At 37.9% G+C, this 72,089-nt stretch overlaps 1 protein-coding gene across 2 annotated transcripts; it reads right to left on the bottom strand.

Annotated features, from left to right (window-relative positions):
* Positions 1-42,210: 42,210 nt before the first annotated feature.
* LOC150079760 (uncharacterized) lies at positions 42,211-58,610 on the bottom strand. 2 transcript variants are annotated; one of them, XM_090382545.1, is made up of 2 exons: positions 58,432-58,610; positions 42,211-43,731 (listed from the first exon to the last, which is right to left on the bottom strand). In XM_090382545.1, the coding sequence occupies exon 2, from the start codon at positions 43,476-43,478 to the stop codon at positions 42,513-42,515; it is 966 nt and encodes a 321-aa protein (XP_090238671.1). In that variant the 5' UTR covers positions 43,479-43,731; positions 58,432-58,610; the 3' UTR covers positions 42,211-42,512. The 2 variants fall into 2 exon arrangements, with proteins under 2 accessions (XP_090238671.1, XP_090238672.1); XM_090382546.1 differs by lacking the exon at positions 58,432-58,610 and adding an exon at positions 43,991-44,039.
* Positions 58,611-72,089: the final 13,479 nt, after the last annotated feature.

Here is a 72,089-nt window from a genome sequence, read left to right as displayed (position 1 = left end):
ACCGTTCTCCCCACACTGCGTGGAAAAGGCCTGCGTTCGAATCCCGTCGATAACGCGAGGAACTTTAATGGTCTTTTTTCACTCCGTGGCTTAGTTAGTTGGTCTCAGGCGTAGATAGCAAGGTTTTTCTCCCCAGTAACTGGAGTTTTTTCGTACAGCAAAACAGGCAAAGCAACCATAGAACATACGCAATTTACAGACACAAATACGGGTTAATGTATTTAATTACGGGCAACCCTAAAATAATATTAATAATAATATCCGGTCATACTTTAAGGCGCAGAAGTCTGGACCTCAACTGCCACAACGCATCTGAGACGGATTTTTGGGGGCGAATTTTGACTACTGAAGTGGGCCATATGGAAATTTCGTCTTCCCCCTGCACCAAGGACCACACAATTGGCGGCAGCTCTAAACAACAGACGTCTTCCTGTCATTATCCATGAGAGAAGACTCGTCTTTGCTATAAAAATGATGGTTGGCATTATTTCGGAACCAGACTTCTGGGCTAACTGCGGATGGAGAATCCCAGTACAAAGCCTTCGGGCCAACCCAGTCCTTCAGACTACCCCCCCCCCCCCAAACCGGTTAAAGTTATCCGATCATTTCTTACCTGTGCAAATGCTGCAGTATATACACTCCTTGGATGGATATCTCTACAAGTTCGCATTGGATAAAAAATACAGGCAGAACTTACTCCATCCACTTCCTTCTCAGGACATTAGAACCTGCTCCCAAGGACCTGTCCATCACTGCCATGGATCCATCACCACAGTGTTCCAACTTTCTGCGCCTGTTCAGATGACTCCAGTACTGTAAAAGGACTGCTCCCTGGAGAATAATTTAACTTGATAATGCTGTTGTGTAAATATTTTCATATGTAAATTTTTCAATCTTTTTCCAATGTTTAAACCTACACTTGTATAATTAGTAATAATATTGTTTTTCTTCTCCTATCTCATCTTTGTTTATTACATTGTATTAGCCTTTACTGTAAACCCCTGGCTTGTAGCCATGAAGGGTATTGTGTACGGCGTGTGCCTTTTCTATGCAATCTTCTAATTATACAAGGAGCGAGGGAATGATGCCAGCAGTGGGGAAGATGAATCCCAAATTAGCAACACATACGACATACCCGATATTCTTCCTAATGAGGTAGAACATGCGTTGAAGAAAATGAAGAATCAGAAAGCTCCGGGGGAAGATGAAGTTACTGTAGAATTGTTAAAATTGGGAGGAAGAGACATAACACAAACTGGCAAGGCTCTTCACAAAATGCCTTAAAAAAGGTGTGACGGCTGAGCAGTGGAATAATGCAATCACAGTTTTGCTGCATAAGAAAGAAGATAAATTGGAAATTATAGACCAATTACTTTGTTATACCAAATCTACAAGTTGTTCAAAAGGATCATTACTAACAGATTAGAAAGAATACTTGATGAAATATCAACGGAAAGAGCAAACTGGCTTTAGGACAGCATTCTCAACTATGGATCACCTTCACGTAATGTCACAGCTAATGGAGAAAGAAAATGGATATAAAACACCATTATGCCTGGTATTTGTGGATTATGAAAAGGCATTTGATTCCATACAGCATAAGGCAATGTTTCGGGCACTGGAAAGACAAGGAATAGACATCCCACATATTATGCTTTTGAAGAAAATATATGAAAATGCTACCTCCTTTATTAGACCGGACAAAGACAGTAGGAAATTTAAAATTGAGAAAGAAGTTCGACAAGGAGACAATATCTCCGAAGCTGTTTACTGCTGGCCTTGAGGAGGCTTTCAGAAGATTGGATTGGTCGCAGAAAGGAGTCAATGTGAATGGAGAGTACCTAAACCATTTACGATTTTGCAGATGACATTGTGGTCATTAGTCACGATCCCAAAGAATTAGAGGAAAATGTCAATCAGTTATGCATAGTTAGTAAGGATTTTGGACTAATGATGAATATGGCTAAAACAAAAGTAATGATGAACACGTATGCAACAGAAAGGGATATAATCATTGAAGGAGCAATAATTGAAAAGGTGGAGTCATATACTAATCTGGGACAAGTCATTAGCTGTAATAATGATAAATGGCTGGAAATCAAGAGAATAAATTTTGGATGGATAGCATTCAGGAAATATAGTCATGTACTGAGGAGCAATATCCCAATTTGTCTGAAACGGAAAATAATGAACCAATGTATACTCCCCACCATGTGACTTATGGCAGTGAAACTTGGGCACTGGCCAAAAGAATGGAAGAGAAACTGAGAACTACACAGCGAAAAAATGGAACGAATTATATTGAGAATCAGATAGATAAGAAGCGAAACACATGAATTAGGCAGCGAACTCAAGTAAAGGACATTCTTATCAAAACTAAAGAACTAAAATGGTCTTGGACAGGACACATAGCTCGAAATCATGATGACAGATGGATTAAGAAAATGGCAGAATGGTAACCAAGAGGAGCTAAGAGAAAACCTGGAAGACTACAACGGAGATGGTCAGATAAAATTCATGAGTTTGTGGGTAGTTAATGGATGGCCATTGCACAATACAGAAAAAACTGGAAAGTTGCTGGAGAGGCCTTCATCCTGTAGTCGATTGAAAATGGCTGATGATGATGATGATGATGCAATCTCTCAAGAATAAAGGGATGAAAGTTGCGGTATCTAGAAACTTACATGAAATGAAAATAGATGGTAAACGTATCAGAAGAAATCAATTTTAAATGTATTTGCTAGAAAATATTCTCAATGGACATATTGCTCGTATTTCCTTTATGGGCTTTTTTTCCACATCTTGTTCCACTTGGGACATAATTTTGTTGGATATATAACAGTATTCTTTAAAATTTATTTCCTAGACACAAACTCAGGTTGTGTGCTCAGTAATAAAGTTTGAAAATGGAGTTATCGGGTCCCATAAAATCTAAATGGGAAACCCACAATATTTTATACTTCATTTTCAGGAGCAGTTTCCTAACGTCTTGCTATATGACTGATTCTGGGCTTTCGACTGTTCCTTTTCAATTATGGCTTTGTACAGTTTCTTCTCTGGGGAATCTCAGGTACGAGTACTCGTGATTAATTTTTATCTTCCATGCAACAACATTCCACTCTATGATGGATAGTGTCAAGATGAGTTCAGAAACTACGGTACTGCAGCAAAAGTTGCAGATTCTACAGGATTTAACCGCTAATAGCACAGTTGTGCGTCTATCATCTAATTCTGAAATTTGAGTAACTTAATTAACAACTAATTTCCAATATCATGCAATAATACATACGAGCTACGTATGCTCGCCTGCTGTCTTAAAAATGCTCCTTATTCAACTTCAAATACTTTAATCAATCATTTGAATTACTACATACATTATTTCTTAGAAATGTAGACCACTCAGGTAAAAAAAATAAACAAACTTATAATCCATTTTACTTTCCTTTGACTTTCATCGTTCATTAAAGTGTTTTTCTCACTAATCACTTCATTTCCAAATGTTGAGGGAAAAAATTAGATGGAAATGAAATAAATGAATTTCCAAAGACATTTGGCAGCCGATATCTTTAAAATATTGCAGTACATTTGACCAGAGATTCTCAATTATCTTCTTTCCTGCATTCTAAAAATATTTTACATATGTTGAATTGTTATTAATCCAAGATTTATATGGAAAGGTAGAAGAACCGCCTTTTACGGTTCAACGATGGAGCGTTTTTCTTTAGACCACTGTCCCAGAAACACAAAAAATAGTACTTTGTGAAACCTCCTCTAGAATACTAAGTAATCCAATTACCTTAATTAATAGGTATTAATTATTACTTAACAGTAAGTACTCCAATTACCTTAAGATTACTACAGAAATTCTTAGAAAAGTTATGGTTCTTCACTACACTCAGCATCTTAGACATTCTTTCGTATGTTTCATTCATGCGAACAGCATGAGATAGAGAAATTGATTTGGATGCATTTCTATTATGAAACAAAACAATATATATCCACCATTCATTAAGAATGTGTTCAGTGCCCGTTTTTTCACATGATTACTAATATGTTACCCAAATAAACATTGCTTTCCGTAAAAAAGGAGTTTCTGCTTGCTTTTCAGATAAATTTAAGGCGCAACTAAGTCATGAAACTCTTCTTGCTTGTAGTCCGCATTCACGTTATACGTTATATAATTGACTGGTTGAGAGTCCAAAGTTGAACTGGACGGTTCAGAAAAGTCGACAACACGAGAATCCTCGCTATGTTCATCGCTGCTTGTCTTATCCTATGATTTTGGGGTATCTCATATCGGTAGGTCTTCGTTATGTGGCGCAGGCGTTATTTCACGTTAGGATTCTTGATGCTGTGTTTGCTTTTTCTGGAACATTTGGGCATGCATCAGGGTTGTAAGAAGCCAAAAGATGCTCAAGGAATTTCATTATGGAAAGCATAACTTGTTCAGGAAAGAAAGTCACCGTTGTTAAGAAAACTATAAAAAAAAAAAAACATGCCATATTATGGCCACCCAAGACAGATCTCATAAGCCCCACTCCGGAGACCGACTAAGTTAGCTACAGAGCAAAAAAAAAAGCCCATAAACTTTCCTCCTGACATTGACGAGATTGGAACTTGGGCCTTGTCCACCCATCGTGGAGAGGATTATAACCACTGTGTACCAGCGCAGAACTCTGAAAACGATCGCAATGTACCCAAAGATCGAGCTAGAGATCAATCAAGTCTGAGGAGTATGAAAAAAAAATCGCTATAGTTAACTAAAACAGCTAGCTAAGTATGATTGCCTCATTATGGGAGACTTCAATATGCTTTTATAGACTGAAGTCGTGACGGGCAATATACCATGAGGAAACAGATTTTTGATCCATCTGGATGGTTGTTATTTATTCAAATATTTTGCAGAAAGTACAATTGGCTCTAATATCCTCGCATTGGTTATAACTAAGGATATAAACTGCATACAAAATTTGACAGTGCAGACACAGTAGCTGGCATTAATCAGGACTCATGAAACGGGTATTGTCCGAAGAGATTTTTGTGTTCACTGGAAAAGCTGTGTGCCTCAATTTCACGAAATTGAAAGATAATAAATTGAGGTATTTATGGTTTCTGCCAATATTGACACTTCCTTGTATATTTCTTCTTCCACCGTTCATTTTCCTAAACCTTTTTTTTTTTGGATCATCTGCACAGACTACTGACTGAAATGTTATGAATGCATCTGGTTCCATTCTCCATCACTGGCAGGACTGAAAGACATTTTTCGGTGCGGTATTATTTAATGTTGTTCGTACGTCTATGTTGTCTCCTTTTATCTTTTAATTCTTTTCTGGTAATAGGTAAAAGCGTGATTCTGTGTGTAATATTCCTCATTTCCGAGTGAGATTCTATACAGGACGTTGAGTTGACTATTATCTTGTTTTTGTCAATGACGTAGGATTTTGCTTGATTCCTTGTTAGCTTTGGTGCAAAGAGCTACTACGTATTGATGTGACCGGCCTGTGGGCATCATTCACAGATACTGGGAAACAGCCCTCCTCGAATCGAGGTAGCCAGAAGCAGGTAAACAATACAGTACACATATATGCACAAACAGCACTGTACTAATTTCTGGCCACTTTGTGCAGCCGTGGCATTACAATATACCACGGTAAAGATCAACTGAGGTCCAGGAATCACTCTCCACAAGATACAATACAAAAAAGTGTTCGTTAGCGTGGAGGATCAGACAGAATTATACAGAAATGATAAAAAAATGTCCAAGTTGATAGCATTTTGATTTGTAATTCGGCCGTATGTATTAGAAGTTAACTAACAAAAAACTTTTCTTATCAAAGTTAATATTTATTCAGTCGCTCAAATCCCTGACTGGGTCCGATTCATTTTTTTTTCCAGTATATGTCTGCACATCACTACAGTACTGAAATTTCTCTGGACTGAATGTTTTCGGTTGCTAGGTTAATAAGTGTAACCCGATTACGTCAGAGGGCACAACTACTTTTCATTCAAGTGGTCAACCCGTACGTTACATCAACATGCTGTCTACAGAAAACATCTGGCTAATTGTATTCCTGTGGCTGGAAGCCACGAAACTGCCATTGGCTTTCTGGCCGTTGCACCATCATCTGTATAGACAGTTTTTGTGAACACCCCAGTAGGGAGGACGTGTTCACCATTGGACGGAAGATTTGCGCGTGTTCTCCTAGATTTGACAGTTCTTAAAGATGCTGGTAAGTCTTTTGAAAGGGACATTAAGTTTTAGGGGTACTTGTGAGTAATTTAGGCTTAAAATTATCTTGTAATAATTAACTACTAATAATAATGTCGCTCAAATCATGCACAGATTTGAGTGACTTATTATCAAAACTTTCGTAGCTTGAAAAATAAAAATATTTCAGTTGATCATTCTTCGTTCCTTTGAGTAAGAAGGTAGTTACACTTTTATTCTAGGCTGGTCAGAATTCTAGAAGTAAATTTGGTTTTCGGAGAAGAGGGTTTGGTTGTGAAGTTGGGAATGTTTTCTGTGAATGACTTGATTTTTTTTTCTCCCTTGGTTTTAGTGAAGACGTAGAAGGCCAAACAGAAAATGTCTGTTTGGCCTTCTTCGGTAGGACAGTTGGTAGAATCTACTTTTCCATACTTGGTTGAAAAGACCTGAGTTCGAATACCGTCAATAATGCATTGAAATTTTATGGGCCTTTTTCATAATGTAGCTATGTTAGTCGGCCTCAGGTGAAGGTAGCATGGTTTTTTTCTCCTAGAAACTCGTGTTTTTAGAACAGCAAATCGACCACAGAACACACGCACAATTACAGACATAATAGATATAGAGCAATACGGCCCATATTCTAATGCACTGAAACCCTACAATAAGCAACCTTGTCTATTTTTCCCAGTAAGAATTTTGATGTGTTGAAATGGGTTTAGACTGGATCGCTTGTCTCTTGTTATGTGGATTGGCCTTTGTAATACTTACTTCTTGTTGTCAAGCTTAAGGGAACTGTCCAGACTCGTTCAGTTAATGTGCCGAAATATATTTAACAAAATCTGCTTGATTTTTTTATTTAAGTTATTTCCTGAAATTAAAATAAATCCACTAGAAAAGCTGTAATTTATTTATACTTGAATGGCACATGATTGCCTGTGATATTTCAAAGCCAGTGGTGAGTTGATAATTAGACCTTATGACGGGTGTCGGCCAAGACGTTATCACTTGTGATGCCTTCGAATTCAGAACTTACAAAGGCAGTAGCGTAGCTACCCTTTTTCGGGCCCTGAGACAGAACATGTTGGGGCCCCTACTTAATGAAAATTGCAAAAACAGGAGACAGCCAAAGACACCGAGCCCCTAAAGAGCCTGGGCACGGAGGCAATTGCCTTGTCTGCATATATGGTAGCTACGCCACTGTACAAAGGGCCTTCGTATATTTCGAGGTTTTAATGTCAAAAATTGTTAACTACAAAATCAGGTTTTCAGAAACGAGGAAAAACAGATTTGACTATAACTTTTCCTTCAATTTCAACAAACTATAAAAATAAGAAAAAATTTAAAATATTACTATAGCATGATATATATCAACATTGATTTCCATAACGTTGTTATGGAAATCAATGTAGTAACACTAATAAAAGCAGTAACACTAATAAATTAATTAATACTATGGTATTGTAGATAATGGTTTTTGACAAAAATAATTTAGAGAAAGGCACACTACATTATTGTTTTAAGCTTTATTGAAATATATATCATTTTGTTTTTGAATGAATTCAGTAATACATTAAATTTAATCATTCTCTTGTTTACTATCGTTACTGGGATCTTCACGGAGATCCTCGTAGAACCTATTGTTGGGGAACAAAGTTTTCTCGGAATAACTCCATGAGGTCTTTGTGCTTCTCAGCCTGGATCTGTAGAAACCAAATTTATTTCTCCTTCAATTCGAAATTTTCGAAGGTGAAGCCACGAAGAATCCGTCTTTGAATTTTAAAGCGTTTGAAATTTTCATTGAGTAGCTGTACTTGAAATAAATATCTTCCTTCTGGTACTGCAGCCAGACTATTTTAAGCCATTTTACTAGTTCCCCAGTAGAGTCTATCTTTTTGTTTTTGATTAGAGTGCCACTTGTTTTTTTTTGAAGTTTATTACCTCTTCCTAGCTGACTTCTTTCAGTAGGTACTTCGCACTTTTGAAGCTATTCTGGTCACTGCATACCATGCAAAGGATCAAAAACACAAACAGTTCTTTTTGCAGTTTCAATGTGTGCATGAACGGAATTGCATTCCATCTGGGAATGCCTTGGTTAAAGAAAATATTTGAGTTCGGGGATATTCAAGATTTGGACGACATACATATACACAAATTCCTTTGCTATCACTGACAGTCTTCATTAGTTGGCACAAACATTATGCCACTTCTGAGGCTCCCTTTCCAGCTAATGCCTCGTGCCACATAAAATTTGTCATTTTGTGCTAACAAATTAAGAACCCAGGTGGTGATTTTTTATCTTCCATGAAGCGCGATGGTTACATAGTGGTATAGTATTTAGGGTCAGGTGACCCTAAATACTATTGGGTTAAGACCCGAGGAATTCGGATTTTCAATTGGGTTAAGATCCGAGGAATTCGGTGGCCAAGGGAATACCTTGAAGTCTTCGCCATGCTCATCAAACCACTCGTGGACAATTCTGGTGACATGGCATGGCGCACTGTCTTGCCGATAGATACCATCACTCCCTGGGAACACGGTCAATATGTACGGGTGTACCTGATCGGAGATGATCAATAGGTAACCATTTGCATTCAGAGTGCCTTCCAGGGGTATCAGCAGACCCAAGCCATGCCATGAAAACATTCCCCATACCATAACGCTCAAAACCATTCAGAGGACCATCCTCCTTACCATGTCGAGAGCAACTAGAACGGCTAGCACGGATGCCCTCCAAGTCCTGGCAGTTCTCAACCTGGATCTCGAAGCTATTCGCTGTGGTCTGCTCTACCATCTTGCCAAAGACACATCGGCTACAATGCATGACCTCACCACTGACAGCACTAATGACCGCAACTATTAGAAGAGAAGAATCACCGACCACCTCGTCCAGATTTTGCAGAGGAGATGGAGCAACACAGAAAAAGGTGCAGTGACTAGAAGATTCCTCCCCACTGTCACCAAGCTGTACCTTAAAGTGCCAGCGTGGTTTCACTCCAGTTGAAATACCACCTTCCTTCTTACAGGACACGGCCCGTTTCAAGCTAAACTTCAACTTGGCATCCTAAATAACGCAGACTGTCCCTGTGGCAACCCAGAGTCCTAAAGACACTTAATGTTTCAGTGTGATCTGTATGACCTACGACTACGCCTAATAACGGCAATCCAATATATACCAGACAACCAAGAACCCAGACTGTTAGACACTCAAGAGGACTACAAGGCACTGTCAATATGCCCAGGATCTATTTTCTAGAAGGAAAACAATGATAGAAATATACCAAAGGCAACCCGACTAGAAAGAATGCAGGTCAAAGAAGTAAAAAAAACTCATATCACAGAAAGACAAGACTTTAGGGTGATTTGGATGGCCTACTGGTGATCCAAAACTGCACTCCCTTGTGCGGCTTTTTTTTTTTTCGGGGAGGGGGGGAGGCGAGTATTCGCTCTTCTCCTCTCCTTGCCTCTCCATATTTTCACTCTTGTGGGGCATGGGAATGCCCCACTGAAAATGGGGGGTTACCTCCTATCTGACCCCTCTTCTTCCTATTTTATCTCTGTCTTCACCCTCTCTCTCCCATCACTTTCTCTTGTACAGCGACTGTCCCACATGTCCAAATTTAAATATTAAATTTTGCTCTTTAGGCTCTCTAGAAATAGTTCTTTCAGCGTAAAACCCCACGTAGCGCTTTCTAAATGCAATTTTACATAAATCTACCGCAATAAGCTCCAACTTTTATTTTAGGTCTTAGTCACTGAAATCCCAGGAAAGTAAGTGGCAGGACCTGCCAAAGTATAATTAGTCTCTTGGTAGACCCAGCCGCGTTCCCGTCGCTAGGTATGGTAACCAATGGGCACAACAAACTACATACCACATGACCCATACATTATTCTTAAACATTTGGCATAGACAGGGTACTGTCACTCGATACGTAGAACATACGTGGAGATGGGAGAAATCCCCGGAGCTGTCTGGCCCTCAACATACCTATACCTATACCATACTGCCCCCCCACCAGCCTGATTTCAGCCAACAATTGTGTCCTCGTCTGTTCTCGGAGGTTTCACGCCTAATACATCCATCCACTCGGTGGAGCAGAAACCGTGACTCATCGGAGGCCACTCGGCCGGGGTCCAGTGTTGGTACTGCTATGCAAACTGATGGCGTTTGCAATGAACAGCTGTCAGCATGGGTGCTGACACCATGCATCTGCTCCAGAGCCCAATGCGAAACAAGGTTCGCTGCAATGTTGTGTTGGAGATCTTTCTGGTGGTCCCAGGTTTATTTGAACGGCCAGTTGAGCATCAGTAGCGGGCCAATCGGTCCTGACCAACCATTTCAGCAGACGTTCACCTCTGGAATCAATGGCATACGGGGCTCCACAATTGGTATGTCGGGTCATCAAAACTGTCCTATTCGTCCAGTCTTGATACACTTTCACCACTGCATCACGTGAACATTTCACAAAGTCCGCTGTTTCGGAAATGCTGGCACCCCTGGCCCGATAGCCAATGATCATGCCTTTTTCCAGGTCTGATAGGTTTTTTTATATTCTTTCTATACAAAATTAATCTAATAAAGTAAATTTTTGTTTGCTAAAAAACGAATAAATATATAGAATTATATTCGTATATTTTTACAATATTGTAGATATCCGGATTTTAGGCCAGACACATGCCTGGCTACTTATTTAATCAGCTTTTTCTCATATAAGAGCTTACTGCACTCATTACATCTTTAATAGCTATGTGCATACATTTAGTGGTCACTGAATTATGACCACCCTTATCATAGTGGAACGTCTCACATGGATTATAGCACAAAAATTACCACTACTCTAGTGTACAGCTTCGTATGCTATAACAGTAGCAATTTGAATCTGGTTTTGCAGGTCAAAGTGATAAAGTAGCAGTTATTGGATGTAGTAAAGATTTCGTAGTTTCAAAAGGAATGTTTGTGGGAGCTTGTGTTGAGATGCTTCCATAATGAAAACTGCATGTCAGTTGCTCATGGACCATTGTGTTTAAAGCGTACAAAGAATGGTGTCGAAAGGATCAAATCACCTCCCTCCGACAGACTGTAAAGGATTAAGCAAGTGAATGTTCGTGGTAAGTGAAGAAGCAGCGCATTGTACGGGCTCCATGACGAGTCACTGAGTGACAGTTCACGTCGCAATACAGTACAGGAAATCAAGAACAATATCCTAAATGACAATGCACAACACACTCAGAATATGGGGTTACACAGCGGGCAACCAAAGAGACATCTCCTCACCACTCAACATCATCTACAGTGAATACTGTGGTGTCAACAACACGCTGTTGGACACCAGAGGACTGGAAACGAGTGTGCCGGTCGAATGAGTCTAAATACCTAATGCAACAAGGCAATGGGCACCTTCTTGTATGGTGCAAACAATGAGTCGTGCATTGTGCCCATTATCGAGGCAGGTGGCAGTGGTTGCTTAATATGGGGCATGTTTTGGTGGCAAGAACTAGGACCCTGGTGTGTATGGGCCAATGTTTCACTGGTGAGGTCTCCTGATAGCTTAGGAGACAATGTCCACCCTGCCATGTTGCATTTTTTCCCGCTGCGTCATCGGGTACACATTGTGCAGGAATGGTTAGAACACAGTGAAGATATCCATGTTGATTGGCCTCCAAATTCCCCAGACCTCAATCCAAATGAACATGCGAGATGGTTTAGAGGCAGTGAGGTGTATGGACATGCAGCCGACATCTATTGGAACGTGATAAACTTTGCAGGAAGCATTACTGCAGATCACTACGGACGTCTTCAGATGTCTAGCGGAGACAATACCTAGGCGAATAGCGATTGTTATTCGTGCAAACATTGACACGACATGGTACATGGTAGGTAGTTATAATTCAGTGAACACTCAGTGCATACCCTTATTAATAGTTCTTGTAGTGGGCCATGTGTTGATGATTGCAAGAGTTGACTACACTAGCATTTTTATAATTTTTTTCACAAACCATTGAAATGATCTTGACGCATACCTCATAAAACTGAAAAATTCATCCCAGGCTTGGAATAGAATATATAACAAAGCAGGGGGAATAAAATTGAGGTGTTTCTTTACAGATTGAAACTGAACCCACATTTTATCTGTTCCAAGAAAATACCATTTCATTATTGTTGATAAATAAAAGGCACCTTCAAAATTCATATATATTTTTTTTATTATACAGAAAAAGTAAAGATATAAATGCCTAAAAATTACCATTAAACAAATAGATTCAGAATTTTGTAATTATTTAATAATTTCTATCCATATGCAGTAGAGATATATCTTTAGAAATACTTGCGATTTGTTGTTTAATAATTGTTCCATCATAAAATGTCATCTTGTAGGTTGAAATGAAGGCTTTTCCTTGATTAGAGTTCTTTTAAGTGAGTTTTGAATTCTTAAATATGAAATTAAAGGGGTTTTTAAAAGAATATCTTTATGGAACAATCTTTTACAAGGTTGAACATGCCGTGGCTGATGTAGCAGGGCTTTAGCAGCATCAGCAACAAGGACCATAGTACTGTGTATATTGTCTGTAAATTGCGTGTGTTCTGTGGTGGATTTTCAGTTTTCTGCGACTCAGCCATGTTGTGAAGAACCACAAAAATTCATCTCGTCATTCATGGGACTAACTCAGGTCTTTTCCACCCGGTGTGGAGAGAATGGCAATCCTACTGAGATCCCCACGAGGTCATATCGCAAGCAAAAATTTCCTTCCAGCAGTAGAATATGTAAAGGATTTCTTTTCATTATGCTTCACCGCATGGTTTTAAAATTTCCACACTGGGTATAGTTTTCCATAAGTTGAGCAATTCTAACTTCTTTTTGAAGATTTCCTGGATGCAAAAACTTAAATCCTCAGATTGTGTGAGGGAACGGTTTCTCCTTATTATGAACTAAATTTTTAATTCAATGATTGAAGAATTTTAAGATGCCCATTATGAATTAACAGAATGTTTAGTTAAAATGGCACCTGCTGGCAGATTCAATGTATGAGGCGATCCTACGCTATTCCCGGATACACTTAAGTCGCACACTACTTTTGTTGCAGAACTGAAGTGCTGGAAACCATTTATGTAAAATTGGAATTTTCTGGCAATATTACCCCTGATTTGGTTTTTCTTTGGGAAGTCTGTTCTCAGCATGCAGATGATTTGTGCTTCCTTCTGATAAATATTACCTGCTCATTGGACAAGAAACCTCAACAAAAAAGGAAGTCTGATTCGTCTATTAATTCATAAAATAATTCCTATCAATAAATCTTATTTTAACTTTTTTTTTTAAAATATGTGCATTAGTGATAGAAACAAACACAAAATATCAGAATACAGAAATGCATTTTATTATAACGCAATTTTAATAACAGTACAATAGTAGGGAATTCAAAGAATAATGAAATTTTCAACTATTAATGTTTATACAATTACTGCGAAGAAAGGGACAAATACATTTTCCAATTCAATAAGAGTACATTCACATGAAATTATTCATATGGAATAATTAAATATTTACACAATTAGCAAAGCAAACATGATTATATTTTTATAACATTTGCAAAAAAACCCCAATAAATAAATAAAATGCCACTAGTCGTGATGCACTCTTCTGTAGTGTGAAATAGTCTACATTTTCACTTGGTGAGTACAGTCTCAAAGAGAGAGAGAGAGCAGTCGTCTTATACTTTTGCCACTACATATAGGCATAGAATAACATTTTCTCTTTCAGAATGTTTGTTTCTTTGCCCTCCTGTGCGCTTGTTAGGCGTGGGAGCATAGATCGTAACAATTAGACTGATATCAGATGTCCGGCTCGAAGATGACGAGAGAGATATAGCTCAAGCGCTCGGACCAGTGTGTTACGCAATATTTATATAAAAAGGGGAGCAAGAGTTACGATTGCGGGCGGAGAAAGGACAGTTTCGAAAAGAGATTATTGTCCGATCGTAACTTGAACCGGGTATTTAGCCCGTGTTTGTATTACGAGGACCCCTTGTGAGAGAAAATGAGTCTAGGTCTATTTGTCTGGAAATGCAAGGCGACACTAGTATAATAATTCTCTTGATCACCCCTCGAAAATGTCTATTCATCTCAGTGAATTAGGGCAGGCCTTTGGAAATACCAAAGGAAAAGGGGAAAGAAGACAATATATATATAAGAAGGGGAAAAGAAGAGGAGGGGGAGTTAGAATTGAAAACTGGTTGCGAAGTAGTCCTTTGTAGCTGAGAGATAGTTTTTGGAGCAGACAAATAACAAGAAGCGTTTTTCTCTGACGGGGAGTGAATATAAAAAGAATGAAACGTTTTCCCATGGATCGTTGTCGGGAGCTGGGAGGCCAGGAGGAAACTCCGTTATTTTCGGGTAAGCCAGTATTTAATTAAAGAAGGCACAGAATATAAACTCTGAAACACAAGCACCCACCTTTTGATCAAATAGTCTTTCTTTATTTTCCCACATGACTCCTCAAAAGGTGACCCCTTGATAAAGATGTACACTATCAGATTCTTATGGCAGTATTGGGAAGTTATGAGCCTTTGCTGTTAAAATATTGATTTATTATCACATTATTCATATCCTGTTCATGAAAACGATGAATCAGACAGAGAGGTATTCGGGTCGTATCTAGACTCAATATACATATATACAAATTACTCTTTCATGTTAATTGTGACAATATCCCTGTATTGTGTAATATATATTAAATCATGTTTTGTTGGATTAATCTGGTCTGATGGCCATTCTCTAGACACACCTTACTTATACACTAGTGTTATGAGCTATTTAAAGAGCCATTAAATGCAGTCATTTAGGGGGCCCTTATCTAAGAGGGACCTCTGGGTGAAAATCACAGCGCATCTATATGTTGCAATTTTACTTTTCAGAGTAAATTTATAACACTAGATATTTTGTCCTAATTTGAACCGCTAGATAGATCATTTGAAACCCAGGGTTTCTGGATTCACATGATATTGTGCTGGCTTGCTGTAGCGAGTGATTCACGAGTACATTGATTGGCAAGAGCATAATATGACAGAACCCACCTTGGAACACTGGTGCCGTGACCAGGATTAAATGTGCTTTTGCGGGATGAAAAACCTCTTTTTTGTATGAAAGCTTGTGAGTTATGAGGATTACTGTAAACTGAAGAGCAGAAGCACACCAGAAGAAACTAGTGAATAGAAGACAAAATAAAAGGGATTAAGATGGTAATAGAAAGAAAGGGAAAACGTCCCACTAGTGATTTTGTGTGTATACAGAGAATGGTTAGAGTCATTTTAATCAATTTTCTTTTTTCTTTTTCAGCAATACAAATAACAGTCCTCAAGTACATACATAGTAGTAACACTTAGCAACCAGAAGCATTTAGAAGTAGTTAATTGATGTGTCAGAACAGATAATAATAATAAATTAAACCAAAAAAAAAAAAATTTCTAGTTGCTATATGTTGGAAACTCTTTTTGTTTTTAGCATTGTTCAGTACTAACAGTTTAGTTCTATTTCAGCTACGTAAAGTTAAGTACACTATTTTGGAGGGACCCTTTCCATCCCAAATTTTACTCAAATATTAATAGTCATCTAATTTAACATAGACACTTATAAATCTAACATGGAAGAACAAATCCCGCAAACGTCAACCGATTTGTCGGCTGCATTATTCGATACACAACAAACACAATCCCCTCCCGAATCAGGCAGGCAGCATGTAGCTAATATCGCAGGTTACCTAAGTTTGGTGCCTACCTTTTTTGGTACAGATGAAGGCCCATCTGCCCAATATTTTTTTGAAACTTTAGAGAGTGTAGGGAAATTAGCGGCTTGGCAAAATTCTGAAATGATAGCCATTTCAAGATCAAAATTTCGTTCTTTGGCAGCGGAATTCCTAGCACAATCCACTGAATTGTGTAAGGAACAAAATTATAATGTGTTCAAAAATGCTTTCTTGGCCCATTTCGAGAAAACGGAACCCATAGTCACTTGCTTAAGCGAATTCGCTAATACTGTACAAAAACCTAATGAAAATGTCACCAGCTTTGGAGCCCGAATTCAAAATCTGGGAAGAAAGGCGTTTAAGATACAAAATGAAACCCCCGAAGTGACTTCGATTTTAGATCAGGCAATGTTAGCCCAGTTTCTTAGGGGTGTTTCAAATAAAATTAAAAGGATAGTCCTGTCCCACAACCCCCTCACTTTCAATCAAGCAACTATTATCTCGAAACGGGAGGAGACAAATGAACTTCTTACAGAAACAAAACATAGATCCGTTAACACCCTTTGTGGGCAAACTAACAGTGATAGAAAAATGCTGAATCAACAAGAAAACTATTTTAAAGAATTTTTAAAGCTGTTACAAGAACAGATACGAGACCTACAACAATCGTTATATATTCTATCAGTAAATAATGTTAGGCAAAATAAGTTAGAAACGCAAGGTACTGCGAATAATGGAAATAATCCATGTCAAAAATGGAGCACTACAGATTATGCATCTTCCCCTTTTAGTGAACGCGAAGCATTCCCTGTAAGGCACTTACAGTTGAACAGGGCGTTGCCAAGCAACGCTTGCAATACTCGTGATTTTGCTCCGTGCTATGCTAGGAAGCATGTATAAAGTAATCCTATGCACCAGGCAGAGCAGGGAGAAAGATGCTATGTGCCTGGCGGTCGCTGCGGCAGCTCCCGACCGACGCCAAATTATCCTAACCGTCCGTGCACGAGTCGCGGACCATGCGAATACACTGCGTTACCAAAATATCAGACGCCTTATGTTAACAGACAAAGTGGTAATTTTAAGGGAAATGGAGTTAGAAATGCAAATAAAAAGTATTATAATAATCGAAATAGGACGAATATGAACTCTTATACAGGGGTAAGAAAAGAAATACCTAGAAATACGTTTAATCAGGTACAAACTCATCCTAAAGCGATTTTTGGTAGGCAAATTAACCAGGTAGATAATGTAAGTTACAGACAAGATAGAGATAGGTATTTCTGACATAAACGGGTGTGTGAAGGAAATAGAAGGGACTATCAGCGTCATAGAACTGTTTTACCAGGTCAAAATTATTATAGAGGAGCTAAATCATATCCCAACCACAAAAATGTACAACATGGAGTTTATATTTTAGATAATGATTCTCAATTGCTGTTGATCATGGGATCAGTTCAAAATGTTGAGGCTAAATTTTTGGTAGATTCAGGTGCTAGCGTAACTTTAATAAGTACAGAATTATTTAATAAAATTAAACGTGATAAATCTCTAAATCCAAGAGCTCCAAACTTGACTGTAACGGGTGTTTCAGGTTATGTAGTACCCATCCATACTGAAATTACAATAAACATTAAGCTGGATAGTGCAAGTTTTCAAGATAATGTTTTGGTAGCTAATGGAAATTTCACAGGACAGTATGACATTATGTTAGGATTGAATGTTTTGAGACGTTTTTCGTTCATAATTGACTTAGGTAAAAAAAATGGTTTGCTCGATCCCATTGAATATTTGTTTAAGAGAAGTAGGTGTTAGGGAACGAATGAGTTCTAAACCCATGGTAGCTAAGCTCACATGTAAACATGTGCTACCAGGACCTTCCGAAAGGGTTGTGACAGCATATTGTAAACAGCTTGCTGTTTCCACAGAACAACTTGTGTTAACAGAGCCTAATTATAACCTAGGTCGTGAGGACTTAGCTGTCCGTTGTTCAGTGGACAAAGTACAGGCGAAGTACAATGGATTAGTGTCAGTCCTGGTGGCAAATTTGTCAACTGAGCCTTTATATCTTCCAAAGGGGATGGGAATTGCTAGTTTGGAAAGGGTTGAAAATAATCCAGTTACTTTTGCAGGTAAGGAAGTAGAAGAAAATAAGACATCTCCTGTGACTTTAAAAGATTTTAATTTTGATCATTTGACTGGTGATCAGAAAGGTAAACTATCAGACTTGTTGTATGAATATAGAGATGTTTTTGCCAAGTGTCCAGCTCAGCTAGGGAATTCAAAGGTATTAGCATTAGTAGAGGCATTTGATGCAAGAAAGCAAGCTTATGCAGCATCAGCCAAAAAAAAAAAAAAAAACCACTTCCACTTCACCCCTCTGTTCGTTCAAAATACCTGTCCAGCTGAGCCTTAAACTTATTTAGGCTATCAACCTCCACCACAAGGGATGGAAGTCTGTTCCACCAACCAACCACCCGCTGGCTAAAGGCAAATTTCCGCACGTCTATCCTACATCTGTCTTTCCTCAATTTGAAATTATGCCCTCTCAGGTGATTTTTCTGAGTAAGAGAAAGAATCCCATCAGTATTGAGCATGCTTAAACCATTCAAGGCTTTATACACCTCTATCAGATCATCTCGCTGGTGCCTAGTCTCCAGACACTGTAATTTGCAAAACTTAAGCCTTTCTTCGTAAGAGCACCCCTTTGTTCCATTCACTAATCTTGTTGCCCTTCTCTGTACACATTCCAGCAGCTCTACATCCTTCTTGAAATGAGGCCTCCAGACCTGTATACAGTACTCTAGGTGTGGCCTGACCATTGCCTTATACAATGGAATAATCACCTCCTTATTCCTGCTGGAAAAATTCCTGTATATCATTGACAATACTCCACGAGCTACTCTTGCAGCCCGTCTGCACTGCTCAGAGAACTTCATATCTGCCTGCACAACCACCCCCAAGTCCCTTTCATTCTCTACCACTGTCAGTGTAGTACCACAGAGTTGATACGTTGCTCTGGGGTTGCTGTTTCCCATGTGTAGTACTTTACATTTATCAATGTTAAACTTAATTTGCCACCTCTCAGCCCATCTGCTCAACCTTTCCAGATCCTGTTGCAGCAGCATAGTGTCAGTAGTGTCCTTGACAACCCTGCCAACCTTTGTATCGTCTGCAAACTTGGACATTAAGCCCGATATACCATCATCAATATCATTTATAAATACAGAAAACAATAATGGACCCAACACTGAGCCCTGAAGGACTCCACTAATAACATCAGTCCACGATGAGCAGTGTCCATTGATTACCACTCTCTGTCTTCTCCCCCTCAACCACCCCTTTATCCATAGCAGCAATTTGCCTCCAATGTCACACTGCTCCAATTTGTGTAGCAGTCTTCCATGTGCAACAGTATCAAAAGCCTTTCTAAGATCCAAGTATATAATATCAAAGTTATTCCCTGCATCCAGTTCTTTTGTGACTGCATCATAGTATCCAATCAAGTTGGTCAGGCAAGACTTCCCCTTAACAAAACCATGCTGTGTCTGAGCTATAACTGAAGTCTTGTCTAAATGATCCTGCAGTGCTTCTTTAACCAGTGCCTCCATTAATTTTCCTGGAACAGAAGTTAAGCTCACAGGTCTATAATTACTTGTGTCAGCCTTTGATCCTCCTTTGTGAATTGGGGTCACATTTGCACATTTCCAGTCTATGGGTACCTCCCCTGAGTCCAAGGAAGCTCTCATAATTATGGCTAAGGGTTTGCTTACTTCCTTTGCTGCCTCCTTTAATATAACTGGATAGATCCCATCCACCCCAGGTGCCTTTCTTGTGTTTATCTTCAACAGTTTCTCCTCCACTTTACTCCCAGTTATTTCAAGATTCTGCAGCTTACCGCTAGAGTTGAATACACCTCTGGCATTCCCCTCGCTGAATAACTCCTCATGTGTGAATGTCGATGCAAAATATTCATTTAGTTTGTTAGCTACCTGAGCAGGATCATCAACACTTGACTCATCAATATCAAGTGGACCAATCTGATTCACCCCCTTCCTTCTAGAGTTTACATAAGTAAAGAACTCTTTGCTGTTTTTCTTTGCATCCCTTGCCAAGGATTTCTCGTAATCTGCCTTCGCCTGCCTAACCTCCTTTGTAACTTGGTTGCATATCAACTTGTATCTATCATAGGCTTCTGTGTCATGTGTTAATTTGTATGTATCCCATGCATTTTTCTTCTCTGCCATATGCCTCATTAGTTCATCTGACATCCATTTTGGCCTAAACCTTGAACAATATTTCTTAGTTGGTATGTAAAGCCTAGTAGCTTCCAAGATAAGTTCTTTGAATGCTTCCCATTTTGAATTTGCTGTTGGTAACATCATCAGTTGGTCCCACTGTATAGAATTTAAATACTGTCTCAGTCCATCGTAGTCGCCTTTACGGAAGCAATAACCCTTCCCTTTACCCCTAATGGTAATTACCTCTTTGAGTAAATCGCACTTCAGCACACTGTGATCACTGCCACCTAGTGGTTCATTTATCTGCAGATTCTTAATGCATGAAGAATCACTGCTGATAATCAAATCAAGAGTATTACTCCCTCTAGTTGCCTCCCGAACATGCTGATGTAGAAAACAATCATCCAATAAATCCACAAAAGTCCTGCTAGTGTGTGAGTAACCAGCCCCCAAATTCCAGTCAATATCTGGGAAATTAAAATCTCCCATTATAAGACACTCTGATTTACTGGCCCACTCTATTTCCCTGTACAGTTCCTTATTATACTCATCAGAGTCATTAGGCCTATAGCACACTCCTACTCTCAATTGTGATCTCCCAATGTTTATGTCACACCAAACTGACTCCACACTGCACTGTCCAGCGATGTCGACTGGCTTCACTTCCTTGGTTTTTATGTGTTTCTTAACTAATAACATAACCCCTCCTCCCTTCCTATCCTGTCTATCCTTTCTGTAGACGTTGTACTCCCCAAATTGCAGTTCTGCATCCCTTATATCTGCGTGACACCACGTCTCTGATATCCCAACAATATCTGCCTTCGATGTTTTGAGCAATACCTCAAATTCATCAAATTTATTTACTAAACTCCTAGCATTGGTGTACACGCAAGTATACATGCACCTGTTTCTATTCTTAGCTACCCTAACACAACCCACGTGTTTACTTGTACCGCAATTGCTCCCAGCAGTCTCTGAAATACCATGCATCTTGTTTTTCAGGCTTCTGCTCATTCTAATAGAAGCAGTGCAAGAATCTCTTTCACCTCTGCCAGTGGCTACTGTCAATCTATTGGTCTTTGTCTCCCCCCAAGCTAGCAGTTTTCCGACCCACCTAACACTGCCTCGATAGCATCAGCAAATATTCTTGCACCCTTTCTATTTAAGTGTATCCCATCCCTGTAGAAGCAATCTCTCCTGTTAACAAGTACAGTCCAGGCTGAAAAAAATTCTACCCCTTGAGCCTTGCACAATCTTTCCAGGGCCGAATTGATCGACAAGGCTCTCATCATATACTCCCTCCTATCGTGTCTGGGCAGAATTGCAGACACTTTCAAATTCAACCCTAATTCTCGGCTTTTGTTCAACAGTGACCTGTACTTGTTAAGTAATTCTGCCGGTCTCCTACTCTTAATATTATTAGTGCCAACGTGTACAACTATATCACCTTTTGTGCCCTTAAAAGTATTTAAACATAGAATTAAACTGACGGACAATATACCGGTCAAGCAGACAGCTTATAGAGTTCCATATTTGTTAAAAGATGAAGTCCGAAGGCAGGTAAATAAACTATTGGAATCCAACATCATACAGCCAAGCCATTCCCCATACGCAGCGCCAATAGTTCTAGTCAAAAAGCCGATTCTAGTTATCGGATGTGTGTGGATTTTTGAAAATTAAATTCAAAAATTCTTTCTGATAATTACATCTCGCACAAGCGCGTTATTTTACTTCACTTGATTTACAAAGTGGATTCCACCAAATTGAGGTGCACCCAGCTGATCATCACAAAACCGCCTTCACTACGGGAGAGTCCTTATTTGAGTTTTCTCGAATGCCGCATGGATTAAAAAATGGATTTTCGTCACTCTTGAAAGCCTTATCATTAGTGCTTCATGGACTCGGGGAAAAATCGATTTTCGCTTACCTTGAAAATATAATTATTGTATCGCCCAACCTTGATGTGCATCTCTTGAGGTTGCAAAAGGTTTTCCAGCATCTGAGAGAATATGGCCTTAAGTTAAAACCTAAGAAATGTGAGTTCCTGAAAGAACAGTTAAAATATGTTGGGCATTTAGTCAGTTCTGAAGGCATTCGTCCCGATCCAGAAAATTTAGTCGCCGTTAGAGACACTTGTCCCCCGCGGAACGTAAAACAAGTGCGATCTTTCCTAGGAATGGAGGGATTCTACAGGAAATTCATTCCCAATTATGCGTAGATAGCGAGACCTCTCACTTCGCTAACAAAAAAAGAAACACCTTTTGTTTGGGACTGTTCCACGCAGCAAGCTTTCGATCAACTGAAAACTGCCTTGACAACTGAACGTCTGTTGGTTTTTCCTGACTTTACAAAACCATTTCTCTTATAAACCGATGCCGCAGCGTACTGCATAGGGGCCTGTCTCGAGCTTCAGATGGATGAAGATTCAAGACAGCTAGTTGCCTATGCTTCTAGACTATTAAAGAAGTCAGAATTGAATTATAGTACAACAGAGAAAGAAGCTTTGGCTATTGTTTTCGCGGTAACAAAGTTCAGACCTTTTTTAGTGTCCAATCATTTCACCCTGATAACAGATCACCAACCCTTGAGTTATTTGCTCAACTTGAAGAATCCTTCCCCCCGCTTAGCAAGATGGAGCATGCTTTTACAAGAATACGACTTCCAAATTCAGTACCGTCCTGGTAAAGTACATTCAAACGCAGATTTTCTTTCAAGGCCAGTGTTAGAAGAGGATGAAAAGAAAAAAAGGCTAAGGAAGGCTGAAACAACTGAGTTAGTAGCTCCCATATCAGCTGATTTAACCATGGAGTCATTGGTGATGCCCCAGCAACAAACCAGAAATTTAATTAAAACCCTGCAAAGAGAAGATCCAGTCTTGCAAAAGTTAATTGAACAGTTGGAAGGGATACCCCAGGCACTAGCAAAAATCCCAGATTCCTTCTATTTATCTAAAGAGGGAATACTATATCACTACTTTATCTGACCCTGAAGCGACAAGAGAAGAGCCAACAAAACAATTAGTAGTCCCTGTTGGCTTGAAGACAGAGGTATTGAAAGCATCCCACGACAGCGCTCTTAGTAGTGGGCATCTTGCACTACAGATGTTGGAGAAACTCAGAAAGAGTTTTTTTTGGATTGGGATGTTTTCAGATGTAAGGGACTATATTAAGTCATGTCCATCGTGTATGGAACGTAAAGGGTACAATCCTAAAGCCAAAGCAGCTCTGATGAGAGTTCCCAGTGAAAATTCACCTTGGGTGCGAGTGTCATTAGATATCCTAGGACCACTTCCTATGTCCTTGAGAGGACACAAATATTTATTGTTAGCAGTGGATAATTTCACTTGTTATGTTGAAGCAAGTCCACTCCAAACTCAGAAGGCAGATGAAGTTGCCACAGCATTTATAAACAATGTGATTGCGAGACATGGAATTCCTAAATACATACTCACCGATCAAGGTACTAATTTCATGTCCTCATTGTTGCGACAAGTGTGTGAGAAGTTGAACATTCATAAACTCCATACATCTAGCTTCCACGCTCAAGGAAACGCAAGAGTTGAACGTTTGAATCGCACTTTAGCTAACATTTTATCGCATGTCGTAAATCAGACTGAGTCAGATTGGGATCAGATGGTTCCATTGGCTGTTGCTGTATATCATGCTGCAACTCATAGTGCTACTCAAGAAACGCCCAACTTTTTAATCTATGGCAGAGATTTAGTGTTACCTTCAGACTTATGGCATGCAAAAATACGGCAAAGTTACGCATCTTTAGAGAATTATTCAGAAGAAATGTGTGCTCGACTCCGTAGAGCTTATGAAATTGTCTCTGAACATTTGGAGGAAGCAGTGCAGAAGCAAGAACAACGTAGAGCAGCAGTGGCTGTGGATAAGAATATTCGAGTAGGAAGTCTTGTTTACCTTTTCACTCCTAAGGTGAAAATCGGTACCACAAAGAAACTGGCTCACTTGAGTACAGGACCTTATAGGGTAATCAGTGAACTTTCATTGGTCAACTATGAAATACAGAATATGAATAACCCGAAAGACAAGCAGGTAGTGCATGTTGACAGATTGACAAAGGTAGTAAATAGAAAAGTTTTTCCTGAACTTAGAGTGGAAGAGTCAGAGGAATCAGAAGATAGTGATCTACAGGATCAAACTAGTACCGAGGCAGTGCCAAAAGAAACATGGATCTATGATGATCCAGGTGTGGAAGAAGGTGACTGGATCACACCGGTAGATAATAGACCGGTGATTCGACAACCTACGAACATAGTGAGGTTACCAGTATCAATTCCATTGTCTTCTCTCCCAGGTAGGAATCATGATCAAGGTTTGACGAACAGACAGCCGGAGGATTCAATTGAAACTGTTCAGGCGCCCACTGCCTCACACAGTTATAATTTGCGTAGTCGTAGTAGGATTACCCATACACCATATGTAGTATCCCTAAATCCTCCATCACAAAATGATGTAATAGTTTCCGAATCAACTTCAAACACTAGACTGGAAACAGAAAAGGGCAGCCCCTCTCCTGAAACGGAGATGCAGGAAGATCAACCATCAGATCAAAATACTGAACAAGGAACTGCAAATCAAGCAGAACAATCGAGTGGTATGGATAGAACTATTCAGTGGATGCTAGGTCCACTCGCTTCAAGACTGGATTCACAGAATAGTGATAAGGGTTTTGATTGGGCAGGCCTTATCAGAGATGCGTGGAAAGATTAGAAAAAAAAATATATATATTATATAGGAAGATGCTATGTGATTTTAGGATTAGGGAGGCATACAAGAGTGATAGTTTTTTTATTTTTTTATTTCTCTTTTTAGGGTGGCTTTCAGGCATTAACCAAAATGCGATTTTCAAGATAAAGTATTTATTGATGATGATCCTAGGAACGTTTTTTGTGTTTAGTCAAGCTGATGTCGAACTGTGCCAGGTGAAACATGGAGTTTATGTCTGTGAGATGACTAATCCCTCTGCGTCTTTGCGTAAATGGATTCCACAAAACAGCTGTTCGACAATGAATTGTGGAAATTGCTTGAAGCAATGGGTGTCTAGAATTCTTGAAAATGGGACTTTGATTCCACCAGCGCATTTTGTGCTGAAATAATCGCCAAGCTAAAATGGTACTTCAGCCATTTACGAGTGCCAGAGAGATGGCGAAGCCTGTGAATGCAGCAAAGAACACTGCAGGGGAAGTCTGGAATACTGCTATGAAGCTGAATGTGACCAACAGGCTTCATGTATGTGCCACAGACAGCCTGCAGAAACTTTTTGGCTGGCAGAATGTGGACCACTGACTATTAGAAATCCAGTGATTATCTCTTACAGAATGTGTTTGATCCCACCGTTAGAGAATGTGCATCAAAGGAGACACTTCAGACACGTGTTATCAGACGAGCAAGCTCATTTTGAGGAACAGGGATTAGAAGTCATGTTTACTGACCCAGTGTTTACCACATTGGAAATAGGCACTTTGATAATAAGGAAGCATGGAAATGAAAAAGCGTGTAATAGATAAGGAACCGCTACAGGCAGAAGTTCCGCGTGAGTTTTTATTATCCCCTGGCCCATTAGAATTTTTGTTTGTATCTCAACAAGGGAAGGTAGTGCAAGGAACAATATATTTGGCAGGAAGAAGTGAGTGTAAGAGATTGTTATGCATTTTTTGTTGGGAACTGATAAACAATCGACATTGTTTTCCTCCTGTTGTAACGTACGCAATATACATAATATTGGGTATTTTGGCAGCAATGATTGTTTGGTACTTTAAATTCATCATTAAATCAGTGGCACAAATGGTCAGGGGATTTTTCATGCTCATTAGTGCCATATGGAGAATGTTTCGTACGGCCTGGCACCTCACGAGCCTGGCAGGCCTTTCGGCCGGTGCAGCAGTTAGAACCACTACCGGTAGAGTGCAAGAATTTTTAGAAGAACATGTTCCTGTGGAACTGAAGCCGCTTGTGCGTATTGCACCCATACAGTTGCTTTTGTATTTATCAGCACTCATACTTTTAGTTGATTCAACATGTACCAATAATCATCAGATTTTGCATGCTAAGGTGAAGGAATGTCAAGCAGACTTGTCTCGGCCATGCGAAGTCTCAACTAGAGCCCGTGTGACTTTGTTAAACTTGAAGTACAAACAGTGCCTGTGGTTCGTTTCTGACACTGAGCAAACTCTTTTTTCCAGTTACAGTTAACTTTTAAGCAAGTAGTGTTACTGGCAGACAAGACAAATGTATTACACTTTCCCTACAGAACTGCATCTTATGTCAGGTGGCTTGCCCTCAAAATGCTTACTGCGCATGGGGGTTACATTGCATTCCAGACTACTCCTTTCAGGCAATAACAAAGGAATCACTGAGCTGGCCTGGAATCACAAATTGCATTGCAGGAGACAGTGGTTCCAATTGCCATATCATAGACAGCCTTGTTTGCATTATCGAGTTTGGTTGGTCCCAGATTTTACGCGCGTATATGAAGTATGAAAAATTGAAATAGTTTCTTGTAGATACATAGTGGAAGTGCACACCCGTGCTAATGAAACTGCGGAAACCATAACATTGAATAACTTTGCTATTACACGAGACAACATTGAAATTCAGATGCTGGGAGCGTTTGATCAGCCCACTGACATTTTGGACCATCATCTAATTGTGAGAGTTGGTGATAATAGCGAAGCCTATTTAGATCAGGCAGCTTTGGTGTCACAACCTAAATATGGTAAGATTGGAGACATCCAAGCTAATCATAGTGTGCCTAAGCAGTTTATTTTCGACGACCGGATGATACAATGTCAATTTTATGAAGAAAAAGTTCGTTGTCAAAAAAGTGAGTCTTATTTGGAACAGATGGTGGCTGGCAAAATTAATAAACTCCCAAAAACGCAAATGTCATACCAGTTAGAGACTAAATCATCTGGCAGACTTACATCAAAGATGATACAATCAGCCCCATTAACATTAGACCTATCATTTTCGGAATTCGAATTTTATTTGGAAACCCATACAGTGTGTCCTAAATTTGTAGAAGAGATTACCAAACCAGTTGGGTGTTTTACATGTGATACATTGGCTACTTTCACCTTCCAAGCGTTTTCTACATGCCTTTCAGGAACAGTTACTGTGAGCTTTCAAAGCATATTAGTAGCTACAAGATCAGTTAAGTTGACCCAAGAAACAACCGCTTACACTATTCAATTTAAAACCGATGTTAAATGCCATAATGAGAACTTGTGTTTAGTTGCTCGAACTATTACAGCTTGTAAAGACATTGAATTTTGCTTAGAAGACCCAGTGCTACAGGTAAACCATCCAAACTTTACACAAGTCGCACACATGTCGAGTTACTCTACTGGTCAGTCACCATGGTCAGTTTGGTTTCATCAACTAGCTGAGGGAAATTTCATTTCATGGATCAAAATACCTATTATAGTGGTATCTATGGCTCTATTGGTAACTTTCGTGGCTTCCTCGTGCATGTCGTGCTGTCGTAAATAAATCAAGTTTTTTCTTTTTGGAAAAAAATAAGTAATAAGGAGAAGAACGAAAGGGTGAAGAAAGTGTTTTCGAGGTTGAGAGGTAGAAAAAAAGGAAGAGTGGCTGAGAAGTGAAGATGAGGAGTACAAGTCGCATAAGAGAAGTTTTTTTTTTAGAGTAAATGAAGCAAATCTTTCGTTTGAAACTTAGACTCGAGAGAAGAACTGAGTGAATGGATTATATATATATATATATTTTTTTTTTTTTTCTTATCTCTTTATGCTCATTCTTTTGCTACTGTTTCCCACCTGCAGTTACTTCATTGATCCTTCTAGTGAAGAGAATATGGGCATATTTCTGCTGCATGGTACAACTGGTAAGGGGCTCAACTAGCCTTTCCCTCCAAAAAGAACATATCAGGAGCGCTATGGGACTGTTTTGTCGGTGACTCTCCGAATTCTGACAGCTCGCCATCGTAGACGCCCAACACAGGGGCCGCAACCAGCAAAGAGGTTAAGGAGGGATGACTCCCCACTAGCAAGGCGATTTTCCCACGATACATCGGGGCAGTTCCCCTGGGATCAATCGACCCTAATAAGATGTTCCTCACACGAATTTATTACCACTAGGCGTCCTATTAGAGCCCTGACGGTCCCTTTCGCCAATTGGGTTTTGGTGGAGGTCCGTTTTGTGAGGGGTGCTGTTGGTCCATTGGCGCCTGAAGAAATCGCAATCGTCGCCTGCGATTCCCAGATTTTGGCCGGCATCCTCCAGCCAGGAACTTTATCCTCCCCAGGTTTTGGATCGTGGATCAGCCCACTGTTAGAGCCCTACCAAGTGGTGATCACGGATGGTAGAGTAAAATTTCAATGTTTACAGGAGGCCCTTCCGTTTAAAACGGTGATAAATATCCAAGAATTTGATCGTCTGCTGATTGATACTCTTCCATCGCTAAGGGATCACAAGTTTAAATGCCCATGGGACCACCCAGACATTTACTGCGCTGTCCATGTGGCTGGGGTACAAGCCCAATGGGCAGAGTTCCAAGGTATTGCGAAGGTGAGGCCCATTTTGGTACCTGAATGGTGGGAGTAAGGATCTTTAGTCTTATGGTTATATATATATATATATCATATTGTTATAACCACGTCTGTAATTTTATGGAATTATATATATAATATTGTTGTAATCACATCTATAATTTTATAGTTATATATTATACTGTCGTAATCACATATGATAATCTTGTAATCGTATATGTTATATTATTCAAAGTATATATTATAATCTGGTAGCCATATATTATTATATATATATATATATCTTTACCAGTAAAAAATTAAGATAATAACATAAAAAAAAAAAAAAAAAAAGAGTTTTCCATTCCCTATGTTTAATCCAGACAGTAATGTATCAACTGTCAGGAATGACTATTATAACCTTGGTGACCATAATTATATGAAAGGCACAATTATCAATTATCCACGAGCCAGGTCAATCACTTACTCTTTTATCATGGCTTAACGAATTTCGATATATGTTGTTGTATGGCTAACCCTAGTCATATATTGTTTTAGAGGTCTGTTATTGACTTCAAACTTCCTTTCACACTAATGAAGGTATTACCGAACCATATTACCTAAAATGGGGAAAAAAAAAAAAAAAAAAAAAAAAAATTGTATGTAGTGTATTAAGCCAATATTAGTGCAATGTGTATTATTAACCATAGATTGTTTACAGGACTTTGAGTGCATCGTTCTTTGTTAACTATATCAGTTTTAAAAGATACAGATTATGACACTGTTTTTCTTGATGTTTCATGTGATGCACTACGTCGAGTGGACACTTGTGAGGAGTGCCCTGTACCAGCGTCAATTGCTTCGATCTTATTACTAAGAAGTTCTGGAAGATGTAAGCCTTCTGTGAGCCTACAGAGCAGTGAAGGTCGGTCTGGCAGTCGTGTCAAATTATGACTCCGGAGTTATTAGTAGTATCCAGGTGAACCTTCTGCAAATCAGGAGTGATCGAAAGTGCACTAACCAAAGTCTTGATTACAAGAACTCACAAACTTTAATATATATGACGTACCCTCGGACAACCCGAGATATTTGAAGACTTATGGTGTGAAATACATTTCTTTGTTTAGAGTTACTTAAGTTGTTTTTTTTTTTTTTTTTTTTTACATGTTAACACAAGTATGTAAGAGGAGCCATGTGGGTAAGTTCTCCCCTTTCCTTTTCCTCTCCTTTTTCTTTTACCACATAAAAAAAAAAAAAAAAAAATTAATTTTTTAAAAATTTGTTTTTTTTTGCTGATAGGATAGAGGTGTGTGAAATAGTCTACATTTTCACTTGGTGAGTACAGTCTCAGAGAGAGAGAGCAGTCGTCTTATACTTTTGCCACTACATATAGGCATAGAATAACATTTTCTCTTTCAGAATGTTTGTTTCTTTGCCCTGCTGTGCGCTTGTTAGGCGTGGGAGCATAGATCGTAACAATTAGACTGATATCAGATGTCCGGCTCGAAGATGACGAGAGAGATATAGCTCAAGCGCTCGGACCAGTGTGTTACGCAATGTTTATATAAAAAGGGGAGCAAGAGTTACAATTGCGGGCGGAGAAAGGACAGTTTCGAAAAGAGATTATTGTCCGATCGTAACTGGAACCGGGTATTTAGCTCGTGTTTGTATTACGAGGACCCCTTGTGAGAGAAAATGAGTCTAGGTCTATTTGTCTGGAAATGCAAGGCGACACTAATATAATAATTCTCTTGATGACCCCTCGAAAATGTCTATTCATCTCAGTGAATTAGGGCAGGCCTTTGGAAATACCAAAGGAAAAGGGGAAAGAAGACTATATATATATATATAAGAAGGGGAAAAGAAGAAGAGGGGGAGTTAGAATTGAAAACTGGTTGCGAAGTAGTCCTTTGAAGCTGAGAGATAGTTTTTGGAGCAGACAAATAACAAGAAGCGTTTTTCTCTGACGGGGAGTGAAAATAAAAAGAATGAAACGTTTTCCCATGGATCGTTGTCGGGAGATGGGAGGCCAGGAGGAAACTCCATTATTTTCGGGTAAGCCAGTATTTAATTAAAGTAGACACAGAATATAAACTCTGAAACACAAGCACCCACCTTTTGATCAAATAGTCTTTCTTTATTTTCCCACATGACTCCTCAAAAGGTGACCCCTTGATAAAGATGTACACTATCAGATTCTTATGGCAGTATTGGGAAGTTATGAGCCTTTGCTGTTAAAATATTGATTTATTATCACATTATTCATATCCTGTTCATGAAAACGATGAACCAGACAGAGGTATTCGGGTCATATCTAGACCCAATATACATATATACAAATTACTCTTTCATGTTAATTGTGACAATATCCCTGTATTGTGTAATATATATTAAATGTTTTGTTGGATTAATCTGGTCTGATGGCCATTCTCTAGACACACCTTACTTATACACTAGTGTTATGAGCTATTTAAAGAGCCATTAAATGCGGTCATTTAGGGGGCCCCTTATCTAAGAGGGACCTCTGGGTGAAAATCACAGCACGTCTAGATGTTGCAATTTGCTTTTTACTTTTCAGAGTAAATTTATAACACTAGATATTTTGTCCTAATTTGAACCACTAGATAGATCATTTAAAACCCAGGGTTTCTGGATTCACATGATATTGTGCTGGCTTGCTGTAGCTAGTGATTCACGAGTACATTGATTGGCAAGAGCATAATATGACAGAAACAACTAAAAGCTTCCTTTCATTAATAAACTGTATATCAGATACAGACTATGTGAGTTCAATGGCACGTACTTTTCCTTCAAGAAAGCCAGAAATTTGTAGATATAAAAGCAGAAAAGTTTTTAGGGTTTTAAAGTGGATGGATAATGCCATACTGCATATATCTTTAGCGACTGATAGTTCTGTACGACTGCTTCATGTAGTTCTCATCAAATCCTGGTGCTGACAAAGCTTCTGTCTCTGTATTGTAAGAGTACACTCTTAAAACAAAGCACAAAGAGGGTGAATTAAGGAATATGTTGGGAATGGAAGAAAATACCTGATGAGCAGAAAAATGTCATCGCTTTCTGACAATTATCACTTACTCACATAGTAAGATGATTAAAAACAAGGAGTGTAAGAATGTAATTTAGTTGAATGGATGCAATATGACCTGTAAGAAAACACTTGAGGGAAAGAAAAACATTATACTAACCTTAGACAGTGAAAGGTTATAAACAAAATGAATAAAGCTGGACCTGTTAGTAAGAACAAATAGGCTGATCATAACCTGATCAACCTTTCTATAGTTCAAGTGTGGCCTTTGTTCAAGAAGGCAAGAAATGGACACTGCTTAGAATGGGCAAGAAGGAAACATAAAATTTAGAAAAGAATACTTTCATATATAAGGAGAAATTTGGCGGGAAGGCAGTACATAGAGATGACTTGAGGAAGGGAGGGGGACATTTTGTTTTGGAAATGGCGATCGAATAGGGGAGTGTCTGCACAGGTAGCACACTGGTATCATTACCCTCCTCCCCACACCAGGAGGAAAAGGCCCGGTTCTGAATCCTGTCGGTGGCGCGAGAAACTTTAATGGGCTTTTTTCACTCCGTGGATGAGTTAGTCAGTCTCAGGCGTTGATAGCAAGATTTTTATCCCAGAAACTGGGTTTTTTTTTTCATCCAGCAAACAGGAAAATCGACCAGAGAACACACGCAATTTAGACAAAATACATATATGCGTATATATTAGAAATAATGGGTGGCCCTGATATAATAATTTGATTTTTTTTTTGAATAGGGGAGTATATGTGCCTAAAGGTTAGGATAGCGTCGGCTATTGGCCGCTTGATCCATAAATCTAGTATTAAATTGCACGTTGCATTTCTGAAGAAATTTTCATGTAAGAAACTGCACATGTATCTAGGACCAGTTCTGCCTTGAATAAGCCAGGCACTCAAGAATGTGAACGAAGAAACCTATGTGGAGGGAGTGTCCGGTCTGGGAGCATTAGAAGCAGAGAAAAGAACAAGCGTAATGGCAACCGTTGTGACGTGATACGAGCTGTCTGGTGATCCGGGGAGTTGAAGTGTGAAAAGAGTGACTTTATCCTGACATGGTGTGACATAATTGGTTGTTGAGTGAGAAAAAATTTAGTTTGTTATATTAGTCCCTAGATGTCAGTGCATGTATTTTCTTATATTTTCCATTTATTTTTGTTTTCTGCTGGGTCTCTTAACTCCTGTCTGTTGTGCAAAGTCATAGTAAGTCATCGGTAAAATTTCATTTATAATCTGCTCTAGAAGAAAATAATCTAGAGCAAATTATCGAATGAAACAATTATCAGTCATTTCTTTTATGGATACGAATTATTCAGTTTATTATAGCCACTACCTCTATAAGGAAGCAAACGGTACAAATTGCCGTAAGGCAACTATCACGTGTTTTAGGATAGATGCAAATGTTCTCGCTTTCAAATGTAGTGTGGATGCTGTTTTGAAACAAATTAAGCAACGTAAACATATACATTTTGTATTTACCAGGAACTGTAAATAAAGATTTGATGAAAATCAAATCAAACAATTTGCATGTCTTGAACAATTCGATTACGAAGAAACTGAATTCAAAATGTTAATGTTGGAACTGGGAGGTACCTTAAAATATACATATAGACTTATTTTTGACTGTTTTAAGTCTTCCCAGTTTTGCAAGTTCTTTTTAACATGAAAATCATTTTTTCGTTATATATCTTGAAAAGTCCTATTTTAACTCTGATGCAGTTATTCATTTATGCTGCCAATGTTATTTTCTAGACTACGAAGACGATTACAACACTTTTTATTGTCCAGTAGCTTATCATATGGTAGTTCCCCGTTTAGCTACTATAATCAGTATACGTGATCCTCTTTGGTAGTGTAGTAATTGTGTGATGAAGCCTCTTTTTGCAGTGTTTTCTGAGTGATTGCACGTTGCCACTAGTATGTATTGTTATGAAATTTAAAAATACAGGGTGTCTTAAAAATACATGGCATAACTTTAGGAATTAGTTCCTCGTATGTAGACAATAAAAATATTTTATACCAACATAGTTCCGGAAATGCTTGGTTCCTGAGTTATTAACCGAAATGTCTTATCTCCCGCAGGTGATTTCCTTCATCACAAGGTACTGGTCTTATCTCCCGCAGGTGATTTCCTTCATCACAAGGTACTGATAGAATCTGGTGGTTTTCCATTCCGACAATGAACTCAAACCCGGAGCAAGCAGATATGCACTTTATACACGGCTTGGTGGACGGCAATGCTCTGGAGGCTCGTCATTTGTACCACAAAAGGTTCCCAGACAGGAAAATGTTTCAAGGTATCCATCGCTGCCTTTGTGAACATGGGACCTTTACACCTCGTGCTGCCGACAGATGACGACCAAGATCTACGACTACTAGAGTAGAGGGGGAGATATTGGATGTTGTGCATGCCACTCCTAGAATCAGCACACGCAGAATAGCAATGCAACTGGCTGTTCAACGTTTGACTATTTGGAGTGTTGCGAAAACACTAATGTAGCCTTACCATCTGCAACGGGTACATGCCTTGTCACCAGCAGATTACACTGCGCTTACCCTCCGCACTCATCTGATTTAAACCCACTAGATTTCTTCTTGTGATGCCATTTAAAATCATTGGTATATTCGACTCCAGTAGCTGATGTGGAAACTCTCCGCAATCGAATTGTGGCAGGTTGTGAGACAATACGAAACATGCCAGGAATTTGGCATCGTCTTTCCGAGTCCACGAGATGTCGATGTGAGACCTGTATTTAGGCAGAAGGTGGACATTTTGAACAATTACTATAAGGTGATGTGAACAGTTAAGTGTCAGACACACCTTCAAATCACTGAAACGAAGCATTTCCGGAACTATGTTGATATAAAATATTTTTGTCTACATATGACGAACTCATTCCTGAAGTTATGCCGTGTATTTTTCAGACACCCTGTATATACACTGTGCTGCCATTTTATTAGGTACACCCCTGTGATGTGCACACAAATGGTTTTGTCCCACAAAGTTGCAAGTCACACGACCACAGTTGTGGATATAAATGTAGAACCTTTCTAGTATCAGTTATGCATACAAAACATAGCAAGGATGGGGAAAAGGAGTGATCTAACGGACTTTGAACGTGGCATGGTAGTTATGTGCAAGACGTGCTAGACAAAGCATCTCTGAAACGGCAGTTTTCCTGAACTTTTCACACACCACAATTTTAAGGGTGTATCAAGAATGGTGCAACGAACAGAAAACATCCTCTCAACAGCACTCTTGTGGAAGAAAATTGCTTGTTGAAGAGAGAGAGGTCAGAGGTGGTTCGGTAGAATTGTGCAAGCAAACAGACGGGCCACAATGTCGCACATCAGGCTAGATTACAACCTTGGTGTGCAGAACAAAATATCGCAATGGACCACTAGTCTCACTTTGTTGCAAATGGGCTGCAACAGTGGATGGCCACATCGTGTACCTTTGTTATCAATGAAGAACAAGAGAGCATGCCTCCTGTTGGCAAAGCAGCACCAGCACAGGACTATCAAGGATTGGAAAACAGTTGCTTGGACTGACACGTCGATGTTCCTGGTGCATCATGTTGATGGAAGGCTCAGAATTTGGTGAAAACAACATGAATCCGTGGACCTGTCATGTCTGACGACTACTGTGCAAGGTGGTGGGGCAGTGTTATGGTGTGTGGAATGTTTTCTTGGCACATGTTGGGTCCATTGATACCAATAGATTCATGTCTGAATACCACACCGTACCTAAACATCGTAGCTGACCAAGTGCATCCATTCAATGTTGACAGTTTATCCTGTCAGATGGTTACTTCTAGCAGGATAATGTGCCGGTGCACAAAGTCCAAATCACTATGGAAAGGTTCCAGGAACATGACAACTTTTCTTTGCTGCAGTGGCCCGCTCTGTCCACAGATCTCAATCTTATTGAACACCTTTGGGATTAGCTGGAAAGGACTGTTTGCTGCAGGCCTACACCTCCATTGAATCTCAAGGAACTGTGTGACACACGCATGTCTGCATGGTACTTCATTCCTGCACAATGTTTTCAGCATCTTGTTCAATCCATGCCTAGACGAATTCAGGCTGTTCTGAAAGGCTAAAGGAGGCTTAACACACTACTAGGTAGATGTACCTAATAAAGTGGCAGCAGAGTGTATGTTTATTTGTATTTTTTACTGTTTGTCTTCTTTTCTAGAGCAGCCAAGATCCATATGAGATAGAGACGGATATCGACGAAACAAAGTAAACTACCACAATACAATTAGTTGGCTGGGAACGGTATGGAACAAATGGGAGAAATATCATGTTCAACAACCGGACTTTTGGGTTTGAATGATAGCAGTTGCAAAAGAATATGTGGAGGATCAGAATTCCATCTTCCTCTGCGAATTTGAGAAATTAGAACATGCTTGCATTTGATTTTCGAAATACCTGTCTGAGTAGCAGACACCAAGAACTTAGTTTGCAAGAAGAAATTGTTGACCTTCAAAATGAAGAAGAATCAAAGCAAATCTTCAACAGTAGAGGACATCAAGTTGTGGCTAAAACATCATGTGAAATTTCCTGCTCTATGCAGAAAAGCAAAACTTCTTTATATTGCCTTACCATCTTCTTATCTCATCGAACGAGGATTTAGTGCAGTTAATCACATACTATTGAAGAATCGAAACTGTTTGGATATTGTTAGTTGTGGTGACTTAAGATTTTTACTATCCAAGTATACTCCAGATATTGTGAAGTTAGCCAAAACTCTTCAAGCTCAAGGATCACACTAGTATTTTATAATAAATACTCATTTACTTTTTTTTATAACTATCTATATATATTAATAAATCATACTAAGAATTCAATGTGTAATCTAAGTGCAATAAAAAGGCACGATAAAAACAATCATTAATAATCATTGAAAATACATTTTATACATTACTCCTATTTTAAGGGAAGAATAGAAAGCACTGGCATATACTTAATCTGAGGGGGGGAATTGAGCAGAAAAAGATTTTGTAAGGGAGTGTTGGGTTGAAAAAGGTTGGGTAACGCTGATCTAGAGTTTGCATAAGGCTGTCTTTGCTTTTTTTCTTTGCGTTGTTTGCCAGAGATTTCTCGAAATCTGCCTTTGCTTGTCTTGTGACTTGATTACGTACTATCTTGTATCTGTCATAGGTATCTGTGTCTCCTGATGGTTTATATGCATCTCATGCATTTCTCTTCCCTGCCGTGAGTCTCATTATGTCATTGACATCCATTTAGCCTAAACTCTGCTTTCACCGTGAGATCCAAAGTGGAACTATTTTGTTGGAATCCAAACTGAATGTTGTTTAGCAGCTTGTCAGTTTCAAGAACCCAGGTAAGTCGTTTGTGTTTTACCTAGACAACTGGTGAGGGAGATTGGTCAGTAATTTTGTGGGAGTGATTGATCTTTTTCTGGTTTGGGAAAGGCTAAAATACAGAATGATGCCAGGTAGAGGGATATGTACCTTTAGGAACTCCCTCTCCCAGGGGACTAAAAGGAGAAACAATGTATTGGAATGATTATCCACCACTAGAGCCATCCGATTAAAGAAAGTTATTAGTAAATTGAAATCTATATTGCTTAGATGTTTTAGCATTACATAAAAGATTCCATCAGCTCCAGAAGTTCTATTAGGTGATCTATTTAATGCTGTTTGGAGTTCAAATAGACAAAAAGATTGTAGGCAAGAGACTGAGTAATTTGGAAATTTATCTTGTATCTTTCTGCTAAACCTTTGATTTGTAGAAAGGAATCAAAAGTTGTAATGAGAGACGTTTCTCAGAGAAAGTCTCTGCAAGTGCATCAGCTATTTCTTATAGTGAAGATATTTCTTTTCGTCCATCCTTGGTTAAGATTGGAACAGAAACTGATTACCATTTAGTTGTCGAAATTTTTTCCAAATAATTAGACTGCTTAATTAGTGATAGAGGAGTCAAACTGTATCCATGAATCTTTTTTAGCTTTTCTGATTTTTCGTGCATTTTCCTTAAGGCCTTTTAAATTGAATTAGATTGCTGGTGGTTGGAAACTTACAGAACAGATTCTAGGCATTATTTCTTTCCCTTTTTGCTATGGTACAAGTTTATATGTATATATTATGACAGCTGATCGTATATCGTACGTTTTTATCGCGATTCGTGAGGTGTGAAAATAAATAACATATTCATATCTATTTTGCAACATGACTAGTAGAGACAGATGCAGGAAGAAAGTATGTGTGGCTCTGATAAATTGAAACAAAAAAAGAAAGAGAAGAAATTACGGAAAAACAGAGGAACTCCATCGCAAAATTTTTAAAAACCGAAAATGTGCAACAAACTGAAGAAACGCATAATTCACAGTTACTGGAAGATCAAACTTGCGGAAATGAAATTAAGCCGTGCGACATCCACTAAAACGATCCTGATCATCATAAAGCCAGCTCTCGTCCTAATGAAGAGGAAAGCGATGATAAGAAAACTGTAGAACGGGAAGATAATCATGAAGCAGAGGGAAACGTACAGACGGAGGATTTTTTGTCAGCGTCGAACAAAGAACAAATGAATTATTCCGAGGACCGCAGCTTCAAGAGAATCAACAAAGCGATGAAGACGAAAATGTCGATATCAATGATCCTGGTACTTGGCCCGAAATTATAACTGATAAATTTAGAATGGCTATCATACAAAATGGCGTGACACAAGTAAAAAACTACGATTTTCCGAAAGATAAAAATAACAGAAGTTTTTGTGAAAATTATTATTTTCCCACCCCGGTAAAAATTAACCCGTCAATCAGGGCAGACCTTTGGAAATACCAAAGGAGAAGGGGAAAGAAGACGATATATATATAAGAAGGGGGAAAAAGAAGGAAGGGAGAGTAAGAATTGAGAGTGGTTGCGAAGCGGTGTTTTGGAGCTGACATATAGTTTTTGGAGTTGACATATAGAAAAAAGGCTATTTTCTCTGACGAGAATAAAAAAGAAAATAATGAAGCATTTTCCCATGAATCGTTCCAGAGAGCTGGGAGGCCAGGAGGAAACTCCGTTGTTTTTGGGTAAGTCAATATTTAATTAAATTAGACACAGAATATAACCCCTGAAACACAAGCACCCACCTTTTTATCAAGTAGTCTTTCTTTTACTTCCCGCATGACTCCTCAAAAGGTGGCACCTTGATAAAGATGTTCACTATCAGATTATTATGACAGTATTGGGAGGTTATGAGCCTTTACTGTTCATGGATTGATTTATTATCACATTATTCATATCCTGTTCATGAAAACAATAAACCAGACAGAGATGTATTGAGGTAATATCTAGAACCAATGTACATATATACAAATTACTGTTTCATTTTAGTTGTGACAATATCCCTGGTATTGAGTAATATATATTAAATCATGTTTTGTTGGATTAATCTTGTCAGATGGCTATTCTCTAGACACACACCTTACTTATACACTAGTTTTATGAGCTATTTAAAGAGCCATTAATTGCGGTCATTCTGGGGGCCCCTTATCTAAGAGGGACCTCTGGGTGAAAATCACAGTGCGTCTAGATATTGCAATTTGCTCTCTACTTCTCAGAGTAAATTTAGAACACTAGATTATTTTGTCCTAATTTAAACTGCTAGATAGATCATTTGAAACCCAGGTTTTTCTGGATAGACCTCGTAATGTGCTGGCTTGCTGGAGGCTGAGTGATCCACGAGTATACTGATTAGGCAAGAGCACGTTACAACAGAAAACTCTGTGGAACAAAATACTGCTCCATCCATCCTACTCACCCGATCTTGTACCATTGGACTTCTTGTCCCCTTCCGTCAAATCATTTCTTCGGGGGAAACATTTCCCTGATGACAAGACACTCACTTCTGCAACAGAATCATGGTTCAAAGACCAACCTCACCACTTCTATAAAAATGATATCCGTAGCCTCATCCATCGATGGGGAAAAATGTGTAAATCTGCAAGGTGGCTATGTAGAGAAGGACTAAAACCTGTGCCAAGAATCAACAGACTGGCACCTCTGCAGCTAGGTCATGGCGATTCTTTATTGAACCACCCTTGTACATAGATTTTAGAAAACTAAAATGTTAGATCAAAGAATTAGGATGTGTAAGAATAATCAAAATAGGATAGATGTTAGTCATTTAATCATAATGGGAACATGATGAACGATGACAGAACACCTAAAGTATGTTCGCCTAATGTTTCCCTTTTACTCAAAAATCTGTTCAATACAAGTGTGTCATGAATATTGCAGTTTATGGTATTTTAGTAAATAACAAAGCCAACAAATGATCGGTTCCAGAGATGATAGAATATACAGGTTGTCCATAAATGATTACCCTGATTACATTTTGTTACAAATGATTTTATTACTATTGGGAGTTTAACAAAATTTAACCAAATTGTATGCTAATATTAAAGGTTTTTTTCAATACATCATACAATGATGTATTGATTGTTTTAAGCCCAGTGAATAAAGTTTACTGCTGTTGCCGCTAGTAGCACTGTTGCGTCTATTCATTCAAGATGCCATCTGTACAAGCAAAAGCTTGTGTTGTTTGGTTAGCTGAAACAAAATCTCCTGTGACTGTGCAGAGAATGTTTAGAGCTAAGTAAGTACAGTAGAAATCCACCAGACATAAAGCTTATTAAATCGTGGATGGAAAAGTTTTTGTCAATTGGGTCAGTTGAGAAAGGGAAAAGCATTGACAGACTGTCCGTTTCGCCGACCAGGTTAGCTGGGTGGGTAAAGTGCTTGCCTGGCAACCCAAAGGTCGCGGGTTCGATTCCCGCCTCGGGCTTGGATCAAAGTACTGCAAAAACTTTGGGAAGTGCATTATGGCCACAGAAGCCTATGCACCAACAACTACCAAAAAAAAAAAAAAAAAAAAAAAAAAAAAAAAAAAAACTGTCCGTTTCCAAAGAAACAGTGGGTGCAATTCAAAATGCTTTTAATTGATCACCTAGTAAATCAATGCAACAAGCTTCACGGCAGTTACAAGTACCAAAGTTTACAATGTGTTATGAAAACGTCTAAAGCGGTGTTTCCCAAAGTGGGTTCCACGCCCCACATGGGGGAAATTTGATTGTTCAGGGGGGCAATTCAAAAATTGCTCATCTAGAGTTTAAAACAACTGCCTACTATGATTTAACTTGTACAAAAGAAGAATTGTTGGTATCTCAATTTGAAATAAGCATTTGTTAAATGTTGTACTTTCTATAGAGCCACACTTGAAAGTTTGGAGTAATATCAACTACAGTTTGCTTGGAGAAAATTGAAGTGAAGGAATAGTACGTACTGTATTGGACGATTGCTTATGACATGAGCAATGCGCAAGCAAAGTGGTTTGTCTATTGTAGCCTACCGCAAACTCTGCATGTTATATGAAATAGGTAATTCCTTTCGTACAAACGCTTGTTTGGGCGTCGTGACTGTACATTTGGATAGGTTTGGCAATCTCAGATTAAAATAAAAAATTACTTTGTCTGCGCACAGAATTATTATTAATGAAGAACCGTGATACACAATGGTATGTATTTGTCATATATGTATATTTCTGTGGTCTCAGTAAATAAGCAAATAAGTCCAAAAACTCTAATTTGCAGGAGAGGAAAAATAAACTTCACACTCTCATATAAACATGCATATATTTGAATATACAAATATTTATTACTCACGCGAAAACTAGAATAAGGAAGATATCTGCATGTCACATAATAGTAAATAATAAATACTTTATTATAGTGCACTTATCTCATTTTTGACAAATTAGACTTATCTGCTTGTTCACAGAGACCACAGATTTAATAGACCGAATTCAGTAATTTGTGTGATTTATTCATTCGAAAAGGATACTAATAATTAATTTTGATATATTAAAATAAAATAAAATTAACTTTAATGCATAGTTTATTTTTAGTTTTTGATTTATCTTATATTTATTTCTTTAAGTTGCGCAGTAAAATGAGTAGTGCAAGTTCATCAGTATTCAGAGGAATACTTAAAATTTGGTTTCATACCCGCTGTCCACGATCAAAGGTCACCTTTTTGTCTTTTATGCCAACAATGCTTGACCAACGAATCAATGAAGTGAGGTCGTCTTGAGGTGCATTTGAAGGCGAAAAATAATGCTCATGTAAATTCAGATTTAAATTACTTTCACTTATCAGCAGAATGCACTGCTGATAAGTGAAAACAATTAATATGGAAACTAGATCTGAGATTGTAGACTCTTTTCTATCATAATGATTACATATATTTTCTTGATCTAGCTTAATCAGAGACTGCCAATTTTTTGAAGTCACAACATGTAAAATAAGTCACATTTAATGAAAAATAATACAGCAAATCAATATATATTTGAAGTAACTCACCAGGACCTTCTGTATCAGTATTCTTTTCAAACAAATATTATTTTTAAAACATAGATAATACAACGAAAATCTTCAGTCACAAAAATGCATTTCTTAACTGCTGCATCCAATAGCCTCCTCTACTGGGGGGGGGGGGATTTGGTTATTTCACCAACCTGTACCATAACCGTCTGCTAAATTGTAGGGCCAGTACTTAACTACACCTGAGTCCACTAGGATCATAATTACAATTCTATTCAGTCAATGGCAGATTAGATCAGTTGTCCAAGTTACATACTGTTTTCCATGAATCATTTGGAAGTACTTTCAAAAGACCCATAAAAAATTTGCACTTGTAAGTTCTTTAGCAAATAAAATTTGATTTTAATTGATTTTTAAATTTACTCCTTAATGTGAGATTTTAGATGTGTTTGAAGAGTGCCTTTATGGAAATATCTTCGACCACAGGTTGAACACGAGTAGGGTTTCTCCTTAGCATGAATTTTTAAGTGTTTTTGAAGATATGTTGCAAGCAAAAATTTCTTTCCACAAGTAGAACATGCAAAGGATTTCTCTTTATTATGCCTTGCCATGTGGTTTTTAAAATTTCCAGACTGGGCAAATTGTTTGTCACAAACTGAACAACTGAAAGGCATCTCTTGGGTATGAACTCTCAAGTGTTTTTGAAGATTTCCTGGATGGGAAAACTTAGTACCGCAGATTGTGCAAGGGAAAGGTTTCTCTTTAGTATGAACAGTGTAGTGTCTTCTAAGAGGTCCTGTCTCTGAAAATCCTTTGCCACAAGTTGCACAGGTGAATGGCTTCTCTTTGGTATGAGTTCTTATGTGTCTTTGAAGAGCTCCTGTTTCCGAAAATTTCTTATCACAGAGTGGACATTTGAAGGGTCTCTCATTGTTATGTACTCTAAAGTGCTTTTTAAGATTTCCACAATCACGAAATTCTTTTCCACAGATTTCGCACACGAATGGCTTTACCATGGCATGAATCCTCATATGCACTTTAAGAGCTCCACTTTGGGAAAAAGTTTTCCCGCAGTTTGGACAACTGTAAGGTTTCTCATTAGTATGAATTCTTACATGTGTTTTAAGGTCACTTGATCTGGAAAATTGTTTCCCGCAGGTCACACAAGAAAAGGGCTTCTCATTAGTATGTGTTCTTAGATGTGACTTCAGAGTTTTCTTTCCAGAAAATTTCTTACCACAATTTGGACATAGGACAGATTTATCCTTTGTGTGAATTGCTAAGTGGTTTTTCAGGCTTCCCATATCTGCAAATTCTTTGTTACAGGGTAGGCAAATGAAGGTTTTCTCATCAGCACCAGTATTCGGATCCATATTATATCCCATGTTTGAAAATTAAACACCCTTTTATGAAATATTTCAGGGTATACCCAATGAGAACTCCTTGCTTAAAGGTGGTACAAATTAAATGCTTTTCTGTACAACAAGATATCCTATAATGTTTCCTCCACAGAAAATCGCTTAAAATCTTTTCATTTAAATTATTTTAATACTTTACAAAATTGGCATTGCTCTTGGAATAAAGCCTTTGTGGATTATGTTCTTCTGTATTACTGATCTGAGACTGTTGCATCATAATCTGAAAAAGACAAAGAAAAGATGGAAAAATATTGATTAGAAGTCAATTGACAACGAAAGTAACCAAATAACAGAAAAAAAATGCAATATTTCTAAATATTTCATGAAACACAGTCTCTTCAAATTTTTGAAGAGATTGATAACAGAATTATAGTATGTGGGAAAAAAAAAAAAAATTATATAATGCACGTAATCACACACTCACTGGCAAAAAAAAAATTAGAAACCTTTATTGAGTATCTAGCAGTAGTTCACTTTACCCGAATTATTGCCCGTAGACATCAGGGCTTGGATTCCACCAGGTGTCTGAGGTAGTCTAACTCCAGATTTCACCATTCTTCTTCAGGATATTTTTCAGCTGATCTGTTGTGGTTAGAAGGGAACTGCAAAGCCGACTTCCCTTTCCAACATATCCAAGATATTCTCAATTAGATTCAGATCTGAAAAATTAAGCAGAGTATATTGGAAATCTTGGAATGTTACTCTAACCATTCAGATATTGTTTTTGTTGGTAAATAGTTGTGGTATTATATATACAGAATCTGTCACAATTTCAGTAAAAATCAAGAATTGCAGGTTGAAGTTGGTCTGATATGTCAAAAAGATATTCATCACAACAAACATGACCTTCTGATAGTTTGGTCTGATAGTACCCAGTTTGTAACAACAGAAAATGTTCAATACCATCACCTCCAGCCACCTGAGTGGTGGGCACAAGACAGTCTGGATGCACCCCTTTGTGAGGTTCATGCTACACTTGCCGTACCATTGGTGCAACCAAAGTGTAAATTGAAACATGATTTGTTTCTGCTCTTCCATAGTCCAATCTTGGAGTTGATGACCCATTCTAATCGGATCTTTTGATTTTTTTTCATGTAAATAGAGTTTTTCAGCCATTTACTGCACATTGGTCTTTCTTTTCTGAAGTTTTAAATTACTGTGGTCTCCTTTTTGAGTACTGATTTGTTGCTGTATTGCTTTCTTTTACAGCCACATTCTCCTTTTGTCTTCCATTCATTGTGTACTTTTGAGATAGTTGTTTTTGCTATACCAGTGATTTCCTTTGTTTTCAATTTAGACTCCTGCTAGATGTACACTGCTAGCAACTTCACTGAACAGTATATTCAGAGTCAGTCCAAAGTAGGTGCAATGCACGGTGTCCCCAGACTGAAAAAGGAGATAAATAAAAAAAAAAAAAAGGAAGTTCCTGAATCCAGGCAAGGAGAACTCTTCCTGGTTATACTTTAGAACAAGACCCTTACTCATGGATCTTTGTGACAGCAAATGATGGCCAGACCTAGCTCCATCCACTGCTTCACTGATTGGCTGTAACCACCACGATTTTGCTTTATAGTGAATACCTTTCTGCAAGTGAGTAGAACTGGCAGGAATGCTGACAGGCCAGGAAACTGACAGGCCAGGAAACCTGACCATTGTAGTAGGAGTTTTCTTAACAGACTTGCATTTCCACTTGTGAAGAAAAGGTCAGGTTAATTTACGAATAAAATTTGAGACAGATTCAAGAAAAAAAAAAAAAAAAAAAACGATGTATGCATACTAAAACGATGTATGCATTATGGACACCGTTTTTCCCTATAATCCGTTCCGAATTTGGTGCACAAACTAACAACTTTTGTTAGTACAGCGTGTACAATAATGCATACTAAACACTTTCAGTTAAATCTGTCCCATGCAATGGATCTAACGAAACTTAAGGTTAAATTACCGACATGACTATATCTTCCAATCAGAGAGAAGCAATAAGCTTCTCTCTGATTGGAAAGATCTGGTTGATCGACCTGGCCATTAATTTGCTCTGGCAAAGATCCATGGGTAAGAGTCTTGTTCGAAAGTTTAACCCTCTTTCTAGCTGCCATTTTTCCTAATATGAATTCTAGGATTTAGGCTTCTGAAATCTAGGACCAATCCCTGACTAAGTTCCATTTGTATTTTTTTTGTGCGATAAAAAGAAAAGAGAACTCTTGAAAACTGTTTTTTTCTTTTTAATTGAGATACTTTGCAATTACATTGGAAACCAGCTAGAAAATGGTTTGAAAAAGATGTTATGATGGTGAGGAATCTAAAGATTTGGTGCAGCATTAGAATACGAGGGGGAAAAAAAATTAGAAATAATAATACAATACAATTTATTCATCAAAAGATTTGTCTACAATAAATATAATATTTAATTGTAATTTTCTTAATTTAAAAACAAAATTTGCCTAAAATTAAGAAAATTAAATTTCTTGACAAGTCATAATTCATCAAATAAAACAGTTTACCAAACAAATTTGTTAGTAAACAAATAATAATAATACAATATTTATTAGTCTTCTGTTAAGTACATCATCAAAAACTGATTTAGGATTGTAGAATCCTTAGTTATTATTATACAATTGGTGAAGCACAAATTTAACTATACAGTTCTAAATCCCACTTCCTGAAGAAAAAAAAAAAAAAGTGAAGGAGGGAAAAATAATCATAAATTAATTGATTCAACCAAACTAAGAAAGAGATCAAGTAACAATTACAATTCTAATGGCAACTCATCAAATATTAAAAACCTTTGTAAATTAAATTTCATGTGAGTTCTGATTATGTTAGTGATTGCCTAACCTTAAAATCTAACTTTGACAAACAGTTACAATGTATTTATAATGCAATAAGGATATCTCGTTCCATATTTATTTAATGGTTTGGGATGTTGGAATACATAAGCCCTTATGTGATGTAAACTGTATGCAATTTGTGGTTTCTGGAGAATTTCTAGCACTCTTTATTGCATTTAGGTGTTTTAAAATCAAGTTAACTAATAATTTCTGAGTAGGAAACGGTATTTTATATTGTAATAAAAACACCTTTCCTTTTGCCAATATCAGGTCCGATTTTGCAAGAAAAGACATATCATCTAGCTCAGCAACAAGGAATTAGCAACTTCAAATACAGAAGTGGCTGGCTCCAAAGATTTAAAGACAGGAATAACTTGGTTTCGCAAAATGTTTGTGGTGAGGCTGGATTAGTTGACAAAGAAAAGGCTGCAGACTGGTTGTGTTCTGTACAGTCTATTCTTGAAAAATATGAGGAAAAGGATATTTTTAACCTTGACGAGACAGGTTTATTTTTTAATTTGCTCTTCGAGGAGAGTCTTGTCGTAGTGGAAAATTTAGTAAAAAAAAAAAAAAAAAAAAAAAACTTTGTTCTGTTATGCCTTGCACTATATGGCTAATAATAATAATTCAGATGGTAGTACAAAACTACACCCACTTGTGATTGCTAAGTTTTTCAAGCCAAGATGTTTTAAAGCAGTTAACCAACCTCCCTGTAATTATGAGGCCAATAGGAGTTCCTGGCTTACGCTCAAAATTTTTTAGTCTTGGTTATCAAAAGTGGACAGAAGAATGGGTTCAGAAAAAAGGAACATTTTGTTGATTCTAGATCGTTGTACAGCACATTCTGCCAAGATACTTACGTTGACAAATATAGCGCTGTTGTTTCTACCACCCCCAGTACCACCAGTTTAATGCAACCACTGAATCAAGGCATTATTTATAACCTCAAGAGAGCATATAGAGCCTGTCAGATAAGGTACTTGATCCGCAACATAGGAGGGAACAATTTGCAGCCACATTGGAATGTCTTGGATGCTATCCATAATCTTGTTATTGCTTGGGACAGTACTGCATTAAGCGTAATAATCAACTGCTTCAGAAAGAGTGGCTTTGGAGAGAATATCATTGAAAAACATGGTCCAGCAGATGAATCTGATAGCAACATTAAGGAATGGAGGAATTTGAAGGAGTATATGGATTTAGTTGGCGAATTTGAAGAGTTTGTGAAGGTGGATGATGAAGTTGCTACCATTGCACTATCAACACAAGAAGAGCTGCTGAGCACCAAACGAAATGATGTTTTTATTACCAGTGACAGTGAAGAAGCGCACACACTACCATCTAAAAAAGTTCCCAAAATGTATTGAACATAATAGAGAATGTGTTGGCCTGCAGTAACATTGATAAAGAAACAACTATTGCATTTGATAATGTCTGTGCTGTAGTTAAAAATGCATATAGGACAAAAACTGTGCAAACAACATTGGATTCTTTCTTTAAATTAGATTAATTTATTAAAAAGTTAATGGTTTGTATGTCTACTTTTATGTTAAGATTGTAATTCTCTTTACTGTTATACTAAAATATTCTATATATCAAAATTTATACTGTACAATATTTTCATTTCCGTTAATTGCTTTTTTTTATCTTACAAATAAAATAAAATCTTTAAAAAATATGTTATTCCTATTAATGTATTGTCAGACTAGGCTTTTGTATTTATTTTATTAATTTAAATCATTTTAATTTTGTTATTATTATTTGTCTTAGATATACAATATGTACCAAAAAAAAAAAAAAAAAGGTACAATTTTGGGTACCTCATACTACAAACCTTGCTATTACAAAATGTGAAAATTTATGTCCCTTGAACTTTGTATTAATGAGATTCGACTGTATATGTACAAAAGAGGTATGCATTAAGTTAAGTTACCAGTACAACAAATAATAAATAAATTAATTAATTAGAGAACAAGAATATAATTGAACAAAGAATAGTAATAAACTACAATAATTAGATGAAAGCATTGCAGTTCAAGAGAAGAGGCAAACTTGTGGATGCAGTTCATCAGTGATTAGGAGTTGTCAAAAAAAGTCAATGAGAGTCATTTGCTGATTCTGTTCAGTGGACTGAACTTCATAAAGTCAGTGGTAGCAGAGTCAAGGCGAAACAGCATAAGATTCCTCATTTGTCTACAAGGAGCACTGAAGTTGAATCTGCTAAGGATATCAGCTGCTTCATAAGTTCTAGTGATTACTTAGGCTAGAAGGATGATGTCAGCAAGAACTCTTATAGTGCACTGAGGCCTCAGATAAAAGTAATTACACTGATTCACAATACACTGTGTGATAAAATAGAGGATTATGGAACGTAAGGTAACAGATAGTTTTTTGACTGCTTCAATTTTGTTAAAGTCTTTGTGTGAGGATTCCAGATGGATGAGCTGAATTCAAGGATTGGGAGAACTAAGTTTTATAAAGGATGTCAGCATATCTGTAGTTTTTGAACTTGTAGGTATTCCATTTGATAAATCCCAATGTTTTGAATGCTTTGCTCATGATTCTAAGGACATAGGCATAAAATTTAGCATGGCTTGAGAATAGAATCTCCAAGGGGTAGAATTTTTTTCAGCCTGGACTGTACTTGTTAACAGGAGAGATTGCTTCTACAGGGATGGGATACACTTAAATAGAAAGGGTGCAAGAATATTTGCTGATGCTATCGAGGCAGTGTTAGGTGGGTCGGAAAACTGCTAGTTGGGGGGGGATACAAGGACTAATAGATTAACAGTAGCCACTGGCAGAGGTGGAAGTGATTCTTGCACTGTTTCTATTCAAATGAGCAGAAGTCTGAAAAACAAGATGCAGGATATTTCAGAGACTGCTGGTAGTCATTGCGTTACAAGTAAACACATGGGTTGTGTTAGGGTAGCTAAGAATAGAAACAGGTGCATGTATACCTGCGTGTACACCAATGCTAGGCGTTTGGTAAATAAATTTGATGAATTTGAGGTATTGCTCAAAACATCAAAGGCAGATATTGTTGGGATATCAGAGACGTGGTGTCACACAGATATAAGTAATGCGGAACTGGAATTTGGGGAATACAATGTGTATAGAAAGGATAGACAGGACAGGAGGGGAGGAGGGGTCATGCTATTAATTAAGAAACACAAAGTCCAAGGAAGTGAAGCCAGTCGACATCGATGGACAGGGCAGTGTCGAGTCAGTTTGGTGTGACATAAGCATAGGGAAATCAAAATTGAGAGTAGGAGTGTGCTATAGGCCTAATGACTCTGATGAGTATAATAATATATTGTACAGGGAAATAGAGTGGGCCAGTAAATCAGAGAGTCTTATAATGGGGGATTTTAATTTCCCAGATATTGACTGGAATTTGTGGGTTGGTCACTCGCACACTAGCAAGGCTTTTGTGGATTTATTGGATGATTGTTTTCTACATCAGCATGTTCGTGAGGCAACAAGAGGGAGCAATACTCTTGATCTGATTATCAGTAGTGATTCTTCATGCATTAAGAACCTGCAGATAAATGAACCACTAGGTGGCAGTGATCACAGTGTGTTGAAGTGGGATTTACTCAAGGAGGTAACTACCATCAGAGGTAAAGGGAAGGGTTTTTGTTTCCGTAAAGGCGACTACGATGGTCTGAGACAGTATTTAAATTCTATACAGTGGGACCAACTGATGATGTTACCAACAGCAAACTCAAAATGGGAAGCATTCAAGGAACTAATCTTGGAGGCTACCAGGCTTTACATACCAACTAAGAAATATTGTTCAAGGTTTAGGCCTAAATGGTTGTCAGATGAACTAATGAGACGTGTGGCAGAGAAGAAAAATGCATGGGATACATACAAATTAATGGGTGACATGGAAGCCTATGATAGATATAAGTTGGTCTGTAACCAAGTCACAAAGGAGATTAGGCAGGCAAAGGCAGACTACGAAAAATCCTTGGCAAAGGATGCAAAGAAAAACAGAAAAGAGTTCTTTACATACTTGAACTCGAGAAGGAAAGGGATGAATCAGATTGGTCCACTGGATATTGATGGTTCAACAGTTGAGGATCCTGCTCAGGTGGCTAACAATCTAAACGAGTATTTTGCATCTACATTCACGCATGAGGAGTTATTCAGGAAGGAGAATGATGTAGGTAAAGTAAACATTGGCAGTGAGCTGGATGATTTTGTAATAACTGAGAGGAAAGTGGAGGAGAGATTGTTGAGGATAAACATAAAAAAGGCACCTGGGGCAGGATGGGATCTATCCAGTTATATTAAAGGAGGCAGCAAAGGAAGTATGCAAACCCCTAGCCATAATTATGAGAGCTTCTTTGGACTCAGGGGAGGTACCCATAGACTGGAGATGTGCAAATGTAACCCCAATTCACAAAGGAGGATCAAAGGCTGACACAAGTAATTATAGACCTGTTAGTTTAACTTCTGTTCCAGGTAAATTAATGGAGGCACTGGTTAAAGAAGCACTGCAGGATCATCTAGACAAGAATTCAGTTATAGCTCAGACGCAGCATGGTTTTGTTAAGGGCAGGTCTTGCCTGACCAATTTGATTGGATACTATGATGTAGTCACAAAAGAACTGGATGCAGGGAATAACTTTGATATTATATATTTGGATCTTAGAAAGGCTTTTGATACTGTTGCACATGGAAGACTGCTGCACAAATTGGAGCAGTGTGGCATTGGAGGCAAATTGCTGCTATGGATAAGGGGATGGTTGAGTGGCAGAAGACAGAGTGGTAATCAATGGACACTGCTCAACGTGGACTAATGTTATTAGTGGAGTTCCTCAAGGTTCAGTGTTGGATCCATTGTTGTTTTCGGTGTTTATGAATGATATTGATGATGGGATATCAAGTTTAATGTCTAAGTTTGCAGATGATACAAAGGTTGGCAGGGTCGTTAAGGACACTACTGACGCTATGCTGCTGCAACAGGATCTGGAAAGGTTGAACAGATGGGCTGAGAGGTGGCAAATGAAGTTTAACATTGACAAATGTAAAGTACTACATATGGGAAACAGTAACCCCCGAGCAATGTATCAACTCTGCGGTACTACACTGACAGTGGTGGAGAATGAAAAGGACCTGGGGGTAATTGTGCAGGCAGACATGAAGTTCTCTGAGCAGTGCAGACGAGCTGCAAGAGTAGCTCATGGTGTCTTGTCAATGATATACAGGAATTTTTCTAGCAGGGATAAGGAGGTGATTATTCCCTTGTATAAGGCAATGGTTAGGCCACATCTTGAGTACTGTATACAGGTCTGGAGGCCTCATTTCAAGAAGGATGTAGAGCTGCTGGAACGGGTACAGAGAAGGGCAACAAGATTAGTAAATGGAACAAAGGGTTGTCTTACGAAGAAAGGCTTAAATTTTGCAAATTACAGAGTCTGGAGACTAGGCACCGGCGAGGTGATCTGATAGAGGTGTATAAGGCTTTGAATGGTTTGAGCATGCTCAATGCCAATGGGATTCTTCATCTTTCTCAGAATAATCACCTCAGAGGGCATAAATTCAAATTGAGGAAGGACGGATGTCGGATAGATGTGCGGAAATTTGCCTTTGGCCAGCGGGTGGTTGGTTGGTGGAACCGACTTCCATCACTTGTTGTTGAAGTTGATAGCCTAAACAAATTTAAAGCTCAACTGGACAGGTATTTCGAACGAACGGAGGGGTGAAATGGGAGAGGGTTTTTTTTTTTTTTTTTTTTTTTGGCTGATGCTGAATAAGCTTGCTTTCTTGCATCATATGCCTCTACTAATGCTAATCAGTAGTCGCCGATGATGCATGCTATCCAAGGAATCATCAAATCCTTTTATAGAATCAGAATTTTTAGCATAAAATGATGCTGCTTGTAACCATGTTCCCCATCTTGGCAGTGCACGATAAGGTGGGAAAGAAAGTGTAGTTAAGTTGCTATTCTCCAAGGCGCTTTTGACAAAATCTTTTATCAAATTAATTTTACCGAAATTCACCCAAATTGCCTCCGCCAACGTATGTAAGCCATGGGCTAAGCAAGTAACATGGATCAGATTTGGATAGAAAACTTGTAACGCAGAAGCGGCTTTTACTATATACAAGTAGTTCTCGACTTTACGAGTTAATTCGTTCCTAGTGCGCGCTCGTAAAGGTTACGTTCTCAACAATGAAATTAGTTAGCTAATTAGTTTGTTTAAACAATGATTGATTTATCCAAATAAATTAAAACGTAGCCTGTAAAATCAAGCAAATTATAATAATAAATAAATTATTTATGACTTACAAATTTTAAAGAATGGTTATTCTTCATCATCGACTAAATGCACACTCGTTTATCACTCATTATTGGCTCAGCACTCGGTTTGTTGCACATGGAGTCATCTTCTTCAGAAATGCTTCATGAGGCGTTTGTTTCCAATATAATCTATTTTCTTTATAAATTTCAATAGCATGCATAAGCATTTTTTAACGGAATGCACAAATTGCAACTAACATGATTTGCGCGGAGTAACAAGTTTACGAAGCTTAAAAAAAGAATGAAGAGAAGATTCTAAAAATTTATTTGTTTTTTATGAAAAACAAATAAATTTTGAAAAACACGTTTCACCATAATAACGCAAAAAAACCACATAATTCCAGCTATCGCTATTTTCAATAACATTGAGTTTACTACCCGTTTATAATTGCTTGCAGTAACAGAAAAGCCTAATAAACCAGAAAGTGCAAATTGTTTTTATTGTTTTATGGTCGTGACCTCCAGAAATGTGCTTTAGAAAAATGGCACAAAGGCGTTCAAAATTGGTTCTTATAACAGAGCATATGATAACGATGAAAGTGTAGTGCATTTCAATGATTTGATTTGGTAACTAATAAAATTTACACTATAAAAACGACCTTTTAGAGAGTTACATAGCGAAAATTTCAACTTCCGAGGTCGTGGAACGAATTAAACAATGTTATTGGGCTCACATTACGATATCATTGGTTGGTTGGTGGAACAGACTTCCATCCCTTGTGGTGGAGGTTGATAGCCTAAATAAGTTTAAGGCTCAGCTGGACAGGTATTTTGAACGAACAGAGGGGTGAAGTGGAAGTGGGTTTTTTTTTTTTTTTTTTTTGGCTGATGCTGCATAAGCTTGCTTTCTTGCATCAAATGCCTCTACTAATGCTAATGCTAAAGTCGTTAACTTGGTCACACATTTCAATGATCACAGAGTTCATAGCATACTCTGTATTTATCAGTTGTGGAGATGTGCAGGATGAGAAAGAGATTACTTTGCACTTTGTGGGGTTAGCAGACAAGCCATTCAGAGACAGCCACAGAGAGAATTTGTTGAGGGCACATTGAAGCTGTTGAAAATCCTTTTATGTCCTCCACTGCTTAATAGATCTTAAGATCATCTGCATAGAGAGCAACTTGAACATGGGTGGTGCAGATGAAAGAAGGAAGATCATTTAAGAAAACAATGAAAAGTAGAGGACCTATGGGGGGGGGAGCCTTGAGGTACTCCTCTTAGTGGTGTAAAATGGTTCGAGTTCACTTGATTGATGATAACGCTCAAGGAACAATGCACGATATAGCTCTATAGCCATGAGAGAAAAGGGTCACAGATAACATATAGCTTAAGTTTTTCCAAAAGGTGTTCGTGCACGACTTTATCGAATGCCTTAGATATATCTGTGTAAATTGCATCAACTTGAAGGTAGTTACCAAGAACGTCAGAGCTGTATTGCCAGAAGGGAAGAAAATTTGTGACCACTGATTTGCCACTGCTTCTGCAGTGGTCAATATTAGACACAGTTTCTACCACGTGTCTAATATGGTAAAAAAACAGAGAAAATTTTATCTTACTGATCAAATAATTAATGTGTAAAATGTAAAATATTTATACTAAGAAACAATTTCAATAAGTTGTCAAGATGTTGTGATAGTAGTGGCATATGATGCAAGAAAGCAAGTGTATGAGCTTATGCACCATCAGCCAAAAAAAAAAAAAAAATCACACCATTCCCTCCAAGTACCTGTCCAGTTCTTCCTTAAATTTATTTAACCTATCAACTTCCACAATGACAGATGGAAGTTTGTTCCAGCAATTAACCACCCACTGGCTAAAGGCAAATTTCCACACATCTATTCTACATGTCTTTTCTTAATTTGAATTTATGCCCCCTTAGGTTCGTAATCTGAACAAGTGCAAGGATCCCATCAGAATTCAGGGTCCATCAGAATTCAGCGTGCTCAACCCATTCAAGGCCTTATACACCACAATCAGATCACCACGCAGGTGCCTAGTCTCCAGCCACTGCAATTTGCAGAACTTAAGCCTCTCTTGGTAAGAGGATCCCTTCATTCCCCTCACCAATCTTGTTGCCCTTCTCTTGCACACGTTCAAGGAAATCTACATCCTTCCTAAAATGAGGCCTCCAGACCTGTACTCAGTACTCAAAGTGTGGCCTGACCATTGCCTTATACAGAGGGATAATCACCTCCTTTTCCCTGCTAGCAAAATTCCTATATATCACTGCCAAAACCCCAAGACCTGCCCTGGCAGCCTGTCTGCATTGCTCAGAAAACTTCATATCCGACTGCACAATTACTCCCAGGTCTTTTTCATTTTCTACCACCTTAAGTGTAGTACCACACAGTTGGTACATTTCTCTGGGGTTACTTCTACCCATATGCAGTACTTTGCATTTGTCAAGGTTAAACTTCAGTTGCCACTTCTTAGCCCATCTGCCAAAATTATCTAGATCCTGTTGCAGTAGCACACTGCCATTACTGTCATTAACAACCCTGCCAACCTTTGTATCATCTGCAAACTTCGACACTAAGCCTGATATACCTTCATCAATATCATTGATAAATATACAAAACAACAGAGGACCCAACACCAAACTCTGTGGGACTCCACTAATAACATTAGTCCATGAAGAGCAGCATCCATTAATTACCACCCTCTGTCTTTAGCATTAGCATTAGTAGAGGCATTTGATGCAAGAAAGCAAGCTTATGCAGCATCAGCCAAAAAATAAAATAAAATAAAATAAAATAAAAATAAATAAATAAATAAAAAATAACCACTTCCACTTCACCCCACTGTTCGTTCGAAATACCTGTCCAGCTGAGCCTTAAACTTATTTAGGCTATCAACTTCCACGACAAGGGATGGAAGTCTGTTCCACCAACCAACCACCCGCTGGCTAAAGGCAAATTTCCTCATGTCTATCCTACATCTGTCTTTCCTCAATTTGAATTTATGCCCTCTCAGGTGATTTTTCTGAGCAAGAGGAAAAATCCCATCAGCATTGAGCATGCTCAAACCATTCAAGGCTTTATACACCTCAATCAGATCACCTCACTGGTGTCTAGTCACCAGACACTGTAATTTGCAAAATTTAAGCCTTTTTTTGGTAAGAGCACCCCTTTGTTCCATTCACCAATCTTGTTGCCCTTCTCTGTACTCGTTCCAGCATCCCTACATCCTTCTTGAAATGAGGCCTCCAGACCTGTATACAGTACTCTAGGTGTGGCCTGACCATTGCCTTATACAATGGAATAATCACCTCCTTATCCCTGCTAGAAAAATTCCTATATATCATCGACAATACACCATGGGCTACTCTTGCCACCCATCTGCACTGCTCAGAAAACTTCATATCTGCCTGCACAACCACCCCCAGTTCCCTTTCATTCTCTACCACTGTCAGTGTAGTACCACAGAGTTGATACGTTGCTCTGAGGTTGCTGTTTCCCATATGTAGTACTTTACATTTGTCAATGTTAAACTTCATTCGCCACCTCTCAGCCCATCTGCTCAACCTTTCCAGATCCTGTTGCAGTAGCATAGTGTCAGTAGTGTCCTTGACAACCCTGCCAACCTTCGTATCGTCTGCAAACTTCGACATTAAGCTTGATATACCATCATCAATATCATTTATAAATACAGAAAACAATAATGGACCCAATACTGAACCCTGAGGGACTCCACTAATAACATTAGTCCACGATGAGCAGTGTCCATTGATTACCACTCTGTCTTCTCCCCCTCAACCACCCCTTTATCCATAGCAGCAATTTGCCTCCAATGCCACACTGCTTCAATTTGTGCAGCATTCTTCCATGTGCAACAGTATCAAAAGCCTTTCTAAGATCCAAGTATATAGTATCAAAGTTATTCCCTGCATCCAGTTCTTTTGTGATTGCATCATAGTATCCAATCAAATTGGTCAGGCAAGACTTCCCCTTAACAAAACCATGCTGTGTCCGAGCTATAACTGAAGTCTTGTCTAGATGATCCTGCAGTGCTTACCAGTGCCTCCATTAATTTTCTGGGAACAGAAGTTAACTAACAGGTCTATAATTACTTGTGTCGCCTTTTGATCCTCCTTTGTGAATTGGGGTCACATTTGCACATCTCCAGTCCATGGGTACTTCCCCTGAGTTCAAGGAAGCTCTCATAATTATGGCTAAGGGTTTGCTTACTTCCTTTGCTGCCTCCTTTAATATAACTGGATAGATCCCATCCGCCCCAGGTGCCTTTCTTGTATTTATCTTCAACAATTTCTCCTCCACTTTGCTCTCGGTTATTACAAGATTCTCTAGCTTACTGCCAGAGTTAAATACACCTCTGGCATTCCCCTCGCTGAATAACTCCTCATGTGTGAATGTCGATGCAAAACATTCATTTAGTTTGTTAGCTACCTGAGCAGGATCATCAACAGTTGACTCATCGATATCAAGTGGACCAATCTGATTCATCCCCTTCCTTCTAGAGTTTACATAAGTAAAGAACTCTTTGCTGTTTTTCTTTGCATATCTTGCCAAAGATTTCTCGTAATCTGCCTTCGCCTGCCTAACCTCCTTTTTTAACTTGGTTACAGATCAACTTGTATCTATCATAGGCTTCTGTGTCACGTGTTAATTTGTATGTATCCCATGCATTTTTCTTCTCTGCCATATGTCTCATTAGTTCATCTGACATCCACTTAGGCCTAAACCTTGAACAATATTTCTTAGTTGGTATGTAAAGCCTAGTAGCTTCCAAGATAAGTTCTTTGAATGCTTCTCATTTTGAATTTGCTGTTGGTAACATCATCAGTTGGTCCCACTGTATAGAATTTAAATACTGTTTCAGTCCATCGTAGTCGCCTTTATGTCTTCTCCCACTCAACCATCGTTTTATCCATTGTAGCAACTTACCCTTAATACCATTCTGCTCCAATCTGTACAATAGTCTTCCATGCGCAACAGTGTCAAAAGATGTGGGGTATTAGTAATAATTTAGTAAAAAAAAGCTTATTAATAACTGATTGTTATGAATCCATTTTTGTATATGAATAAGATCACATTTCTTTAATATTAATAATAATAACCGTATTACAAGTACGAAACGCAGGCAGTACTACCAGAGACCCAACCCACAAGGTGTACTGGGCCAGAGCCATAATAACAGACAAGACAATCGCGCACAACAGACCGGACATAACCTTGTAGACAAGAAGGAAAAAACTACCTATCTGATTGACATAGCGGTGCGGGCAACCTCCAGAAAACCCATGAGGAAAATATCAGGAAGTAGACAAACCTAAGGCAGGAGATCAAAGAGGCATATGCAAAAAAGTAATGACCATACTGATCATCGTATCAACCACGGTTATAGTGCCAAAGACATTGTACATAACAGCCTAACAGCAATAGGTTTCCCAAAGAACACCTACAAGGAACTCCAGAAAGTTGCAATCCTGAACACCTGTAGGCTAGTCAGAGTTCCTCGACCCACAGTAACACCAAATGTAGCAACTACCCTGTGTGCTTGGTAGCAATACCCATCACGGGGTGGAACCCCAATCAGGGAGAAATAATATAAGCGCAACTATAATAATAATAACAGAATTCTCATACTACGTAATCCCATTCCAATAAGTTAAGCACGAGGTAAATTTAACTTCAGAAACTTCTGTTTGCAAAGTTAATTTTGATTCACTGAAAAGCAATCAACATTCGAAACTTGAATAATGCAGTATTTCAATAATTTCTTATAGTAACGTATGAAAATTAAAACAGAATTGCTTACTGTGTCCAGCAAAAAATCTTTCATGACTTCCAACCTACACTATCACTACTTAACCATGGGAAGCAGTCCACTGATAAACAAAGAACGAAAACAGCGAAGTAAATTGCTTTTTCACAGATAAACAAACCAAAATGAACGCTTTTAGTTAGCTGGACATCAACCTCTTTTCCACATGCCTTCTGATTGGGCTCCTCGTTGCACGTGATGGAAGTGTAATCAAGACGGAGAAGGGACACTTAAACACGCTTACCGGTGTCAGGCATGCGCAGTCATTCGGGCGAAGGAGTGTATTTGAGTTCTTCAGTACAAAACGATATATTATTATTATTAATTTATTATTTTATTTTCATTTCGCAAAAAATATAAATTTCTTCTTGGTATTTCGGGGTCACGCAAGAATCTTTCGGTGTTTAGCAGTGTCACGTGGTGCGAATTGGTGGCTTACGAATATTTCTATTTTCACTTGTCTGCAAGCATGCAGTGTTGCCATTAGCGGTTTTCCCGCTAGATTTAGTGGAATTGCTTCAGGTTTGGTGGATTAAAATATGTAAATACAGTATTTCATAATTGAAATGTTTTATTTCTATAAATCGTAAACATAGTAGGGATATCTTATTTAATAGTTTTTTTGTTTTTTTTATAGAGCGAAGAATCGGTTTTATATTATTCAGGGATCCCCTGAGGGGAACCACAACAATTTCAATACGTAGTACACTCGCGGTCAAACGATATGACCGTTGGTTCATAGTTTTAAATTGTTGAATCAAATCTAAAAATGTGGAAAAAATTCTAATGAATTAGCCCCACCTTTTTTTGAAACCGCGAAGGAATGGCCATTGGATTGCCATTGGATTATTTTTCTTCGTCGTAATTGAATCATCTGGAGAAACAAAATTATAGCTATGAATAACCTCATCATGGGTATAATTAATGTCTCGGTAGAGACATTAATTATACCCATGATGTGCAGGCCAATCATCACTGATGATTCTTGTACCTGACAATATTCTCTTTCTTATAATTGATAATAGAGCTGTTTTATCTCTATTTTCTACAGGAACTAAAAAAACATCGTTTGGTAATTCTTTCGAATGTACCAAAAACCTATTGACCCTATTAGTCGTCTATTATTTTATTATTAACTATACGGTGCAAGGAAGCCTGAGGCTTATGCTGCACAAGCCGAAAAAAAAAAAATTCTGAATTATTGAGAGAGAGAGAGAGAAGTAGAAGTAGAAGGGAATCGCCAAGAAAGAGAAGAACGATGATGATATCCAGCTCAGGACACTCGGTATCCCAAGCCCATACTCACCAGATGTGAGTCCCTGGGGTTATTATATATTTTCTTTTGAAAAATGCTGATTCATCAATTTCAACTTCGATAGGTATTCCATTTTCTGAAATCCCCCTAGTTAACTATCTTAATCAATTATTGATATCATGCAGATCTCCCTCAGATCTTTGCATTTTCCAATAACAGTGTTTTTTTTTTTTTTATTGATATTTAAATGAAGAGCAATGCGACTTTCAGACCAATCTTATTACCAGAAGTACAGAAATAGTAAATTTTGAGATAACGCTAATGTACTATCATCAAAAAATGATTTATGTCTAATACTCTTTGTTTTATGGCAAGGTTTCTTACAATCCCATCTAAACATATCAGTTTTACATTTACTTTTTGTTAGCCGCATTTCAAATTCAATATTCTCTGTTCCACACTCCAGCCAGTGTGGAACAGAGCTGCAAAAAGCACGCTCCACCATAGAGATCTCTTTCTATATGTTCTTTTATTCCTACCACCTGGGGTGGTTGAGTCTCCTGATTAATAATACCCTATACTTTTCCCCCTGACTGCCCCCCTTTTTGCCTGATGGCTCATCCCACCACCCACTTTCTTGCCTTCTGGACCAGGATGGGTATCCTGTATCCTTACTGTCTCCCTTTCAAATCAGGTGGGTGCCTCAACCACTGCCCCCTATGGTCTCTACCCCTTTTATCCCATCCTCTTCCTATCTCCCCATTATCTCCTTTCCAATAAAAATTTGGTAAAGCTCAAGCGAAACAGTGATTGAAAAGTTGACTCCACCCACTGTCCTGGGTTGATATGCCTGGGGTGCGCCCCCCCCCCATTTGCTGATGTTTTTAGATCATGAACTCATTTTCCAATTCAGTATCATTAGTGACGTCATTGGCTGGAATAAATATCATTAGAGGAAAACTTTTTTAATGTATAGAGAGGTATAGAGAAGTATTAATATATACTTCACCTTTCCATGATTCACGTACAAATTACATGCCTAATTGTATATCAGATCGTACAATATGTGATGTCTGATCTTTTGAATAGGCTTAGCCAAGCTGGAGATCATAGTTATCATCTTTAGGCCACAAAAGGTCTAAAGATAAGATATGAACCGATGCAATAACGTGTAAAATAGCAGTGCTTCCCAATTTTTTTTAAGCCACGGCACACTTCGGAACTTATAATTTTTGTACATCACACTGGAGCAGATTTTGGGGTGTCCACAAGGACTTTAAAAAATGTATTACATTTGTTACGTTATATGATAAGAAAAGAAAAATATAAATACTACAGAAGATATTAAATATTTAATACTCAATTCATACAAAACTTCAAAATAAAATCTTTTCAAATTTTTGAAATCACGAAAAATAACTTTTTGAAATTCATATTTCACCTTTCTATAATCTGCAAATGATCCAGCAATACGTTTTCAATAAATAAATAAAAATACTGACACCAAAGTAACAACATTACAATTCTTTCTGTGAAGTTGTAGCAAAATGCGAAGAATAATACCAAAAAAAAATAAGAAACCTACAGCAATGAGTAACACTATTATCAAAACTGGACAACATTTTCACTATAGCAGACATCAAAGATCATTCAACATTTGTGAACAGAGGCGGACTGGGCCAAAAATTCTTACTGGGGAAAACTTTTAGTGGCCCCACAACTGTTTATGGCCATGCAAATGCACATCAGTCTTCAGCCTCAGAACCTGGGTTTCCCTGGTAAGTCTTCCTGCCCTAAGCATAAACAGAACAGATACAGTACACATAAAACAGTTATAAAATGAGTCCAGTCTTGTTGGCTGTATAGATAGAAATCAATAGACAAGGGTAGAAGGTTGTTGTGAAAATAGCAAATGACCTCAAAACCATAAATTTAACGAAACCGCATGCTTTGGTGTGATGTGTTGGACAAACGACTTGTGTGATCGAAATCCGCTAATTTTGGGGTGACCAAAGTAGACGTTTTACTTTTCTTTGTCATTGTTTAATTCCCTCTCTGAACAGGATGATATAAACGCTAATTACACGAAGGGTTCCTCCCACTGCATCAGTCACTTACACAGAACGCCGTGCCGTCGAGATATGAGAGGATCACCTGCAATTTAGATGTGTCTCTAACTAGCTTAGTAATAACTCATTCGTAGTCCTTGCAGTTTTTCGTTTCAGATAAACTAAAAAAAAAGGGAAAGAAAAAAACAAATGTAAGGCACTAAAAAGACAATACTGGCCATAGCTAGACTGTTATGTGACAAATTTGTGTATTGAAAAATAAATCATATTACCCTTGACAGCAATCAGTGTACCCACAAATTTAAAATAAATTCGACACTAAAATTTAAAATAAATTCGACACTAAAATAAAATCGGATGTGATATACACACTGTGTATATGAATATTTCGCACTGGTTATGCTGAATATTGCACGACCATCTTTTATTTGATACTATTTCTATAAGAGTGACACAGTCAAAACAATACTCGGATGGTCATTGCTGTGCTGATAAGAATGCGTTACATTTAATTTTTAAAAAAGATTCTCGTTTACTAATGATATTCGTTAATTGTCTTAGAAACGAATCTGTCTTCGAAATTTAACTGTCCCCTTTCAAGATCGGACCCAAATGCAATTGTTTTTTTCTGGAGATTGTCTTTCAGTTAGCTCTTCGTACACCTTGAGAAAATAGAGAAAAAGTGAAACGCCTCCTGCTTTCTTTTTCTTTAATTTCGAATTTTTGGTTAAGGGAGGGCATATTCCCCCCTGAATACGCCCGTGTGTGTAATCTCTCGTGGCACATTAGTAATATTTCGGTGGCACACTGTTTGGGAAGCTATGTAATATAGGTTGCAGTTAATACTTTGGCTCCTGAGCCCCCTTTTGAAGCCCAGCAATGTATCCCCACCCCCCTCTCATAGGCCCTGTCAACTGCAACCCAAAATAAATCATTTGATTTATTAACGTAAGAGGCATGAAAAAATCATTTGTCCTTTTAGTTGCTTACGCTAACCAGGATTTGGGGAAATTCTGCCTTATCTAAAATTTCATCCAAACAACTTATGATCACTGGGTCTGGATGTTTTTTGCTCACTTTGTATCATACAATGAGTAGAAGTAAAACTGCTTTGTTACGATCACTTTCATTATGAAATTTTTAATCAAGATTTAGGATAATTATCTCATCATGCAAACATGCATGACGAAATGAATAGACTGTCCAGTGGACAATATACAGGGCAACTCTCGCCACTCCTTCACCCATAGATTAATTTCTTGTAAATTACCGAAAAATTGATCTCAGAACACACGCAAATTTCAATCAATATATATGGAGTAATATCGCCTTAGCCAACGATGCTCCTAATTGCCACAACAACAGCCAGATTGCAAATTTTCTGAGTTAGTTCCATGGATGATTTTTGGCAAAATCACGCCAAAATAACTTTTATCTACAGTCTGCAAGCATGAAGGAACTCGTTATGAAAATTCCTTGTATGGATGTTGTTCAAGGGCGATAACGTATCTTGCATTATAGAGATTATAGCGAAATATAGGCATGTGCTCATTGAAGAAAAAATACGGAAGCTATCAGTCAATCACAAAAGGTTTCTAAGGATCAAACACAAAAACCAGATTTTTATTTTCAGCTTTCAACAACAGATGTAACCAGAGAGGAACTTTGTCAAGTAAAAATTATAAAACTTTAAGTATCACTTGCAGATACAGTGAAATCATACTTGAAAAAGGGACAAACACACAATTTTTATTTTCAGGTAATTCCAACAACCACCAACAGATGGAGATAGGAACTTCGTCAAGTAAAATTTAAGTTTAATGCCATCAAATTCTAACTTTAACGTCCACAAAGACGGACTCCATCTTCTGCTGTGCACAAGGCAGGCAATGAGGCCCCGCAGGGCCGCGTCTTCGAAACATGCATGGCAATGGCGGCCCCTCTCTCCAAAGTAACAACATAAGCCACCTCAGACGTTTCAAAATTAAGCATTCCCCAGAATGCATTTCCCTAATTAATCAAGAACCCCAGAATGCACTGCCACATATTTAAGTTTCAAAATATTCACAAAAAAATTACAAGTCTTGCTTTTAACATCACAATCACTACATTCAAAGGCAACATCTAACCTTGCACTACCGGGGAACCCGTTTGGGCGAGGATACTTTTCCACCAGCTGAACACGCCGACACAGTTCACGACCAGCTCAAGGGAAAAATAAAATTAAAAATTAAATTATGAAAATATCAACAATGACATCTAGGGAGAAAAAATAAAAATAAGAAAATAAAATGGTACTGGGCAGAAGCAAACAGCGACACCTGGCAACAAAATATAAACACGACACCACCTGGGGGCAAAATATAAACACATTTTCCCTCTCCCTATCCCAGGGGTTGTTGTTGTTGTTTGGTTTTTAGGAGCATTAGCAACTAAGGCCATATTGCTCCAGGATATGCGGTGGTCATTCCTTAACCTTTCCGCATCCTCCGTATTTGGTGGTGACGGGCTCGAACCCCGGTCTAATCAAGAAGCGTGTGCTACGCACTGCTGCTCCTTCCCACCTGGCTACGGAGGCGCCTATCCCAGGGGTCAAAGGTCGATTGGTTCATATGGTATACCGTTACTACTATCTAGAACCCTTCACCTGATTAACGATCACCAGTGGGGATTGCGTAAAACTGGATCCACTGGTGATATTCTGGCTTATATAACCCATTTATGGACAAATTCAATTGAAAGGTTCGGTGAAACTCAAGCAGTTGCTCTTGACATTTAAAAGGATTTTGATCATGTTTGGCATAAAGGTCTTCTATATAAGCTTCTATCTTATGGTTTGCCAAGTGTTTTTTTTTGGCAATGTGTATCCAGTTTTCTCTGTGACCACTCACAGAAGGTGATGATAGGTGAAACTCTGTCTTCTAACTTCTCCACAAAGTTGGTGTTTCCAAGGTTCAGTTCTCTCACCCACTCATTTTCGCTTGTAAATTGATGATCTTCTTACAAATTCTTTTACCTCCCTGTTAGTGTGTGATAAACGTCTGGCTTCCATCATCTATTTAATTCCTCATGTGTGAATGTAGATGCAAAATATTCATTCACTCTGTCAGCTACCTGAGCAGGATCAACAGTCGAAACATCGATATTAAAGGGACCAGGTGCGGGCCGTGCCGAAGGTGCCGCATTTCATACTTGTGTGTAGGTACGTGCAGTGAAAACCATGAAAAACCTAAACGGTCACAACTGTATGATGATGATATCCCTTAGATTAATTTCTGATTCGATGGGAATGCTGTTCCAGAAGACTGGTGATGGAAATGGAAATCACCAGAAGACTGGTGATTTCCATTTCCATCATTTTACCCTTGGTTCTTTGTTTTGGCATCGGGATATATATACGATAGGCCGCCGTAGCCTAGTGCAGTGTTTCTCAAAGGGTGTGCCGAGTCACATTAGTGTGCCGCAAAATTTTCCAAGTGTGCCGCGAAATTTAGAAATTTCTTCTTCTATGACTACGTAGGTGTGCCGCGAAATTTTTCTTCTTTGGAAAATGTGCCACGAGAGTAAAAAGATTGAGAAACACTGGCCTAGTGATCAGGCGCGCGGGTGCTTAAGTACACGTGCCTTGAGTGACCGGGGTTCAAGCCTGTGACTGCTGAATACGGTGCTGTTTCTTGTATTCAATCTATCATGCGAAGTCCTCTGACCATTTGGTCGTCCCAGAGTATAAACAGAAAACCTATTTTTTTAACTCCTCTGACCGTTTGGTCGTCCCGGAGTATAAACAGAAAATTTATTTTTATTTTATTTTATATATATATATGGATCAGCCGTAGTTAGGAAAGGAGACAGAGATGGAATTTCCACAGGCCACCATAGAGGATATGACAGCGATTGCAGAGAAGTACACCACAGTTCGTAGAATGTCTGCCAAAATTTTAAACTTTAGTCGGTCCTGTCTTTTATTGTCCACCCCATTGTCTGAATTCGTGAAAAGAAAGATACAACAAACCATTAGTTGGACGATAAACTTTTTAAACTTAGCCAAGCATGCCACCGAAAGTCTTAATGTTAGAACAACTGATTATGCCTGCAAAAATTGGTGCCGTTGTCTTTGAAGAGTACAATTCGAAAACCCTGCTTCCAAACGCTTCGTCAGTAAGTTTGCTTTAATTTCATTGATAATAGTAATTGGTTCATTGACATATCTGAAGATATTTTTAGCTTTTTTAAAAATTTATTCTGGAAAATGATTAAATTTCTGAAAGGTATATAGTATTTAAATTCCGAGGAAATTTATAAGAAATTTTTAAAAATATGAAAAGGAAACTGATTTGACAGCAATGTCTAACAGACCATATTATGCTCAGGCTGGACAAGTGCAAATGAATGAAAGAAAGGACGAATTTGTTTTGGTTCCTGTCCAAAAAATTCAAACTTGTGAGTTAAAAGATGCATTCCTGATAATTTACAAATATATCTTTTATTATTTTTGCTCATTTATTAAACAGCCCACATGGCTAGTAGACGGATAGCACTGGAACCATGTATAAGTATGCAGTTTTTTTTACAGATAAAGTTCATTAAATTGTTTTGGGGATTGCTCTTGTATTACTGCTCAAAAATAAACCATATTTTTCAATAGGTTATATTTCGTCATTCTCATGAAAATTCCACATATTAAATAAAAATCCGTTTATTTACAGGCTGTCAACTTCTAGATATCAAATCACTTGTCTCACTGAAAAATGTTTGGATACTGAAGATTATTTACAATAATTTTAATTTTGAGATTTAAATTTGCTTTATTGCAAATTTTGTATTGTATGATTCTTTCTTGAATATACAAGTTTATATTTTTTATATTTTCTTTTTCTGTTTTACAGGACTGTTCAAGGAAAATTGGAGAACAGTTAGAAAATATAAACTTACAAATATTTTACTATAAGAAAATAAGTCAAGAAAAACCACGTCAATAAGGGACACCCGAATGACCCTGAAAATTCGCTGATTAAAAAACAAGTAGAAGAAGAATGCATGTAAACTGTATGGTCTGATTTAAAGATTGAAATTTCAAAGGAGATATTAAGATATACCACTATCCAAAGAAATTTCTGCATGGTAAATAAACTCTACAGTTAGAGTTTGTGTCTGTTAACGTCTGCAAGTTGTTCTCGTCATAAAATAAAAAAATACTTCGCAAATGGGTGCTGCAAATACTTTTTTATTTGGGTTTCCTTAGTGAGGAATGAAAGGAAATACTTCGTGGTGCTAGGTGTTGTTCTAAAGGTTTAGAACACACACACCACAGTTCATACAGGGAAAAAAGGCATTAATTGATGTAGGTACCATAGATTTAATTCCGGATTTGCAGGAGAGCTCTAAAAGTATGATGTGACAACAGCTACTTTGGAACTGATGGTAAAGGGCATAACAGCTAGTTCGAAAATCTAAACGCCATCCATCATTTCCTGTTATGCTTTGTGAAAGAAAATTGTTTTATTAATTTTTCGTATTAAAATTCTTTCGAAGATTCCGTTGAAATCTGATGTGGAAAACTTTGATTAACTGCACTACATAAATGGAACTACGAGAAGTATGCCAATGCGTGTTTCTGTGTCCATAAATTCGTTTTGGACAGGTGGAAAAAATTAACGGATATTGCACTTTATAGGACATATTTGTACTATTTCATGCTTCAAACGAGGTGGACGAGGTACCATTGCAAATGGTATTGTGAATTGTTTGCATATTTGTACTATTTCATGCTTCAAACGAGGTGGACGAGGTACCATTGCAAATGGTATTGTGAATTGTTTGCCCCCATGGTTCTTCAGAGATATATCTCTGCCCGGAAATGCCTACCGTTCGTTGAACCACTCTCAAATAAAAAGTTCTTGGATTGAATTTATTTGAATAAACAGAAAGGATAAATAGTTATTGAAAGTAACTTTACTTAGAGATTTATGAACTTTAATTTTAATATAGTCTCTTCTATTTTATATTTGTATATTAATGGATCATCATCGGCTATATTAATATATGTCTTACAGGATTAAAATGATTCTGGAAAAAAATGTTTTAATTTCCTTATCGATTGCTAGAATTTAAGTTTAAATTAAATTCACGATTTAAATTATACTGGCTTAAATTAGATACATAAATTAAAGAAATTTGTTATTTCATTTTTCTCATGAGTAATCTGCGATTAAAAATCATATATTATTATATTCTTGGATCTGAACAGAATTATTGTTTTTTTCCATTCACGGTTTCAATACTCATAAAACTCCATATAATCCTGGTGTTTTCTAATTCCAATCACAGCAGGTTCGTAGTTATTCAAACTTATCTCAAGAAGGTAGTTTCAAGAATAAGGAAAAACTAAAATTAGTAAGAAATGTTACAAAGTACAGTGAAACGCTGATGTTCAATTAAATACAGAATTCGCGGTGAATCTTATGAGCGATAATTAAGATTGATGAAAATCTCGTTTTCTTTATATCAGTGCGTTTTTAAGTTTGTGAATCGTGACCCCCAGGGGCAGTGCATTTTAGGATGGAATGGTGTTTCTTTGTTGTTGTTGTTGTTGTTGTATTTGGGTTTTTAGGAGCATTAGCATCTAAAGCCACATTGCTCCGCATATGCTGCCTGCATGTTTCGTGTGTTCTGTGGTGGTCGATTTTCTCTTTGCTCGACGAAAAAAAACCAGAGTTTCCGGGAGAAAAAACTATACTACCCTCGCCTAAGACCGACTAACTCAGCCCAGTTCTGAAAACGGCCCATAAATATTCCTCCCCTCATTGACAGGACTTACCCAGATCTTTTCCACCCGGTGTAGTGAGGACGGCGATTCTTGCAATTGAGTAACCCATGAGGGCATTTCTTTGAACTATTTGATTTAATCACGTAAGGGGCATGAAAATCACTTCTCCTTTTATAAAAACTCATGCTCTAACTATAATTAGAGCATGATGTAAATTACACGTCGCGATTTTCTTTGTATCAAAGTACCCTCTCTGACGTTCAGCTGCTACCCGAAAGAAATTCTTCTTCTTCCCTAAAGTTTATCATTCCATTGGTCCGCTTTATACGATAATAGCCTACCCCAATCAACACAAAGGGAAAGGTGGGGATCCGTGAAAATAGAAAGTGCTCATCAAACAGACCCCTTCGTTCCCTACTGAGTTAAGAAATTATTGCTCAGTTAAGAAATTATTTTCCTGCACATCTAAGCTTTGTGGGTGCTCTGATTCCTTTATTCATGCCTCACTGTCGATGAAGAAATGTGACTGGGCCCTCATAGAAGATTTAAGTTGTATAAATATTAACGTTTCTTCTGGAAAACGATACGCTAAGAATTCCTTTTATTTTTATTTTTACTTTCCAATTTTTAGAGAATTAAAACAAACATCTACAAGAGCGAGCATCAAATTCCGTTAATATCAGATTACCGCTACTGAAAATTCCTGAATTTCATGTCATGCACAGTACTTTTTAATCAGTATATTAATTACATTATTTTGTTAAGTAGCTGTTGAATATCAAAAATATCATTCAGACCAAGGGTTCCCCTATCATCTGAAAGAAGAGTCCAGACCAACATAAAACTATACGTAGACGAAGGTGAAGAAAGACCCAAAAAGGCAGAGGAGATGGCGACCATACTAGTGAATGAGGGTGGCTCCTCACGCATAGTAAATACCAATGGAGACATAGAACCTGTCAGGAAGGCCCAGCTAAAGACCCAGAGAAAAGGAATTTGTGCAGCGAATTGAGATATGAAAGGGGGAAAAGTAATAAAGGTCTTCAGGTAGACCTTCATAGATTATTGGTACAAGCAGGGGGATTGGAAAAGAGGGGACAGCGTGAAGTTAGTTTGGAAAAAGACAGAAATTTGGAAAAGGTACTCAGCGAGGCAAGTAGTGGGAAACTGAGAGATGGGTTGAACAGGTGACAAAAACATAAGTGTTTTCCAGTAGAGGATTGGGTGTTGATAAAGGAGAGCAACCGGGAGAAATGTGGATGGAAATGGAAAGCCTGGGGTCCTTATAGAACACTGGAAAAATTATCCAATGTTACCTTTAGGGTAAGGGAGGTCGGACGAAATGTAGAAAGCAGGATAGAACAAGAAGAGAGATCGAAGGGTTATTTCTTTAGGGGAACGGGGATACTTTACAGATTTTATAATCAAGGTGAAACAATCAAAAGGGAACACGCTCCAGTCGACACTCCATCGAAGGCAGCGAGACGGAAACCCAGGGTAGGCGTAGAGTGTTCAGACGTACGCATTATTTTAGTTTAAATAGAGGCGATTTCCGCGTCAATACAGAAATGTGTGAATTGTTTTTCTCCCTGTCTCATTCTCTTAAGGATACTGTGCGTTGCGGCTTAACTGCTTAACTCCTTTCATTGCTTTCACAATACTTTTCAACAAAGAAAAAGAGAGATAGAGATGTTATAAAATTATTTCAGATTCGGAAAGACACAGAAGTTATGTTTCAAAAGAAAGGATCAAAAAAAGACAAAGAGACTGCACGTGATTCTTTTTGTTAATGCCGACATTATTTGCAGTGGAAATTTTTCAGCAGTTTTCATTGCTGTTTTGATCCTATTTAATAATAATAATAATAATATTAACTTAAATTATATACATTAGTGATTCCGTACACAGATAACCAGAGGAATCTAATAATAAATATTCTCTGCAAGTGAACAAACTTGTATTTCGTTAATTAATGAAACCGTACTGAAATAGGTCGGAAACATTTCTTTACCAATTTCAATCCAACACTTCGCCTTTATTCCTTTGTTGGCGTAATCCGTTAAGTCGTTATTAAGGGACTTTACCCTACACATTCAGGTGCAATACAAATCGCTGCCGGCATCGAGGATTAAACAACTTTCTCCCTTTCTCCTTGGAGACTGTCTAAAAACAGAAGTCATGTGACTTAACCAGTCACTGCACCTGAAAGTGTCATTAATGAAGAAAGTGGTTCTATGATGGTATTAAAGCAGCATTGATCCGTGCAGAACGCGTTTCCTCCTCATGTCTTTCTGTGTCTTAAACTTCATTCGATTGCTTTTCTTGGCCTCCTGGAAGATATCTGGATTGGGTCCTCCTGGAATATATCTGCGTAAATATCTACATCTCCTTACGGAAGCAGACATGGTAAGAAATCATATTTTTCTTTTAACGAGAAACATATTAATGCACAAGAAAGTCCGAATATCGTAACTAGTTAAAAATATAAATATTTTATATTTCACACAAAAAAGTTATACAAATATCCATCATTTAACGTTCAATGTTGCGTTATTAGCATCTAGTACTGCATTTTTCATTAGAAACTGAAAACTTCCTTAGTCTGTTTACTATAATTTCATTTCATTAATAATAGTAAGAGATTCGTTGAAATAACCAAAGATAGTTTTAACTTTTTTAAACAATTATTTTGGAAAGTAATTAAATATCTGAACGTTACATTTTGATTGCAATGAAATTTATAAGAAATTGAGAAATTCTTAAACATATGAAAAGAAGACTGATTTAACAGCAAAATATACCCTGGTATCTAACAGACCATAATGTGCTGAATTTAGAAAAGTTATTAAGTTATTTTTGTGATCCCAGTCCAAAAAAGTCAAATGAAACCTTCCTAACAATTATCGCATATTTCTTTTATTATTATTATTTTCCTTTTTTTTTTTAATTACACAGTCCGCGTGACTAGTACACGGATTGCAGACCTTAAATAAGTATGCAGTTTTTAGGAATAACGTTCATTAAAGTTAAAGTGTTTTTAGTATTTCTCTTGTATTATTTAAGTTGTCGACCCTCCACTACGACAAATGGAAGTTTGTTCCAACTATCAACCGCGAGCTGGCTTTGTGTAATTTATACGCATCCATCTTCACACTTTTTAATTAATTCTACCTCACATATATAAACTTTTATATCGCTTGCTGTTGCTCTGGGCATTCAGGTGCAAATGTATGTGTACATATATATGAGTAATATGGAGAGAAAGTTAATACATTGTAACAAGCTGTAACTAATACTTATGGGCCAATGCACTTGCTAGAGTAGTTATGCATTACGACCATAATGTGTATAAAATATTTTGTATAATATTGAAGATAATAATAATAATAATAATAATAATAATATAATACAATACAATTTATTTTTTTTTATCAAGAGAATTTGTTTACAATAAATGAAGATAATTCAAGTAGACAATACCAAGCTGGATTTAAAGAAACGCAAGGGATATATATATGTGTGTTTCTGTAATGATCAATATCAGCTAAGAGATATAAATTCA

The sequence above is a fragment of the Mastigoproctus giganteus genome, chromosome 10, assembly GCF_048544385.1.
Source record: "Mastigoproctus giganteus isolate SK-2022 chromosome 10, ASM4854438v1, whole genome shotgun sequence".
Lineage (NCBI taxonomy): Eukaryota > Metazoa > Arthropoda > Arachnida > Uropygi > Thelyphonidae > Mastigoproctus > Mastigoproctus giganteus.
This window is presented reverse-complemented; position numbering and strand designations above follow the sequence as displayed.

What these genes read in the sequence shown, in the direction of transcription:
- LOC150079760 (XM_090382545.1), bottom strand. Translation starts at nt 43,478, where the DNA reads ATGGGATATAATATGGATCCGAATACTGGTGCTGATGAGAAAACCTTC.